At 34.7% G+C, this 71927-nt stretch overlaps 6 protein-coding genes and 2 pseudogenes across 9 annotated transcripts; 5 read left to right on the top strand and 3 right to left on the bottom strand.

Annotated features, from left to right (window-relative positions):
- The first annotated feature begins 2235 nt into the window (after positions 1–2235).
- On the top strand, positions 2236–4424 carry LOC18051855 (annotated as a pseudogene).
- Positions 4425–10490: 6066 nt separating this feature from the next.
- On the top strand, positions 10491–11777 carry LOC18051854 (probable O-methyltransferase 3). Its single transcript, XM_006446663.2, has 2 exons — positions 10491–11306; positions 11475–11777. The coding sequence occupies exons 1-2, from the start codon at positions 10521–10523 to the stop codon at positions 11775–11777; spliced, it is 1089 nt and encodes a 362-aa protein (XP_006446726.1). The 5' UTR covers positions 10491–10520.
- Positions 11778–15714: 3937 nt separating this feature from the next.
- On the bottom strand, positions 15715–16422 carry LOC112100876. Its single transcript, XM_024190740.1, has one exon. It carries the CDS (start codon positions 16420–16422, stop codon positions 15715–15717), a length of 708 nt encoding a protein of 235 aa, XP_024046508.1.
- Positions 16423–22569: 6147 nt separating this feature from the next.
- Positions 22570–26221, top strand: LOC18051852 (trans-resveratrol di-O-methyltransferase). 2 transcript variants are annotated; one of them, XR_002907047.1, is made up of 5 exons: positions 22570–23598; positions 24131–24534; positions 24684–24871; positions 25127–25263; positions 26153–26221. XR_002907047.1 is itself a non-coding variant. In XM_006446662.2 (2 exons), exons 1-2 carry the CDS (start codon positions 22774–22776, stop codon positions 24437–24439), a joined length of 1134 nt encoding a protein of 377 aa, XP_006446725.1. In that variant the 5' UTR covers positions 22570–22773; the 3' UTR covers positions 24440–24557. The 2 variants fall into 2 exon arrangements, 1 of the variants encoding a protein (XP_006446725.1); XM_006446662.2 differs by lacking the exons at positions 24684–24871; positions 25127–25263; positions 26153–26221 and having other exon boundaries at positions 24131–24557.
- A 54-nt stretch (positions 26222–26275) lies between these two features.
- LOC18051851 (60S ribosomal protein L6, mitochondrial) lies at positions 26276–31521 on the bottom strand. 3 transcript variants are annotated; one of them, XM_024190219.1, is made up of 4 exons: positions 31353–31521; positions 31201–31268; positions 28639–28726; positions 26281–26832 (listed from the first exon to the last, which is right to left on the bottom strand). In XM_024190219.1, exon 4 carries the CDS (start codon positions 26798–26800, stop codon positions 26489–26491), a length of 312 nt encoding a protein of 103 aa, XP_024045987.1. In that variant the 5' UTR covers positions 26801–26832; positions 28639–28726; positions 31201–31268; positions 31353–31521; the 3' UTR covers positions 26281–26488. The 3 variants fall into 3 exon arrangements, with proteins under 3 accessions (XP_006446724.1, XP_024045987.1, XP_024045988.1); XM_024190220.1 differs by lacking the exon at positions 31201–31268; XM_006446661.2 differs by lacking the exons at positions 28639–28726; positions 31201–31268 and having other exon boundaries at positions 26276–26832.
- A 14979-nt stretch (positions 31522–46500) lies between these two features.
- LOC112100875 lies at positions 46501–49415 on the top strand. Its single transcript, XM_024190739.1, has 3 exons — positions 46501–48992; positions 49086–49191; positions 49284–49415. The coding sequence occupies exons 1-3, from the start codon at positions 46501–46503 to the stop codon at positions 49413–49415; spliced, it is 2730 nt and encodes a 909-aa protein (XP_024046507.1).
- A 466-nt stretch (positions 49416–49881) lies between these two features.
- LOC18051850 lies at positions 49882–52699 on the top strand. The gene is made up of 8 exons (XM_024190737.1): positions 49882–49937; positions 50071–50458; positions 50545–50757; positions 50836–50928; positions 51097–51213; positions 51297–51644; positions 51764–52338; positions 52474–52699. The coding sequence occupies exons 1-8, from the start codon at positions 49882–49884 to the stop codon at positions 52697–52699; spliced, it is 2016 nt and encodes a 671-aa protein (XP_024046505.1).
- Positions 52700–68734: 16035 nt separating this feature from the next.
- LOC18051849 lies at positions 68735–70737 on the bottom strand (annotated as a pseudogene).
- Positions 70738–71927: the final 1190 nt, after the last annotated feature.

Raw genomic sequence — 71927 nt, 5'->3', positions numbered from 1 at the left:
TTCCCATTTGGGGTGGGGCTCCATGGGGCCCCAAACCCGTGGAGGATTTTGCCATCCCTAATAAAAATCAACAAATGTTACCGTGTATCCTAATCTTTTAACAATTATCACTACGCACCCATTCCGTTGGAAATCACTATTAACTTAACTGTTATAAGGGTAAAATAGTAAAGTTATTGGGATTGATAAAGAAAAAAAAGAAAAATTTTATTTTTTTCTCTTCCTTCTCCATGACTCCATTCACGCTCCATCTTCTCTCCTCTATTTACACTCCGCAACAAAGTGCTCATTTTCTTCCCTTCTCCATTCACGCTCCACAACAAGGTTTTTCGCTTTTCCCCAGCATCGACGTCACAAGGGTCACATAACCAATTGCACTACCGCAGCAAATGTCCATTTCCTGGTGGAAACAAGCAGTAGGAGCGTGACGCTAGACCGAGAGGCTTCTAGCAGTTCAAAGAGTCATGGGTTGCTGCTAACTAATGCAACACCAACAATGGTGACTAGCAACTATAAAATCCCAACCCTAAAATTTTAGGGTTTCCATGTTATTATTCATTGATTTTTAGGTTTGGGTAGTTGACAGTTTGTTTGATATATAAATTATTTTGATTGTGCTATGAAATTGGAAGTTTATGTCGTTGTTTGTGGTGCTTTCAAAGCAGAAATTTGGTTATTGCTATAAATACTGCCATGAGGTTGGAGCTTGGAGTTGGAGATGTCTTCTGGGTTTTGGTTCCAGGACTAATAATGTCCAATTAATTTTAGTTTTAATTTAATCTCTTTAAAAAAATAGCTTTAATTTAATTTTAATTATTTTCGGTTTACATTTAACATTGTTTTACACATTCTATAATTATCTTTTTTTGAAGAAAATAAAGTGCCAACTGCCAATTAATATATTCTTATAATCCCTTAAAAATGTATGGGCCATTTAGTACTTGCAGTTAATTCAATTTATATGGGGGCATTATGGTGATTTCAATAGATGTCTGACAAAATCGTTAAGGTTAACAGTAATTTCTAACGGAATGGGTGTGCGGTGATAGTTGCCGAAAGATTAGGGTGCACAGTAACATTTGTTGATTCTTATGGGGGGTGGCAAAAAATAACTAATACATAAAACGAGGTATTGAGTATCGAGCATCAAGGTCGTTCAAATTATAAAATATTATATAATTTTTTATTTTAAAAAAATGTAAATCAGGGGGCTAATCTATAATGCCTGCAGTTGAAAATTCCTCAAATGGCAAGAAGTTAAAGAAGGGAGTTAATGTTGTGCGTAAAATGTGAAATCAAGCGCACTAAATAATCACAAAAAAATAAAGAACACAAAATTTAATGTGATTCGGTAATTTTGCCTACGTCCATGGGAGGAAGAGAAAATAATTATATTATTAACAATTATCAGAGTACAATATTTGAGTAGAAATCTCATTTCCTAAAACCCAAATACACCCAGTACTCTCACACACACTTGAAAGGAAAAATCTCTCAAGTGCTCATACTCTCTAATTGCTCACTCTCAACAATTCTACAAATGAATTGTTATTCACTCAATTTTTTGGGATGCTCAACAAATGAAAAAATTCCATCTATTTATAGGAAGCGTTTTGCACTATTATACATTCGCTGCCCACCTACAATTTAGTCAATTTTTCCAATTTGTCAAAGTCGTTATGAAATTGTCAAATTGTCACATGCTTCACCAACTCATTTAGCTTCAATTTCCACGATTCCAGCCACATGCTTCATCAATATTTCTAATATTGCAGCTAGAAGATCATGCATGTTGACTTTTCAACAGTTAATTCATATACTACGTTGACAATATTTAAGCTCGCTTCTTGTTAATGACAGATTGTACAGAGAGACAGGAGTGGCACCCAGTGCTGATATACATGCATACACTGTCATTAGGTCTTTCAAAATCCAAATTTATTTGAATTAAAGCATTATAGTAAAATAGTTGAAGTCTTGGGGAATATGGTACAATAAAAAAGATTATGCATGTCTTGTGATCTATTGTTACATGCCCCTTTTGACCTATTATAATTATTTTTGTTGTAAATTTCTGGTTGATTTAATTTCACTGCTCGGATAAAAACATTTGAGATACATGTTGTCCTACAAATTAAACTTCTCAACTAATCCCACTAGATACTACATAGTATCAATTGCTATATAAAGAGACAAGAATCTTTAAAGGGTTCGCCAAGCTTTGAATAGCCTGAAATGGATATGAATCCTATGATTAATGCAGAGAGTAGCAGCAGCAGCAGCAGCAGCTGTGAGCTTTTTAAAGCTCAAGCTCAGGTGTGGAATTGTGCCTTCAATTACATTAATTCCATGTCACTAAAATGTGCCGTTGAACTTGGCATACCAGATGTTATTCACAAACATGGCCAGCCCATGACTCTTTCACAGACAGCTTCAGCACTCGATATCCAAAAAAAAACAAAGCTCATTGCATTCAACGCCTTATGCGGATTCTAGTTCACTCTGGCTTCTTTGCTCAACAAAATAAAATTGACAAAGACGAATCAGAAGTGTATTATTCTCTTACACCAGCTTCTCGACTCCTCCTAAAGGATGAGCCCTTGAGGGCCGCACCATTTATGTTTTTGATAACCCATCCTATAGTAACGACTCCCTTCAATTTCTTGAGCTCTTGGTTCAAGAATGATGATCCCTCTACGCTCACAGTGTTTGAGTCAACGCATGGGAAAGACATTTGGGGTTCTTTGGCTCAAGAAGCTAAATTTAAGAACGTCTTTTATGATGCCATGATGGCTGACTCTCAGTTCATATCAAGCGTCCTGATTAAAGATTGTAAGGAGGTATTCAAGGGGCTGAAGTGTCTGGTTGATCTGGGTGGCGGCACTGGAACTATGGCCAAAGCCATCGCAGAAGCTTTTCCTGAAATGGAATGCATCGTTTTTTATCTCCCACATGTCGTTGATAATAATTTGCAGCAGCAGCAGGGGACTAATAAGAACCTGGAATTTCTTGGAGGCGACATGTTTGAAGCAATACCTCCAGCAGATGCAGTTCTGCTCAAGGTAATTAAATTGATTAATAATAGGATTTCTATTTTCTCTCCCACTTAAATATTAATGTTTCAATACTGATATATACAGAGTCATAACCTCATTCTACAAATAGCAGTCGCATATATAACAATTTTGGTCGAAGAAAATAGAGTGGGGTTATTTTAACTTAAATTTTCTACTTAAAATTTTGAATTATTTATTTTATACAATCTAATTTTAGATAAATTGAATGTCAAAATAACATTTAATGATGTCAAAATTCCTCCCTTATTGTATTGCATAAGATCAATGGCTCAAATTTTGAGTAAAAGATTTTATAAAAAAATCAAGTTGAAATAGACTCATTCAAATATAAAATATTAATGAAAATTAATTACATACATCATGTGGAATTTTTTATTTTTTATTTTATTTTTTTTATTTTATCAAATCAACTTTGTTATACTACATCAGTTTGCACAAAGAGTTTGTAGATCTAGTATTACTGTCTTTCTATATAGGAAAATTATCATTTTACTACCAAAGTTTTATTGACATATCATGTCAATACTAAGGTTTGCCGAAAAGTGCATTTTACTACCAAAGTTTTGCGCCGTTATCAATTCGCTACCATTCTGTTAAGAAAAAGTTAATGTTTAACGGAAATTGAGTTAAAAGTCGATTTTACCCCCAAGAGTTTGGTAGTAAAATGATAATTCCCTAAAAATTCAGTAGTAAAATGATAATTCTCCTAAAAATTGGTAGTAAAATGATAATTCCCCTAAAAACTTGGTAGTAAAATAATAATTTATCTATCAAATTAACAGACAATTTTACTCTTACAGCTGGAAATGTCTTTGATGCCCTTATGACATCAGTAAATTTTTAACATTGTTAACGGAATGGTAGTGAATTGATAACGGCGCAAAACTTTGGTAGTAAAATGCACTTTTCAGAAAATCTTGGTACTGACATGATATGTCAGTAAAACTTTGGTAGTAAAATGATAATATCCCTTCTATATATTAACAGAATTCCAAGATTTTTAACTTGTTAATTAAATTTATATGACAAAATATATGTATGAAGTGGGTTTTGCATAACTGGGGTGATGAAGAGAGCGTGCAGATATTGAAGAAGTGCAAAGAAGCTATTGCCGGGAGCAAAGATAAAGGAGGGAAAGTGATTGTCATAGACATGGTCATAGAAGATCAAAGCATAGACAAGGACTCAACCGAGACACAATTGTGCTGTGAAATGTTGATGATGTCTTTATTCAGTGTGGCCAAAGAGCAGAGCATCAAAGAATGGAAGAAGCTCTTCTTAGAAGCTGGTTTCAGCCATTACAATATAAATTCTACTTTGGGTCTGAGGTCTCTTATTGAGCTTTAACCCTGATAAGAAGATCCTGTGTCATCCCAATACTGATAGTGAGCCGTTGAAGTGTAAGGATCTGCAAGGATTTGCCCTGGCCATACCCCCAAAATCGGGTATTTAGCTAAAAATACCCTCATACTCCAAAATTCCTCACATATGCCCTTTTTAAAGTGCAAATATGAAATTACCCTAAATGAAAACCTAAATCATCTCAAGCATTCACAACCAAGCTGCAACCCCCAAATTTCATTCACGACCAGCCAGCATTATCATTCACTACTAGCGTTCTCCAAGAACTCCGGTGAAGTCACTCCGGTGGGCTTTGAGATGAAGTGAACACCGACGATGCTTCTACTGCTGGTATTTCGCACTCTTGCTGCTGTTTGTTTTAACACCCAAATCTGCTATTTTAAAGGGAAATTGGCCAAATTAAAGGTGAGTCACCACATCTACAATTGATTTTAGCATATGCTGGTTTTATTGCACTATTTTTTGTTACCTTAATTTGAATATCTTGTTAAAAAATTAAACTTCAACTTGACAATTTTATGCAAAACCCACGGTGGGTTTTAGCTTTGCTTCAAGAGGTAATCATCAATGGAATTTTTTGACTGGATTTTTTGAACTACAAGTTATGCAACCCAAGAAAGGGGGTGAATTGGGTATTTAAAAAATAAGTAAGCAAATCACACAATAATTCAATCTAATGCCTTAATGAAATCGAAAGCAATAAATTCAATAAATCAAAAAAATAAAAGGGTAAGGGAAGGGAAAAACAAACACGAGGATTTTTACGTGATTCGGCAATCTCCGCCTACGTCCACGCCTCCAAGCACACCGGGCTTAAGGATTTCACTATCCAAGCCTCCCAAGGCTTCAAACATTTACAATTGACTTCCAAGGTGTCAATGAACCTTTACAACAAAAGATTATTCCCAATCTCTTATCCTAAGTGTATTCTAACACTTACAACCTCTCAATTTGATTTTACAAAAAGAATTACAAAACTTTCTCTCACACAATGTGTTTGAATACAAATGAAAGCTCAATATGTGTGAATAAGTGAAATGAATACAAAGTTTATGCTCTTAGATTTGCAGAAAATTGCTCAAAATATCAATGGTTGTCTTATCTAAAATGAATTTGATTTGAGCCAATTTATAGTTGAGGAAGAAAACTAGTCGTCATTGACTTTCTGGTGATAACTAGCTTGCCGCTTTTGTGAATCCGGTTAGCCGTTTCATGTTACCGTTATGTTAAAAAATTTGAATTTTTGCACATCCGGTATGCCTCTTTCTTTCCAGAGAGTTTCTGCCCATAACTGGATTGCCGCTTTATAACATCCGGTTAGCCGCTTTGCTACAGTGAAATGGTTTCTAAAATTACAGTTTTACTCTAAAACTTTCATAACTGCATTATAGCCCAAAACGTTATGAATAGTTGCAAATAGGTTCAATTTTAGAATTTCTAAAATAATACTTGTTATTCCCAAAATTTTCTGAAATTATTATATTGCCCAAACTATGTGAAATTATAGAATAGCCCAAAAGATTTAAATATTTTCAAAAAATTCTAAATCCAAAATTCAAAACAATATTTATTAAAATCAAAGATTGTAAAATTCTTTCATTTTAGTTCATAACTTGAAAAAAAACTTAACTCCATAAAATCATTTTCCTATTATAAAAGCACAATATATAAATCTTTGTTTAACTACTCTCAATTTTCCTTAACCAAAATATGTGGTTTGATATCATCAAAATCAATATTTATAGCCATATAGGCTAACAATTTTTAATTTACTAATTTTAATCCTTCACATTGTAATATTTATTTACACAACTCTATGCATATTTAACCGTTCGTGTGAAGATCAAAATCCGATGTGCTTCAAACCCTAGGATAAGGAATTGTTTCCTATAATTACCAGTACAAATGCAGCTGAAGCTGAACACTTTTTCCTTGTAAGATTCCAAGTTTTTCATATGTGGCTTAAGGAAGGATTCACTTTTGATATATTACAAAGAAGTACATCTAGTGCTTATTTTTCGCCTAAATGGAGTGTTGTGTATATAGAAAGGATTGAGAAAATTGATCATTTGTCAATTGCTTCATGTTTAAGGGTGTTGTATTAACAAAAAGGCAGTGAAGTTTTTTCAAGTGATTCCAACTTCCTATGCCTCCTTTTTTTTTTTTTTATGAATAATCATTACATTTTCTTGGACGGTAGAAAGCCAAGTCTTTGTGAAGTTATATCGTGCAGCTTTTATTTAGGTTATTTGGCAAGAAATGAATAGGAGAGTTCTTGATAATGCTTACGAGGGACTTATTTTTTTCTATTTTGTTTTGCCTTGATGTTGGCTACTCGTTCATCTTTACTATAATCCTTCCGTTTGATCTAATAAATCTATTAGGAAGACAATTTTTTTTATGCATTACTTTATTTTCTATAGAGGCAAAGAATAATTTTTTTTATGCATTACTTTATTTTCCATAGAGGCAAAGAATTATTTATGGTTTATATACTCGACTGTAATGGTGTAATGAATACTTTACTCGATTGTAGTCGTGTAATGATTTTACTATACTCAAATTTAGTTGTGTAATGTATATTTTACTCGACTGTAGTCGTGTAATATATACTTTACTTGACTGTAGTCGGGCAATGCATATTTTAGTCAACTGTAGTCGTGCACTGGATACTTTAATCGACTGTAATCGTGTAAGGAAAATTATTCTCGACCAGAATGGCGTGTAATTTTTCTGATTGGTTTAGAATTTATTATTATGCAACTTTATTTGTATTTATATTATAATTCAAATATTTTCTTTTTGTTTATGCAAATGGAACCGAAAATCAAGGAATATGAAAACTTTAAAGCCAAGATTTCTAACCGATCATCACTAGATGCAGAGGAGGATATAAAAAATAAACTCTTTAAGGAGCAAAAAAGTATTTTTAGGCATTCTTGTTTCGGTCATTTTTTGGATGTGAAAGAGTTGAAGTTTCTGCTCAGTTACTCCACAGCATACCACTGAGAGAAGTGAAGACTGATGAGAAGAAAATGTGGTTTAGGATTGGCCGTTTGCGTTGGTAACATGATTAAATTGCAGTCCATTGTATGAGCCAAATCATGCAAGTATGTAACAGTCCGCATCAAAAATCAGGGTATGTATGTATGTGTGTGTGTGTGTGTGTGTGTGTGTGTGTGTGTGTGTGTGTGTGTTTGTGTGTGTGTATTGTTTTTTCGACTTAACAATAAGAATGGTGATTTCTAACAATTGATTTATATGAATTTTTTTAGTGGTGATTGTGGAGCATTTTTGTTGCAGTACTTGAAGGTCATGGGCCATGAACTTGATTTCAATTTATATTGCCAACAAGATGATGTTACACAATTTCAAAAAGTATTGGTTTTTAAATTATTTGGGCATAGGTCTGAAATACTATCTAAGCAATCCAAGAAGGGGGGTGAATTGGGTTATCAAAATTTATGCAAAACAAAGCACACGACAATTTAAATCTAATGCCTTAATAAGAACAAAAATAATAAATTTAATCAAGCAAGATAATAAAAGAGTAAGAGAAGAGAAGAGAAGAGAAATCAAACACGTGATTTTACGTGGTTCGGCTAACCGTGCCTACGTCCACGCCTCCAAGCTCACCAGGCTTGAGGATTCCACTGAGCAACCCTCCAAGACTTCAACCGCTCTTACAATTAACTTTCAAGGTGTCAATAAACCTTTACAATAAGAAATTATCCTCAATCTCTTAACCCAAGTGTATCCCAACACTTACAATCTCACAATTTGATTTTAAAGAATATTACAAAATAAATCTCTCTCACACAATGTGTTTGATTACAAATAAAAATCCAAAGTGTGAGTAAATGAAATGAATATAAGAATTTTAGGCTCAATGAAAGTTGTACGCTCAATAATTTGCTCAATGATAATTGTTGGAATAATTTTTGTTTGAATTTGATTGAGTTTATTTATAGTTAGAGCTGGAAACTAGCCGTTATTGACTTTCTGCTCACTGTCAGATCACCGTTAATTAGATGTCAGATCGCCATTTAACTAGTCAATATGACTGTTGGGCTGAATTTCAAATTGTCGGATCGCCGTTTTCAAGATGTCAGAACGTCGTTAGTGTCCAGAGGCTAATCTTCATTTTTGCTCGATGTCGGCGAGCTGTTATAAAGCTGTAGGATCACCGTTTTCTACAATGACTGCTACAGTGAACTTATTTTTGTAAAATTATATTTTGGCCCCCAAACTTTATAAAATTATATTATGACCCAAAATTTTATAAAACTTGTCAAATAAGTCCATTTTCAGAATTTCAAGCAATATTTGCTAATTTCAAAGTTCTCAAACCTTTTTCAATTTAAATCATTAACATGAAAATCCTAAAATTACTTTTTATTGAATATGAAGCCTTTATAGTATGAAAACTATATGAAAGAATAATTTGAGCTTTGAAACAATCTTAATCAAGTTTGTTATCATCAAAATCAATATTAAAGAAATATTTATGTTAACAAGGTCGTGGAAAAAAATTACAGTGTCCCACCCTTAAAAACTTCATCGATGTGTCATTTTTTGCGTTACTTATCATGAGATGTAATGGTTACAATGAGGATATTGTTGATATTTAATATAATTAAAGATAATTTGACATCATACATATGCTTTATTTTTTAAATCAATTAACTATTTTTTATTACCGGGGAGAATTCTATGATACAGACTTAAAAGTCAAATAAGGAAACAAGAAGGTTCCTGCAATTGAGAAAAACATGCAGGCTGATATATTTAGAAAGTACAAGTGATTGTTGTTTACATGTACAGCATGGGACACAACTAACACATTATTCAAGATCACCTCAGAATCAGCAAGATTACAATTAGAGATGTTATACTTAAGGCTTATTTGAGATTGAAATTGGACAGTTATAACTTAAAAACTACAGTATTAATATATTTGATAAATATTAGCTGCCGTATTTTGAAAGCTAAATTGATTTAATTTTACATACGTATGATGAAAATTTTATTATATATTTACTAATTTTATCAAAATTATTATTTAAAAATTATATTTATTACATACTATTAAATTATATTTCATAATTATAATTTATTTTCACAACAATTGTAAAGTTACAGCACTTCAATCCCAAAAAAAAGCACAATAATTCAGATTTGGTGTCCGTTTGTATTATTAATTAAGGAAACACTCAATATTACTTCACTTCACGTGATTCTCTTTGTAGCCTAATTCCGAAAGCATTTATAATCAACATGATATTTCTTTCTCCAATTATGTTCTTTTCCTTAGACGTCTTGGATGGAATAAATAATGCCTTACCCCAAACTGCAAGTTGCATATTTTTTCGATGATTAGGCACGCGAGATGTTAACAGAATTAATTTTCTAAGTGGGTCTTCTGAATTAATTTTATTATTTGGATAACAAGATTTAGCAGATCTGAATACGTATATTTGAGCCATATCTTGCAATAATTTTCGGCCGATGGCGTGAATCACGTGGCAATAAAAAATTAATTTTTCACAATAATTTTTGTCACAACCTCTTTGATCCCCATCTTTTTCTTTGAATTTAACCCTTAGCAAGTTATTAATTTAGTTAGCAATTAGATGCATTCAGAAAAACGTTTTTTAAAACACTCCAACGCCTTTTCTTTTGGATGGCACGACAGAAAATTATTATGAACGCATATTAAGGGTCTATTTGGTATTGTAGTCAGGTGGTTATAATTTGAAACTGCATCTTTAAAGTATATTGTAAACATTTGTTGTTGTATTTTGAAAACTGAGTTAATTTTCTCCACACTTGTATGATAAAAAATCTGTATATTTTTATTATTTTTGTTAAAATTATTATTTAGAAGTCATATTTATCCTACACCATCAACTTTTATTTAACAATTATAGATTTTTTTTTTACAAGAGCTTAAATAAAAACAAGAACACTTTAATATCAAATGGGTCCTAATAGTATATATGACTCTTTCGCTATTATATATAGAGCTCAAATCCATTGATTTGCATCAAATATCAATTAACCCTACTTAGCCTAATAAGGATGAATTTGATCGATGGAGAGCACGATACTGAGCTACTTGAAGCTCAAGCTCATGTTTGGAATCACATTTTCAATTTCATAAACTCCATGTCACTTAAATGCGCTGTTGAATTAAGCATACCAGATATTATCAACAAACATGGCAAACCCATGACCCTCAACAAGCTTGTTAGTGCCCTAACAATAAACCCATCAAAAACCCGATGTGTGTATCGCTTGATGCGCATTCTGATCCACTCAGGCTTCTTTGCACAGCAAACGCTAAATAGCAGCCGAAATAACAATGACGAAGAACAAGGTTATGTTCTCACAAATGCTTCTAAACTTCTCCTAAAAGACAGCCCCTTAAGCGTGACACCTTTCTTGCAAGCCATGCTAGATCCTATTTTGCTATCACCGTGGCTGAAACTGAGCACTTGGTTTCAAAGCGACGATCCTGCGCCGTTTGATACGGCACATGGGAAGAGTTTTTGGGAGTATGCTGGGGACGAGCCAAAGATTAACAATTTCTTCAATGAAGCCATGGCAAGTGATGCGCGGTTGGCAACAAGAGTGGTGATACATAAGTGTAAGGATGTGTTCCAAGGTTTGAATTCGTTAGTGGATGTGGGTGGGGGCACGGGAACTGTGGCCAAGGCCATAGCTATAGCGTTTCCAAATTTGGAATGCACTGATTTTGATCTGCCGCATGTGGTTAATGGCCTCGAAAGCGATTTGGCCAATCTTAAATATGTTGGAGGGGACATGTTTGAGGCCATTCCCCCAGCTGATGCTGTTGTACTCAAGGTACGCGTATTAATTTTTATAGTTTAACTAAAGTGGTTTCTTGAGCATAAAATTAATATATATACTAGAAGGATTTCGAATTACTTATGTACATCATATACTCATTTAATTTTCCATTCTGAATCTTCAAATATTCTAAATTCTAATATTATTGATGATGACAAGCAGTGGATATTGCATGACTGGAATGATGAGGAATGCGTGAAGATTCTTAAGAAATGTAAGGAAGCAATTACGAGCGATGGCAAGAAAGGAAAGGTGATTATAATTGACATGATGAGAGAGAATAAAAAAGGGAATGATGAGTCTACTGAAACACAACTCTTTTTTGATATGTTGATGATGGTCTTGGCCACCGGAACAGAACGAGATGAGAAAGAATGGGCCAAGCTTTTTGCCGATGCTGGGTTTAGTGACTATAAAATTACCTCCATTTTAGGTTTAAGATCTCTTATTGAGGTTTGTCCTTAAAATTTGTTTCTTGGCCCTAGGGCCACCAGACCGAGTAGTTTCAAAGTACCGAGTAGTTTCAAAGTAATTTTATTTAGAAGACCATCTAAATTTGAATTCAAAAAAATATAATAATTAAAATTTAAATTAGACATTACCTATCATTATATCTTTTAAGTGAATATCAAATGCTTATTTATGTATTGTTGTAATAAGCTTCATTTTACTTGGATTCTCCAGTGGGTTGTAACTTACCTAATATATTAGTTACAAAATAAGAACCCAAGTTGTAATAATTGCGAGTGTGCTAAAGAAATGGAAATTTTGTGAAATAAATAAAAAGAAAGCATTCTGTACTGTTTATATGTTTTAGCAGGTATGTGAATGATAATTTGGTCCCTCCTATATATACTATATGCCCTACGTACATAATTAGGTCTCTAGAAAATTTTTAATATTCGATTTCATCTAGGATGTCAAAAAATTGTAACGGAGAAAAACACACTACATTGTCATTGAATTTAGATAATCTCTCAAATAGAAGAAATGAACCAAAGGATCTCCGTGTACACATAAAGTGAAAAAATTTCCAAGTTTCCTATCTCACTCGTATGGAGAGTGTTCGAAGTTTCCAACATTTTCCCAAAAAAGGGGAAAGAGAGGGATTTAATTCTTGACTTGGTAGCAGATGTATTCCATTCAGCTAGCCGTTTGCAATTCAAATACTTCTTTTTTTTTTCCTAATGCGTTTACAGTGAAATGTTAGTTTTATCAATGGTTTAAATTTCAAGCAAGGTTATGAATAGGATTTATCAAAACAATGGCAATGATAATAGAAAACGATATTCTTACATTAAATCAACTATTTAATGCACAAAAAAGAAATCATTATCCTAATCATTGCATTACAATCGATAATTTGAATTTAAATAAATACTTATTGTACATTAATAGACTGATTTACTGAGAAGTTTGACTTGAATAATACCTATAAAAAAATCAACTTTATGTTTTAACTTTAAAATTTAAACAGGGGTGCCGTATAAATAAAATTGTTTAAAACTATTTGATTAATTTTTTTGGGGCAAACATGATTAAGTACTTTTAACCAAAAAAAAATGTAATAAAATTGTCAAATTAATTATTATTTAGTTTTAAAAGTAAATAAATGGACAAAATCCGCATCAATTTTCAACTCTCTATCTCACAAGACTCAAGCTCACTTAACTAACTAAATAAAGCTTTTGAAACCTATTCAAAAAATCATTCCGCCATGTCGGTCGGGCATAAGTAATAAAGAATTTTCTATATTGGATAGTAGGGTTGTTCAAAATCCAATCCAATCCGCTCAATCTGTTTGATCCGTAAAAATCCGATCCATAAAAATCCGATCCGTGGATTAGTGGATTGGATTGGGTTGAAAATTTGATTATCCACAATCGATGGATTGAATATGGATTTACTTCTGTAAATCTGCAAAAATCTGCAAATCCGCAAAAAAATAAAAAAGTATTTATTTAATTAAAAATTAAAACTTGTAAATATGGCATTAGTACTTACTAGTAAATAAATAAGTTAAAATATAGTTACATTAACACTATATTACATCTTATCCGATAATAATATAAAATAAAATTAATTAAATAAACAAATATAGCTTTTTAAATAGTTAATTTCCACATACTGATATAAACGAATTATTTTTTTTTTTCGTTTTTGTTATGTTTTGAAACTTTAAATGTATTTTCTAGTTTTATTTAAATAATTAATTTATTTAAATCTTATTTAATTTTAAATTTGATTGGCAATAAAATTATTTTTATATTATTTTTTTTATTTAGTTAGTTCGTGAATTGGACATAATTAAAAATTTTCAGTCCGCAAACCAATCCGTAAAATGGTGGATTGAATATGAATTGGGTCAAATCCGCATTCGATCCGCAGATGTATGGATTGGATTTGGATTGAATTTCATCAATCCCTGGATTGGATTGGATTAAAAATTTATAATCCGTAAAATCGTAGATCAGATATGGATTGAGGTCCAATCCGTAAAATCCGATCCGTGAACACCCCTATTGGATAGGGCCCTATGTGGGTCATTTTTGTTGACACATATGCTGATGTAATGTTTTTTTTTCTTTTTTCTTCTTATTAAGCGAAGATGCTGCTAAGCTTCTTGACCGATTTTATTTATTTATTTTTTTAATAGGATGGACAAAGTTTAATTAGATTTATTTAATTTTTTATTATTCTTAAAATTTGAATTTGTGTGGGTAGTAAAATAAAATTATTTAAAAATCACTTAATTAGAATTACGAGATCGCACCCATTCAAGTAATCATGATTATAAAAAGGATAAATTTTGAATTATCTCCCTTCTGAATTGATCATCTTCAAATCATCTTATAACTTTTGAAAATCTCAAGTTACTCTTATTTTTGTATAAAAGATAGAGAAAAAATGGGTGAGTTGATGATTTTTTTTTCCTTGACAAAAATGAGGAATAAATTGAGATTTTTTAAAAATAAGAAGAGTGATTTGAAGATAGTAAATTTACCAATTGTCTTATATAAATATTAGTAAACATTCCTATAAAATAAATAGGAGGAAAAATTGCGTGGCACGGGATCAAATTTGAATAGCTTGGTCAACTCAATAGAATTAATATAAGATTAATATGGAAAACAACAATCTATAACATGGTTCATCATTAATGGGAAAAAGAATAATAAGGGGTATTATTGAAATTCAGAGGGGTGTGTAAAGAAAAATCAGAATTTTTTAAAATTTTGGTGATGGATGTCATGATTCACGAGAAATAGCGTGTATCTCGGTGAAGGGTCGCTCCAGCTCTTCATTCATCTCGGTGATTTTGGGAGGGCTTGGTTAGGGATGGCAATTGTACCCGCAAACCCGCCCAAACCCACCTGCCAAAACCCGTCCGTTGCGGGTAATTTTATCCGTTGCGGGCGGGTTTAGTATTATAAATTAAAACCCGCACATGGATGCGGGTGGGTTTGGTATTAACCTTATACCCGATGGATACCCGCATGGATATCCACCAAACCCGCAATATTTTTTCCAAATATTTTTAATTTAATTTTAATATAAAAATGTATAAAGAAAATAATGTCATTAATCAAATTACCAAATAACCAAAGGCTCAAAGTTGTATATGTGTGTATGTGATCCATCTCCTATTCTAAAGTCATAACCTAAAGAAAATTAAAGGCATTTTCCTTCGAATTAGTATTTGAAAATATTAATCTTAATTATTATTATAGGCATTGTGTTGGATGTGTGCTTATGGTGGTGAATGAAATGAATATCTTCTCTTGTAGCTTGTTTTAAATGATAATATGAAATGTAATTATTATTTTTAGATACTAGTTTGTGTTTTTTAAATAGATTTGTATAATTTATACTTAAATTTGAGAATTTGTGTTGAATTGATGTGGAAATTTTAATTTTTTATTTACATTGTTTAAATATAAAATTGAGTATGTTATATGAAATTTGAGGTTATTATTATAAATTTATATAATAAACATTTGTGATTTTAAATACGGAAATCCGTAAAAAATCCGCCGGATACCATTGCGGGTTTGGTAATTGTTAAAACCCGCTGCGGGTGGGTTTTTTTTAAAAAATTAAAACCCGCTGCGGGTTGCGAGTGGGTTTGATAATTCAAATTTTGTGCGGGTTTGGGTTTGGTAACGGCAAACCCGCTGCGGGCGGTGCCCATTGCCATCCCTAGGCTTGGTGGTGGTGAACATTTTTAATGGGTTCAATGTATCCATCTTTTTTTTTTTTTTTTGATAGAAAGATTTACTTTCATTAACAAAGCTTTGAAAATAAGCACATGATTTGAGGAGGGAACGATCCCTTCCAAACGCAAGATCTGTCACTACCTAGGGCAATCTTAGCTAGTGCATGAGCAATTGCATTACAGTCTCTAGAGATATGCTGAATTTTTGCCCTGCTGTTCAGTGAGTTCATCTTTTTTTTTAATTCCAGCTATATTCCAGAATATTTTCGTTCTGCTGCTCTGCTTATGGAAGAAAAAATCAAAGACTTCTTTGCAATCCGTCTCAACAATTAGAGGTAGCAAATCAACTTCCATTGTAGTCTGGAGCCCAAAGTTCACTACTGTTGCTTCAGCTTGAGCTACATTCCCGTAGAAGGGTGTTCGGTTTACAGCTGTAGCTATCACTTCTCCCTTGCTATCTCTGATCACCACTCCCAGTCCTGCTTCCTTTTTCTCTTCATTTATGGCCGCATCAACATTTGCTTTGAATAAGCCTTGCGGAGGACGTAACCAGCTTGAGCTCTTTTTTGGTGTGTTGCTTGCTGCTGCTAAAATCTTCCCCATTTTTACTCTTGCATAAGCCTCAACAGTGGCATCAGCTTTGGCTACTGTGATATGAGGATCTTGCTCTGCATTTTCAAAGATAGACCCATTTCTTGAATACCAGGCTGCCCAGCACAACGCAATTATTCTCCGTAACTCCTCTTTGCTTCTTCTTTTTTCTATTTCCTTCATCATAGATAACAAATCCTGATTTATGAGCACATTCATTTTTGCATAATAGGGAGTTAGTTTCCACATCTGTCTTGCTGGTTTGCATTCCAATATTGCATGGACGATACTCTCAGCCTTCATTTTACACCTCGAACATATTGGATCCTGCAACACTCTCCTTTTCTATAGGTTTTCTGCTGTTGGGAGCAGATTTTTTACAGCCCTCCACATGAAAATTTTTATTTTCTCTAGAAGCTCTATTGCCCATATCACATTCCATTGCCCACTGTTGTTTTTAGAGCAAGATGATTCTTCAGGGTGCTTGATCTTCCTAGCTATCTGGTATCCGCTCTTAACCGAATACTGGCCTTTTTTATCATAATGCCACAAGATTTGGTTTGGTTGGGGGCTGTTTGGGAGCTGGATTTGCAGAATTTTTTCAGCATCTTCTTTGCTGAAATGCTGATGTATGAGTGTTTCTTTCCACTGATGATTGGCATCTATTAATTTTGCTACAGTGGCATCCATACTTAGAGTTGCCGAAGCAATAGGTTTAAAAGTTTGTAGTCTTGGTATCCATTGGCTCTTGTATACCTTAACCGAATCCCCTGACCCAATTCTCCATCTCATTCCTTTTTGGATGATTTGTCTCCCCCAAAGTATGCTCCTCCAAATAAAAGATGGTTTTGATCCCAACTTGGCTTGTAAGAATTCACAACTCTTGAAATATCTTGCCTGCAAAATTTTCGTCAGCAAAGATTCAGGGTTTTGGATTATTCTCCAGCTTTGCTTGGCTATCAGGGCTTGATTAAAACATGCAAAGTCTCTAAATCCAAGCCCTCACCTGCCCTTTGCGTGACAAAGACTCTCCCACTTTGTCCAGTGGATGCTTTTCTGATCCTTTTTTACTCCCCACCAAAAACCAGCAACTGCTCGTTGTATATCTTCACATAAAGTTGTAGGAATTTGAAACACACTCATTGCATAGGCTGGAACAGCCTAGGCCACTACTTTTATTAGAACCTCCCTACCTCCGCTTGAGAAAAATTTGCTTTGCCATCCCGAGATTTTGCTTAAGATTCTCAACTTTATTTCCTTGACAAAGCTGACTTTCTTTCTTCCAACCATGGAGGGCAACCCCAAATACTTTTCATGCTTCGAAACCACCTTTAGCTGGAAGATGTCTTTTATTTTATTTATTTGCCCAGTTGAAACGTTTCCACTAAACAACATGGATGACTTTACGAAGTTGAAGATCTAACCAGAAGCAGCAGCATAACGATAAAAAATATGCTTCAGTTTTTTGCAATCTTCCATTGCAGCTCTACTAAAGATTAGGCTGTCGTCCGCAAACAACAAATGATTGATGAAAAGCTCTTTGTTGAACTTCAACCCCTGGAAATGCTTCTTTTTTTCTACTTGAATCAGCATACTGGAAAAAGCTTCTGCACAAATAATAAACAAGTATGGGGATAAAGGGCAGCCTTGTTGTAAACCCTTCTCTGGCTTCACCAGACCTTTAGGCGCCCCATTGATCAGTACAGAGAAAGATGAGGTAGAGATACAATTCATAATCAAGTCAATCTAGGTTTTTTCGAATCCTAGCTTATACATGATTTGCTCTAAAAAATTCCACTCCACCCTATCATAGGCTTTGCTTATATCTAACTTCAACGCAACTAGCCTATTTTTCTTTCCCTTGCTCATTCTAATTTTGTGAAGGCATTCATATCCTATAATAATGTTGTCTGTGATGAGTCTATTTGGAATGAATGCACTTTGATTTGGAGATATTACATCATGCAGAATTTACTTTAACCTATTTGTTATGCATTTTGCTATGATTCTATAAATGACATTGCACAAGCTAATAGGTCTATAGTCAGCTACATCTCTCAGCTTTTTTATTTTTGGGATAAGAGCAATGTACGTATGGTTTAGTAGAGCGAGGTTACCTGGATCATTTAGAATTTGCAGACATGTAGCTATTACTCCTTCTTCGACAAATTTCCAGTGCTTTTGAAAAAAAGCCGTAGGGAGGCCATCCGGTCCTGGTGCTTTCATTGGGCACATTTGGAAAAGAGCTTCTTTAATTTCCTTCTTTGTGAATAGTCTGGTCAACTCCTTGTTCATCTCTGCTGTGACTCTCCTTGGTACACTGTCCACAGCTGCTTCCCCTTGCTGTCTTGAAGGCCTTGTTGTAGTGAAGAGGTTTGCAAAATGATCGCAAAATTTGCTCTCGATCTCCTCAGCTTCTTCAGTCCAGTTTCCGTCTTCATCCAAAACTCCCCAAATTTTATTCTTATATTTTCTCGCTGAAGCTTTGGCATGAAAAAATTTCGTATTTTTATCTCCCGCCAAAAGCCAATCAGCTCTAGACCTCTGCTTCCAATACGCTTCATCATCAGCTAGCATATTGTCAATCTGATTTTCCAGCCCCCTGATTCTGTCCCCATTCACATAATGGTCATAGTTTCTTTTCAAGTTCTTCAGCTCATTTATTAGCTTCTTAACCATTTTTTCTCTCCCCCCAAATTCAGTTGAGCTCCACAATTTCAGATTAGCCATGGACTTCTTTGTGGCCTTTTTGAAAACCTCTACGACATCTGCACCCTCCCATATACTTTGTTCCCACCACTCTCTTTTCACAATCTCTTGGCATTTTTCGTACGGACTCCACATGTCTTCATAGTTCATTCTTGGAAAAGTTTTCTTCTCATATCTGGCTCTTTTCCCTCTTTCCACTACTTCCATAACAATAAGGTAATGGTCTGAGCTCCATGTTTCAATGTGTTGGACAACAATTCTTGAAACACTCCACCCCAATTTTTACAGCAAAAGGCTCTATCCAGCCTTTCTTCAATAATATGTGGCCCGAATCTTCTATTACACCAAGTAAAGAGGTACCCTTTGTAACCTAAGTCGGTCAAGCCACTATCGTTAATTGCTTCTCTAAAGGTTGTGATTAATCCTACGTTTCTATCATTTCCTCTAATTTTTTCCCTCAAGTGCAGAATTTCATTAAAATCTCCAAAGCAAATCCAAGGTATATATGACAGACCTGATAGCCTTCTGATTAGCTCCCACGTGTGCTTTCTCTCTTCTGATTTTGGATTGCCGTAAACCCCTGTACATCTCCAAGAGCTCCCCTCGTTATTTTGCACTACAGCATCTATATGGTGTTTGCTATACGATTTAATCTCCATTTCTATCCCCTCCCTCCACATCATTGCCAGCCCCCCTCCCTACTACTAATTGCAAAGCAATTTTGGAAATTTAGCTCTGCTGCTCTTCTTTGCATGAGTTGCCCCATCAATTTTGTTTCACAAAAAAACATAATTTCTAGTTTATGCTCACGGAGGATCATTTTGATTTCTCAGAATGTCCGGTCCTTCCTCATTCTCCGAACATTTCAACTGATAGGCTTCATGATTGTCGGCGGGGCTGGCTCCCAGCCTCCGCCGTTGGTTCCTCAGTGATTGTGGTTGAAATTTCCATGTCATTCATGTTGTGAGTTTCCCACCTTAGTTTGATTTTTGCTGGGGGAGATTTGTAGCTGTACTCTGCAGTTGTTAGCTTATTTGGGCTGAGCGTTTTGCTTCTCTTTGGTTACGGACTCAGCAAGCCCATTTCACAGCTTTGTCTCTTTGCTAGAATTGATTTAGATGTTTCTCCTTTTTTCCCTTCAAGTTGCCTTGCTTGATGCTTCCATTTTTTCCTCTTTTGTTTCACTTGGATTTTCTCCGGCCCATTTTCTATTTCCTCCCCTTCCATTGCATCTGGGCCCAGTTCTTGGCCCACTACACCGTCACAACTTTTGTTCACATTTCCCTCGTTTTCTACTTATCCTATTTTTCCCGCTTCCAATTTTTGGTCCCTGCACCCAGCTGTCTTTCCTGGTCTTTGGCTGCTACTTTTTTCAGTCCTCAATTTCTCCCCCTCCTTCATTAAATGTTCTGTACCTTCCCCATCTGTGATGTCACTTCCATTTTGTGCTTTCCGGTTCAATTTGCCTTGGTTCGGTTCAGCTGAGCCTTGGTCCAACCTTCTTAATTCATTCATCAGCTTCTGGGGGTACTGCTCCCTTGTCATGGACTTTTGACTGTGATCCTGACTTTTCATCTCATCTCCGCTGCTCATTCTTGTGCTCCATTGTTCCCTTGTCCTATTTTGTTTCATTTTTCCCCCCACGTCAGTGCCTTCAGCCATGGTCCATAGTTAAGCTCTTTTGTTGGTTGCCCTTTGTATTTGGTGCATTCTTTATAAGAATGACCAAGACATCCACAACAATAGCAGAAGTCTGGAAGCTTTTCATGCTCTACTGCAACTGGGATTTTTTTTCTTTTCTTCTGTTTCAATGAACAGGATTTTCTTTAGGGGCTTGGTGATGTCAACCGAGATTCTCAACCGTATAGCCTGCCCTATGACATCTCCTGTTCTGTCCGTATCCACTTCTTCAACTCTTCCGATGAGCTCTCCAATCCCTTTACAAATTTCTTCATCCATACACATAATCGGGACATTTTTTATTTGTACCCAAAATGTTGTATGTGTGAAGAGTTGGGCTATGATTTCTCCGATTCCTTCTGGTTCTTTGAGCAAAATCAGTGCTTGATTAAAATGCCACGGTCCCCCTGCAATAATTCTCCTTTTGTCTACTTCATCCCCAAACTTAAAAATGAAAATGTTGTCCCCCATATTTTCAATCTTTACTTCTTTTCTTGTTTGCCACACTTGAGTTACAGCAATTCTCAACCCCTCTGTGTTTACTCCTCTTGTTTGCAGAACTTTTCCAATTAAGCAGCCCGCTGCTACTTGTATTCCCTTCTCTTTAATTTTTCCTTTGAAAGAGAACTTATTTTCTTCTGCTTCCTCTAAAGATATTGACCTGCATCTTCGAATTAATTCCTCGGTCTCCATTTTAATTGACAAGAATGCTCACCCACCTTTTTTGATGCAGTTATGACATCCGAACTACTGTATTAAGGACTTAAGCTTTAAAGGAACTTTAGAAAAGGTTAACAAAACACTCAATAAGAGTGAGTTAATGAGCCATTCAGGCTCAGCTACACTCCTACTCTCTAAACTTTCTCAAGGAGAGAGAGCTTTTGAGAGAGAAGAAAAAGGTTCAATGTATCCATCTGCTGACCCATGTGCTGATAAAATTGATATCTAATTTTTTTTAATACATAAAACGGGGTACTGAGTACCGAGCATCAAGGTCGTTCAAATTATAAATTATTATATAATTCCTTATTAAAAAAAAATTGTAAATCAGGGGACTAATCTATAATGCCTGCAGTTGAAAATTCCTCTAGGCAGGAACTTAGGTGACGTTTGATTGGCCTGAGAGAAGGGTGGAAAAGAGATGAATTCAAATTCTTTTATGATTTCTTTTGTTTGGTTGGTCCTAGTTGACTAGAAATTAATTTCTAAAGGAATTTAAAATCTATGAAACTAAAGAATTTTAATTCTGCACTAGTGGGTAAAGAGTCTAAGTTCCTTACCAGTTTTAAAACAAAAGTTCAATATTATCCTTTAAATAAGTTAAAATAACATAGTAAATAGTTTAATAGATAATATATATTTATTATTTAATTAATTTGAAATTATTAAATATAAAAGAACAGCAACAGCCGTCGACAGACCGCCGCCATCCCGTCGTCGGAAAGTTGCCGGACTGCCTCTGTCGAAGTGATTTCTTCATCAATTTTTATGCCAATCGAATTTTCAAGAGCCGATCTACTATCTTAGGGCAATGAAAACGACATTAGATATCTTTTTTGGGCTAAAATCTCATTGTAAACATCTGAGAAACTTTTAACTCTACTATTTCCAGTGCAGTTGTAAACTTTTTGGATAATTTTATCTCTCAATGAGTAGATCATTAGTTTCTGATCATTTTGATGTAACTTTGAGGACGAAAAACTCTATTTCGGCAGCTTTCGCGGGGGCAATGTGGCGGCTCTCCGGCGAGGTTAAATTGATTATTTTTATTAAAAATAATTTATTGGAAAATAATTTAAATTATTTAATTGGTTATACGGTATTACTTAAATTGGTTTTAAAGAATTAATTGTAAATACAATATTCAAGTTATTTTATCTAATAGCTATTTAGTTGTTTAATTTTTAAATTAAATTATTCATAGTTTATTTTTTTCAAATTATATTTGTAACTAACGTTGGAAGTCTATGGTGTAAGGTAAAGGGTAAGTTAGTCCAAATTTTTTTTTGTAATATCCTTTCCCAACAAAATTCTATGTTAAATCAAACAACTAGATTTAATTTCACCCTCACCTTATCTCCTTTCTTATCCCCTCCTCTCTACTCTACTCCTCTCCTCTCCTCTCCTCTCATTTTTTCAAACCAAACATCACCTTAAAGAATGGAGGTAATTCATATACTACGTTGACAATATTTAAGCTCGCTTCTTGTTAATGACAGATAATTCAAGAATCTTTAAAGGTCGCCAAGCTTTGAATAGCCTGAAATGGATATGAATCATATGATTAATGCAGAGAGTAGTAGCAGCAGCAGCAGCAGCTCTGAGCTTCTTAAAGCTCAAGCTCAGGTGTGGAATTGTGCCTTCAGTTACATCAATTCCATGTCACTAAAATGTGCCGTTGAACTTGGCATACCAGATGTTATTCACAAACATGGCCAGCCCATGACTCTTTCACAGATAGCTTCAGCACTCGACATCCAAAAAAACAAAGCTCATTGCATTCAACGCCTTATGCGGATTCTAGTTCACTCTGGCTTCTTTGCTCAACAAAATAAAATTGACAAAGACGAATCAGAAGTGTATTATTCTCTTACACCAGCTTCTCGACTCCTCCTAAAGGATGAGCCCTTGAGGGCCGCACCATTTATGTTTCTGATAACCCATCCTATAATAACGACTCCCTTCAATTTCTTGAGCTCTTGGTTCAAGAATGATGATCCCTCTACACCCACAGTGTTTGAGTCAACGCATGGGAAAGACATTTGGGGTTGTTTGGCTCAAGAAGCTAAATTTAAAAACGTCTTTTATGATGCCATGATGACTGACTCTCAGTTCATATCAAGCGTTCTGATTAAAGATTGTAAGGTGGTATTCAAGGGGCTGAAGTGTCTGGTTGATCTGGGTGGCGGCACTGGAACTATGGCCAAAGCCATCGCAGAAGCTTTTCCTGAAATGAAATGCATCGTTTTCGATCTCCCACATGTCGTTGATAATAATTTGCAGCAGCAGCAGGGGACTAATAAGAACCTGGAATTTCTTGGAGGCGACATGTTTGAAGCAATACCTCCAGCAGATGCAGTTCTACTCAAGGTAATTAAATTGATTAGTAATAGGATTTCTATTTTCTCTCCCACTTAAATATTAATGTTTCAATACTGATATATACAGAGTCACAACCTCATTCTACAAATAGCTGTAGCATATATAACAATTTTGGTCGAAGAAAATAGAGTGGGCTATTTTAGTGTGAATTTTCTACTCAAAATTTTGAATTAGTTATTTTATACAATCCAATTTTAGATATATTAAATGTCAAAATAGCATTTAATGATGTCAAAATTCGTCCCTCATTGTATTGTATAAGATCAATGGCTCAAATTTCGAGAAATTTTTTTTATAAAAAACTTAAGTTGAAATAGACTCATCCAAATAAAAAATATTAATAAAAATTAATTACATGCATCATGTGGAGTTTTTTTTAAAATCAAATCAACATTGTTATACTGCATCAGTTTGCACAAAGAGTTTGTGGATCTAGTATTACTGTTTTTCTATATATGAACAGAATTCCGAGATTTTTAACTGTTTAATTAAATTTATATGACAAAATATATCTGTGAAGTGGGTTCTGCATAACTGGGGTGATGAAGAGAGCGTGAAGATATTGAAGAAGTGCAAAGAAGCTATTGATGGGAGTAAAGATAAAGGAGGGAAAGTTATTGTCATAGACATGGTCATAGAAGATCAAAGCATAGACAAGGACTCAACCGAGACACAATTGTGCTCTGACATGTTGATGATGTCTTTATTCAGTGTGGCCAAAGAGCGGAGCATCAAAGAATGGAAGAAGCTCTTCTTAGAAGCTGGTTTCAGCCATTACAATGTAAATTCTACTTTGGGTCTGAGGTCTCTTATTGAGCTTTACCCCTGATAAGAAGATCCTGTGTCTTCCCAATACTGATAGTGAGCCGTTGAAGTGTAAGGATCTGTTTGGTATTTTCATACTGTGAAATAGAAATTCTAAATGTGAGTTAAGTATTGATGAATAATATTTGATAAATATGACTTTTAAATAATTTTTTTTTAAAGTAAAGGTAATAGAAGTTTTTCATCAAACAACTGTGAGATTAAATCATCTTAATTAACTACTTCTTAATTATGATTTGACTTTTAAGTAAGTAGCGGCACCAAAGGAAGTCTAAGATGGTTACACTGTATAAGGGTCCTAATCTAACTCGTCAATAATAAAGAGATGAAAAACAAGGGGTGCGACTATTTGCACCATACTATGATGCAGTACTTCTCCACAGGGACAGGTTACCTTACCCACATCGCCTGCTTTTCCCGTCTGAAGTAAACAGAGGTATATCCTAGACTTCTAGTGAGGGTCTTTTTGACACCTTTTAACTTTTGCATCTTTCCTGAATGAACTGCTTTATTAGCTTTATATGGGATTATGTTTTGCCTATTTAATTTAAAAAAAAAGAACTTGAAAAAAAATGACATGCAATGACTATTTCTTAGATATTGCCCCCTTCCCAACCCCAGTGTCACAGTTTGTTCAAATATTCTTATTTTGATTAATGCAAGTCTTAATTTGCATATTTTGGCCAGGAAGGCAGGTGGTTCGTGTAAATGCTAGCAAGGCTTTTGGTCCATTCTTGTTGCTTGAGGATATGAAGGGAAGCTTGGAGGAAGTTAAAAATAAAATGATGGTAGACTTGGCTTCAACATCAAAACCACCACTCACCAAAAGTAAGATTTCCGTTCAGATCCACATAAAATTGAACACGGTAATTGAAATGAGATGAGATGAAATGAAATGAATTTATTGTAAAATTTTAGGCTTATTATGTACAGTATTGTCCATCCTTACGAACATGATGATCAAAATATGCATGCTTACATGAGATGAGAGTTTGAAGCACTCCAAAAAAGTTTTAATTCCCATGAATATATTATGTGTATTTGACAGGTATAGTCTTAAATATATGGGATGTTGGGGCCAAAGAGCTATAAGAAATATAAGATGTTGTGAGGTATTTTTAGTTGTCCTTTTGCATAATTTTACAGTAGATTCATTAGATCATTTATTAGCCCTTGTCTGTCTCAGGCGTTGTGAGGCCTTAAAAACGAGGTTGACCAAACACTGTTTCACAAATTTGAAAGCATTCATGGGTTGGATGATATTAGATGTTTATGAACTCTCATAAAAACAATCATCCAATTGATATGATCTTCTTTTCTTTTTCTTTTCCAATTTATATTCAAAACATCTGTATGTTGGATTTGGAACAATTTAAAACCTTTTTGGTTCTAATCTGTCTCGACTACACTTCTACAAATGCTGAACTTGGAAGCTGTGGATATAACACGAGACTGGGAAATTATGGGTTGTAGTGCCTACGCAGGCGAGGGGTTGCTTGAGGGATTTGATTGGGTGGTTCTGGACGTTGCCTCTCAGATTGACATGCTTGATTAACTCGTTCATAATTTGAGTCATTTTTCAGTCCTTTTTAATGTACTTGTGGTAGCTTTAGCTAAACAGTCTGTGGTTTGTGGGATGCAACAAATCTTCTTTACGCTACACCATGTCTATTGGTTTTACGGGCTCATGAGATTATGATTTGTGTTGTTTGTGCAGGAATACAAGACTCTAGTCCATAAGGCGGCCCACAAGACCGTTATTGCAAACAAGTTGTACTGCAGAGAAAAAAATCATTTAAAGCCAACGTCGAATTTGCATAAGAAATTTTCAATGGTGAAATTTCAACAAACATTTTATTATAACAAAGCCTCCAAAAGCATCACAATCCGCCGATTTCTTAACTAAGTTGTTCAGATATTGGAAGCTCTCAATACAAAATCCCTTGAAAGGTTCCAAATATTTTCAACTTCAAAATGAAGATTTGCTGGCGCAGTGAATAGATGCACCAAAAAAAAAAACCGAATTGCTAAAAAGTAGAGACCATCTCCACCATCATTTTGATTTTTTCTTTCCAACTTTTTTCTTGATAACTTCATCAGTGTACATTATACCCTTGCCTTTGAAAGGTTCAGGAGGCTTGCAACTGCGAACTGAAGCAGCAAACTGGTGCACCCTGTGTTTGTCAAGTCCACAGCAGCAAACCACATTGTTTTTTAGGCAGAAAACACGAACAGCTGGGGGAACAGTGAGTTCAACATCATGTACATATCCCAATTTGAGATACAAGAGTCGCCCCTCTGCTTCAGCCCTGGCTTTGTAGCCAACACCTACAATCTTCAAAAACCGAAAAAATTTGGCTTCCATCCGGGTTAAAGTAAACTTATAGCATAAATTGCCTGAGAACAAACATGGATAAATCATTAGCAAATTCCTTGTAAACTAAATAAAGATATTAGAATTTAAAATATTAGAGAAACAACCAAACAATTTTCATCCAACCCACATATACAGCAATAGATAACACAGAACATAGACTCATGCTTCTCAACATCCATTATCTCAATTCAAACACTGTTATCTTACTGGTATGATTGGCTACATTAACAAACAGTACAAATTGCTAATCCTAATTTACTAGTAAAACTGTAATTAATACAGGGCATGTTAGGGGATTGAGGCAATGTGGCTTCTAACCCACAGCTGCCGTGGAACGGAATTTCTAGCTATAAACAGAAAGTGGGTGTGTAGTAAACATCAGCATTCAAGAAAAAGTGGGTGTTTACCAAATGCTTGATCTTAGGTGCAGCAGATTAAGCGTTTGGTATCTACTCAGTTTTTCATTGAACTCCATATAATTTTTTTCATTTCCGTAAAAGCAGAAGCATATTTGCATAATTCAATTTTGCAGCACAGAAATTACCAAAACGAAAATATGCTCAATGACCAGACCACAAAATGCACCCACATAAAACTAATAAGTAATCTCGATTCTAAGAAAACAGGAAAAATCAATCCAAAATTGCTTAAGCTAATAACAGCACCATAAATCAATCCCATTGCCTAAGCTAATAACAGCAGCACACCCACATAAATTTTTTTGCTATTAGCGTATTTAGGGAAAAATTAGAGTATTAATCACAACTCAAAAAAATTTAATTAAGGAAAAAAATTAATAAAAAATAAATAAAAAAACAGAGTCAACAACTCACTGGTTCCGGCGCAATGGCAATGGGTAAATGAGGCTGTGACGGCAACAGTTGGCGAAGATGATTGAGGCGATGAGCTAGCTAAGTCTACAAATCACGATCACTATATGTCGTCTGCAGTGAGCTAGCCAAAGTATCCTAAATCAAAAACATTGAATCGGCGGAAGGTGTGTGAGTGACGGCAGTGTCGACTGCATTTCACTATAGTCTCACTCTCTCTCAGTTTCTCTCCACTGACGTCACTCACACGCCCTTTGCCGACAACGTGATTCAATTTTTTTGATTTGGGATACTTTTGCTAGCTTACTGCAGACGATAGATCGTGATCGTGATTCACAGACCTAGCTAGCTCACGCCAGTAATCATGATTCAACAGCTCGTTGCCTCAGCCATCACCGCTATTTGTTGTTGTCGTAGCCTCGCTCAGCCGTTGCAATCGCGCTGGAGACAGTGAGTTGTTGACTCCATTGTTTTATTTTTATTTATTTTTCATTAATATTTTTTGAGTTGTGATTAATACTTTAATAGATTAGGGTCTAAACTTTTTGCTATTAGCATATTTAGGGAAAAATTAGACAAACGATATTGTTTTACGGGGGTGGGTGTGCTGCAGTTATTAGCTTAGGCAATGGGATTGATTTACGGTGCTGTACTGCTGTTATTAGCTTAGGCAATGAGATTGATTTATGGTGCTGTACTGCTGTTATTAGCTTAAGCAATGGGACTGATTTTTCCTGTTTCTTTATAATCGAGATTACTTATTTGTTTTATATGGGTGCATTTTGTGGTCTGGTCATTAAGGATATTTTCGTTTTGGTAACATTTTCTAAAACCTAACTTTGTTAATCTCTAGATCCTATTTTCAATTCATGTGTGATCACATTGAGATTGTGCTGAAGCTTTAACTTTGGCCACTACTCTAGCTAAAAAAAAAAATTGATTTTAACATCCTACAGAGAAATTAAAACAGATTTAAATGTAACACCTAAAACTCACTTGAAACTTTCTCTGATACTCTTGCTAACAGCTGTGAGTGTTCAGGGGAAATTTGTCCTAATTTTGGGATAAGCTATCCTCCTCTTCTCTGCAAAAAAAGTTAACGTAACAATCAATTTTTTTTCCCTATGAACTGTGAAAACAATTTGAAAAAAATCAAAAACAGTAAAAAAAAATTACCCAAAAGCAGCAGAAAAACACCAAATAACAAACTTCTCCAGTTAAAAACAGCAATCACAACAGTAAATAACAGTAAAAACAGCAGTGAATAACTGTAGAAACAGCAGACTCAACGGTAAATAAGAGCAGAAAAAATAAAAAGTTACAAAAACAGTAAAAAAAGTAAAAACACTGAAAATATTACCCAAAAACAGCAGAAAAACACCAAATAACATATTTATTCAGTAAAAACAGCAGTGAATAGTAGAAACAGCAGAATCAACAGTAAATAACAGCAGAAAACATAAAAAGTTACCAAAAACAGTAAAAAAAATAGCAGTAGAAACAGTAGAAAACAACAAAAACAGCAGTAAATTTTGGGATAAGCTATCCTCCTCTTCTCTGCGAAAAAAGTTAAGGTAACAATCAATTTTTTTTTCCCTATGAACTGTGAAAACAATTTGAAAAAAAATCAAAAACAGTACAAAAAAATTACCCAAAAGCAGCAGAAAAACACCAAATAACAAACTTCTCCAGTTAAAAACAGCAATCACAACAGTAAATAACAGTAAAAACAGCAGTGAATAACTGTAGAAACAGCAGACTCAACGGTAAATAAGAGCAGAAAAAATAAAAAGTTACAAAAACAGTAAAAAAAGTAAAAACACTGAAAATATTACCCAAAAACAGCAGAAAAACACCAAATAACATATTTATTCAGTAAAAACAGCAGAAACAGCAGTGAATAGTAGAAACAGCAGAATCAACAGTAAATAACAGCAGAAAAAATAAAAAGTTACCAAAAACAGTAAAAAAAATAGCGGTAGAAACAGTAGAAAACAACAAAAACAGCAGTAAATAACGGTATAAACAGCAGTAAATAACATTAGAAACACCAGAATCAACAGCAAATAACAGCAGAAAAAATAATAAGTTACCCAAAAACAGGGAAAAAAATATCAAATAACAATAGAAACAGAAAAAACAGCAAAAACAGCAGACACAGCAGCAAATAAGTGCAGCTTAAAGTGACAGTAACACGGTAAAATAAAAACACAGGCCAATAGGCTATGGCGAAAAGCCTATTAGAGCAGTGGACCACTTCAAATTTTTTGAGTTATAGGCATCAGCAAAAATGGGGTTTAATGAAAAACTAATTCAAGATCTAATGTGATTTTTTAAAATATTTCTCCGTTAATGTGCCTGCTAATGTGCAGACGAGTTAATGAACGGGAAACCAAAGCCTGGAGATTTATAGAATCAAATGGATTGATGTGGAGTTTGAGGTTTGAAGTCCAGTTACTGAAACAGCAACCTAATTAAAATCCTCTTCTTTGTTTATTATTACTATTATTGAAAGGAAGAACTAATTGGGCAGGTCTGCATGCTATGTTTTTGCAAACTTTTCTAAAGGCTAGCATTGTCTCAAAAAGCAAGTCAAAGAACCTACTCCCTATACCATGGTGTTTCCCCCAACTTCAGTATTAGTGCCCACTGCCATGCAACTAAATATTTAATAAATATATCTCCTTTTTTTTTTTTGGCTATATATCTCCTGAACTATCAGGATTTAATTTTGGCCAGTTATACAATTACCACTTTTAGTTGATGGTCAGAGATTCTATTCCATAACAGCTCAATCACACAAAATTGAAAACGCCCAAGTCTCACACACACAAGAACAAAAGAAGGCATAACAACCGAAGGTGAGGGGGTGGAGTTCCAGTATAAATTTATTACATTATATCCCATATTGTTACAGAATTACATAAAAATTAGATAGTCCGGCAAAAGTGTGCAAACCATCTCCATGGACACTTAAACTGAAGACAAATCCACAGCTAAAATGCATGCACTCACGTCTGTGCACTCTGTCAAAAACAGAAGCTTGAGCATCCAAAAGCAAAACCACAAATGCAACACAGAGATTCTAAATTTAAATCACCAAACTCTTGGATGAACAAGAAAATCTGTTTGACTGCATCTGATATATTAGCCGAGCTTGAAGGCAGCAAAAGAAGCAAGCAACTTTCTTGTGAGGTATCATGTATCATTCACAACTTCACTTCGCTTATAATAAATAAAAATTGCATTTTCCCTTGAAAGTTCAGGAATTTCAGTTCTTACATAACTCCCCAATAAAGCAAGCAAATACCCATTTCAGATTATGCATATATTTAATATATTTTTTCACAAATCCAGGAATATAAATAGATGAAAATCAACTAACCCCATTTAAAAAATTTTAAAAAAAATCTTCATTTTCAAGTTGCAATGTGTTTTGTTCAACCAAAACACACACAAGACACAGATTCACAAAAATTGAAACCAAAGCTTCATTTCGGCTTCAAAAACCAAACCAGCGGGAAAATAAAAAATCCACACGATAGTGATTCATTTCACCGTAAATCCACATTGCAACTTCTCAATACGGATCATAAAACGAACGGCTCCGCATTCAACTCGCCCCACTAAACGATAAAAACACAAACTTTATTCCAATTTCACAGTCCCCCACCCCACGCAAAACAAAAACAAAACATAACAAAACTCACCGTTTCAATCCGAACTCAGGTTCCCTCAGCTGGACACCAATCGCAAACCAGTCTCTGACGCGACGGCAGCGTGGGCGTGGTATGTGCGAGTGAATGTGTCCTCTCTCTCTCTCTCTTTCACGATGGAGAAGTAGAAGTGAAGTAAGAAAAGGGGAATTAGGGATTGGTACAAGACTACAAGGTCTGATTTAATGCCTCATATTTATTTATGTATAAATAAATAATTTTGAATAAATTATTATTATTATTATTAGAATTTTTCATATATATGTATATGGGTCATTTTATGATGCCATGATTACAGTTACAACATCAATACCGTAATTAAACATAAATTATGTAAATGAAATATAAAACTTATAAATTTAATATAAAACTTGTAAATCAACATTAATTATAAATTAAATTATAAATTTTAGAAATTAAATATAAGAATTGTAAATGAAAGGTAAAATGAGTAAATTAATATAAAATTGATAAAATCATGTATTATTAGTAAATAAAATAAAAACTTACAAATGTAACATAAAACTCGTAAATTAATATTAAGTGTAAAATAAAACATAATTTTTTTAGAAATTAAACATAAGATTTGTAAATATAAGATAAAACAAGTAAATTAATATAAAACTAGTAAATTGATGTATTACTAGTAAATAAAATAAAAACTTGTAGGTATAACTTAAAATAGTAAATCAACATTAATTGTAAAATAAAACATAAATTTTGGAAACGAAACAAAAGACTTGTAAAGAAAAGGTAAAACAAGTAAATTACTATAAAACTGGTAATTTGATGTATTACTAGTAAATAAAACAAAAACTTAGAAATATAATATAAAACTAGTAAATCAACATTAAGCGTTAAATAAAATATAAATTTTGGAAATAGAACATAAAACTTGTAAATGGAAGGTAAAACAAGTAAATTAATATAAAATTAGTAAATTAATGTATTAATGGTAAATAAAATAAAAACTTGCAAATATAATATAAAATTAGTAAATCAACACTAACTGTAAAATAAAACATAAATTTTGGAAATAGAACATAAGATTTGTAAAAAGAAGGTAAAACAAATAAATTATTATAAAGTTGGTAATTGATGTATTACTGATAAATAAAATAAAAACTCACAAATATAATATAAAACAAGTAAAACAAAATTAAGTATAAAATAAAACATAAATTTTATAGATTATGCCTAAAACTTATGAATAAAAGGTAAAATAAGTAAATTAATATAAGACTTACTGAAAAAAAATTATAAAATAAAAACTCATTATAATATTTATTACCTTATATATTTATTATTTTTTATTTAAATTGAATGATGCTGATTTTGCATTTATGTAATACATGTGATGTTTTATTAAGGATGAAATTTATTTTCAAAATCGAATTTTGAAAAAGATATTATTTTAATATCTTTTATAGTTGTTATTAAATGAGGTTATTTTGCATAATTACGTCTTTCTACACTTCCTCAACAATAACCCTAAATGGTCTATAAGTACAAGTAAAAAGTTTGAAACTGTATAAAGTATGCATAAGACTCAAAATAAGACCTAAGTTTATTGATATATCATATATGTATCTAATAATATAAGAATATTTTTTAATTTTGTTTTTGCTTGATCCATATCAAGATAAATAATTGTGCTTAATTAACTTGTGTAATAAATAGATATTATTATAGAAAATGAGAAAAAAGTACACAAATGTCCTAGAATAAATATAGAATTTATGGTTAAACGAATTCAATAAAACTTATTCCACAGTTTTTAGTATAATTTTTTTGTTTAATTAACGAGTAATTTTATTTAATTAATTAAGGAAAATATTTTTTGTAAATGAATAAAATATTTTTCATTTAAACTCTATAGAAACAATGTTAATTTTTTAAATAATTAATAATCTTATATGAATTTACTGGTTTTACTTTATATTTACTAGTTTTATGTGTAATTTACAATATTTATATTTTATCACGTAATTTTCATTACGACATTATAGAATTTTTCACACACACACATATATGAAACCCAATTGGTTTCATAATTTTATTCCAGTTCAACCAAAACCAAAATTAAAAATCGATCGGTTTCTAAATTTGAATTCGGTCAGTTTCTAGAGTTAAATCAAATCGAATCCAATCCAAAATAAATTTCAGATTCTGTTTAACCCGATTCAAAAACCCAATTCATTATTTGGTTCATATAAGTTCTTAAAATTAAATTACATTTTATATTAATCCAATTAAATTGAATTGATAATTGATAATTATATAATTTCATATGAAAATTTATATCTTATATGGATCTTATATGAAAATATATTTTTATTTCAAGTTTAAATAATAATTTATTTCATAAACAAAATTAACTATATTATACTTGCTCATAATTTTAATTATGTTGTATCGACTTTATCGATCAATTTTAATTTTAACCTTTAAAAGATATATAATATGATAAATTGACTCATAATTTTAATCATAACATATACAAGTGTTCCAACTTCGAACTAAATTGAACTTTCGATCATTCAATCACTATATTAAAATTAAGAAGCGCTCGGTTGAATGAACTATTTGCATTTATAGTTAAAGGTCTCTTAACATGAGTAGTCATAAACCTCTCAACAAAATATATTTGTAAGTTTTAATTAAAAAAAATAATAGTAATAATAAGTCAATTCACTTAATTTTACAAAAATTATCAGTTTTTCTAGAGAATATGAAGTTATCATTATTCCCATAAAGAATTAATAACTAACACATTTTATTTTTCTTAATTTTTTATAATATTAATAATTTTTTATTATTACAGTGAAAATTATATTGCTTATTAGTTAATAAAAAGATTAATCATGAACATTGATTAAAACATTAAAAATGCACTCTAAATTTATAAAATTATATTGATTTTCTAGATTTTTAGCAATGAAACAGTAATTTCGTCGCCAAAAATTATAGGTGCTAAATATTTTTTCAAATATTTAAAATAAGGCGCCATTACCCACTAAAATATTGGCACATTGTTACATTTCGTCATCAAAAGAATATTTTGCTACCAAAAGAAAATTGTAGCTAAAAAAGCATTTAGCGATGTTAACTTTTGTCGCTAAAGTAAACCTTTTGCGATTCAAAAAATGGTCGCTAAATAACCATTTAGCGACGAAACATTTCATCGCTAAAACTAACAAATGGTGATGAAAATGTTAATCATCGCTCAAAATATTTTTTAGCCACAAAAACCAACTATTAGCGACGAAAAAGTATTTTTTGTGATGAAAATGAAAATGTTGTTAAAGCTAAAGATACTTTTAGCGATGCATGATTTCATTGCTAAAAATAAGCCATGGCAACAAAAAATAAAATCGTCGCTGAAAAAGATCTATAGACTATAGGCACGAACATAGGTGTGTATTGTGGATATTTTGTAATAAAATATCAAATGGAAAAGTGGATTTGTAAAGTTTTTTTAGTGGTTCAAATAGTGTCACCCATAAATTAAAAGTGAGGCTATTTAAACTTATAAAATTACTCTTTAAACCTATCTTTCAATAAAAAATTGTATTGCAAAATTAACCCTAAACAAAATTACTAAAAGGGACAAATAATTTAATTAATTATTAATCAAACTCAACTCTTTGCACCTACCATAAACCCTAATCCTCTCCTCAACAACTAAACGTTAAATTGACTACTTTTTTTCAATTTTAGTATTCATATTAGTGTGATTCATGGAGTCGATCGTGTAGATCAAGAAGCAATATTTTGCGAGTGGATTTAGTAAGCTTTTAACGATCGACCTTCTATAGAAAGGGGGTGGTTTATCAATGGGGTATTAGATAAACAAATATCTATTTGGGTCATTAAATTAACTAAATTTCCCAAGACAAATAAACAAGGAGATATTCTCTCTCATGTTAAGAAAGAACAATTCATATATTTCCACAAATAATTCCAGTTCAAGGGAAAATTTCCCTTATTAAATTTCTCTGGAATAACTCATTTTTTTGAGGACAAAATAGTGGAAAAACTTTCTAGGCCAATAAAGAAAAAAAAATTTCCTAATAAAATTCGTTTGGAATAACTCACTATTCCTTAGACCAACAAAGAGGAAAAATATTCCTAAGACCAATAAGAAGAAAAAGATTCGTAAAAGTAGTTTATTTTTTCATATGCCAAGAAAAAGGAAAAGTTTCCTAGGCCAATAGGAAAAACTTTCCAAGGCCAACAACAAGAAAAAAACTTTCTGAGGCCAATAAGAAGGAAAAATGTCTTAGACCATTAAAGAGGAAAAATTTTATTATACCAACAATAAGGAAAAACTTTCCTAGACTAATAAGAAGGAAAATTTACCGAAGGCAATGTAAAGAAAAAACTGCTCTAGGCCAATAAGATGTCTCATTTTGCATGAATTAGGACTAGCATAAATAACATTAATTCACGAAAGGAACACATTATTTTTAGAGATATTAAAATGAATAAATTGTTTATGATTTGAAATAATTTCCACATCATAGCTATCTTTCCACAACAACCAAATACCGCTAGAAAAACCAATGGCTTCAACTTTATGAGACTTGTCAAAACCACTCTTTCTGATAAATTCATCAGCCTTTATGCCATTAATTCTAGGTTCGAAGATAGCAACCATCAGCGGTTTATAAGTTTTCACAAGCGTCCGAAAAGTCTGACGAAAGTTTGGAGAAGCAGCTCCTTGAACATTCCTAAACATAATTGAATCAACCATTTAATTAAATTAAGAAAACAAAAGAGATATGAACCTTAAGCAAACGGCTCAATAGCCTCCTAAATCACTGCCATGACATTCTCATCATCCAGGGACACATCGCCCTCTGATGAGACCAGTTCGGTGTCGTTGTCTCCCATATAATCACTGTCATATGGTTAAAATACTTTAGCCCAGATTAAAATAGTTTCTTAATTAACTTCGGCACTGATTGAAGCAAACATTTATTATTAATTGGTTTATTTTTTTATTTTACTAATTATTAATTTTCGAATGGAAACTACTAAAACTCAGATTACACCCAATATTTAACTTCATTGTATATGTTGTAACATATATTTCTGATATTATTATTTTTTGATAATTTGCTGCCATTTTTTTATGTACTATTCTTGCGTTTTTTTTATTTTTTTTTTATTTTGTCAATTAATTAGCTGAATGCCTCATTTATACAATTCACAGTTGGAAGCCTCATTCAAGATAATTACTTCAATAACTAGCTGAATAAATGATCATGGTTGAATAGATCGGTCGAGGTACTCATTTTTTTTAATGATTGTGTATTACACGAAGGATTATTTGTTTTTTTCCTTCATATTTATTGGGAATTGAATAGTTTATTCGATCCTATTCGAATAAGTATGAAATTTTCGTTCAATCCGATTTAACTCGAATTGGATGGAATTTAATATTTCAATCGTGTTCGAGTGACTTTTTCTGTTAATCTGAATAATTAAAATTGCATTCTGATGATTTCTTCTCTTAATCTAAATAATTGAAATTTGATCGGATTGATTCGAATTCGATCTAAATCCAATTTTACCCGCCCTTAATTAAAAATCTCAAAGATTACAAACAATATATAGACAGAAAATCTTCTACTTAGACAATTGACTCACAGCAACTCAAATCAAATTTAACTAGCGCATTAAAAAAGATGCCTGAACGAATCTTTATGTCAATTAACAAATGGGAATCTATGATACTTCCTACCCTAGTGGAACCCTATTGGAGTGTTTGAATAATAAGAAACAATAGATTAACGTTTTCAACGAGGTAACGTAATTAATCCGCTGCTTTGGATCTGATGATAAATTGCTATATATAAAGAGCCTTGAGTCTTCAGGGTTCACACAACTGGGAATATAGCCTTAAAAGGAATATGATTAATGGAGAGAATGCTGCTAGCAGCTCTGAGCTTCTTAAAGCTCAAGCTCAGGTGTGGAATTGTACATTCAATTACGTCAATTCCATGTCACTAAAATGTGCCGTTGAGCTTGGCATAGCAGATATCATTCACAGCCATGGCCAACCCACGACTCTTTCACAAATAGCCTCAGCACTGTTGAGAATTAAATAAAACGGCATTGAATGAAGCTTTCAAAGACAGAATCTGCACTTGTCAAAGGGGTAATATGCACTTGTCAAAGACAAGATCCGCGCCGAACGGATTGACACATTTCCTTCCGTATTCACTTATGTAATCTTTGAAAAAATGTAGCCTCTGCATCTATAAATAACTCTCAATGTATAATGCTTTATTTAAGAAATGAAAACACGTTTCTTCATGGTATCAGAGCCATGAATACGCTCAAGTTTCTTCAAGTTCCGCTGCTCTGTTTGTAACAAAAACAGAGGAAACCAAATTCCTCCCACAACCATTTTTCCCACCATTTTCTTTCTTAAACCCATTCCTACCATTACAGATATCCATGCCGATCAAGAAACAAGCCACCCATACGTAAAAAACTTGAGTTTACAAATTTATCAACAATCCCATCAATTTTCCGAGAGTGTTTTCCTCAAAAACCAAGAACACCATCACAATTCTCAGTTTTCAGTGAGGAAACTGTAAACATTTCGCATTTAAACACATTCCCACGCGCTCCCACGCGCCACCCGAAGCCACGGCCAGTCAACCACGCGCCACTGTCATCATTCACGCGCTCTCACGCGCTCCAGAGGTTGAAGAAGACGTCAGCCGACATGTCGTTTTTATCTCAGAAGTGCAGCAGTCAAAAAACGACGTGTCGTTTTTTGTTATATTAAAACCGACATGTCGTGTTTAAATTAGAGATAAAACGACGTGACACTTAGTCTCCAGAAGTGCAGCAGGATTAAAACGACATGTCGTTTATATTCCACCATAACCGACATGTCGGTTTGGCAAGCAGTGGTCAAACGACCTATCGTTTTGTTACCTAAAAAGGTTATTTTTTTTCTTCTTTCAATCTAGACGGAAAAAAAACAAAAAAAAAGAAAACAAATAAAAAAACAAAAAAAAAGAAAAAAAAGAGAAAAAAGAAAAGGAAAAAAAACAAAAAAATGGAGAAAACTCCAACTGAATCTAGTCCTGTTGTCATTCAATCTGTTCAATCTGATGGAGTATTTAATGCTGGAATTATCCTCACTGAGACAAACTACGATGTTTGGTCTCAAATAATGGAGATGCATCTTGCAGAAAGAGAAAAACTCTCATATATTCGTAGCAGCACAAAGCCATTTGAGGAATCTTCAAAGGAATATGAGAAATGGTATAGTGAGAACCAAAAAGTAAAAAGATGGTTACTCATATCCATGTCTCCGGAGATCATGAAGCGATATTTACGAATTCCTACAGCCTACGAAATCTGGGATGCATTATCAAAAGCCTTCTATGATGGAAGCGATGAATTACAAGTTTTCACTCTAAACCAGAAGGCATTCTCTACCAAGCAAAATGGACAACCACTCTCTAAATTCTATGGAGAATTGGTTGAAATATTTCGAGAACTTGATCACCGAGATAAAGTGGTCATGAAGGATCCAGAAGATGTTGTAATATACAGAAGGTCTGTTGAAAGATTGAGAGTGCACATTTTTCTTGCTGGGCTAGATGAAGAATTTGACCAAGTTCGTGGAGAAATTCTACGAAAAGACATTATCCCAGACTTAGAAGAATGTTATTCTCTGATCCGAAGAGAAGATATACGGCAAAGCAAACTAAACAAGAAGGTCGACTCAGAAACGTCTGCTATGATAGCACGACAGCAGCCTCAAAGGAAGTTTGTTGACAAGTCATCACTCCATTGCACTCATTGTAGAAAGAAGGGTCATACGAAAGAACAATGTTTTGAAATCATTGGATATCCTGACTGGTGGGATACTCGAAAGAAGAACACCAAGCATGGATCAAAAACTACAGTAGCTGAATCCACATCCACTACAGATCTTAGAAAAGAATCTTCAGTGCAAATCGCAACCTCTGTCAGTCCAGGTAAGGCCCTTAAAACTCTTACACCTGTTATTAATAGTACATGGATAATTGATTCTGGGGCAACTGATCATATGACTTTTGATTCTCGACAAGTTTCTCAATTGAAACCATCTTCACAAAAACATATTTCCACTGCAAATGGAACCACAACCTCAGTTATTGGGGAAGGATCTTTACGACTCACAAATGAATTAAATTTAGACGCTGTGTTAATTGTTCCATCTTTAGATTATAATCTTTTATCTGTGTCTCAATTAACCACTTACTTATCATGTGTTGTAATTTTTTGGCCTGATCATTGTGTGTTTAAGGACATCCAAACGAAGCAAACGATTGGTTATGGTATTAAACGAGGCAACTTGTACTACTTGGAGATGTCATCAACAAACACTGGAAAGCTAAGCCCCGCACTAGTCGCAGATAGTTCCATAAAAAAAGGGAAATCAGAAATTTGGTTATGGCATAGACGTTTAGGGCATGTGTCATTTGGTTACTTAAAAAAATTATTTCCTAGTTTGTTTCTGAAATTTGATGTTTGTAACTTTAAATGTGATGTTTGTGAACTTTCAAAAAGCCATCGAACTACTTTTCCATTGTCCTTAAATAAAAATCTAGTTCCTTTTATGGTAGTACATTCTGATGTATGGGGGCCATCTAAAGTTTCTACAATTGGAGGTGCTCGTTGGTTTGTTACATTTATTGATGATTGTAGCAGAATGACATGGATTTTTCTGATGAAATCGAAAGACGAAGTAAACTCTTTATTTCAAAGATTTCATAAGATGGTGACAACTCAATTTCAGACACAAATTCGAGTTCTACATACTGATAATGGAGGCGAGTATATGAGCACAGCAATTCAACAGTTTCTGAAATCACAAGGATCTGTCCATCAAACCACTTGTGTGGGGACACCCCAACAAAATGGCGTTGCTGAACGAAAAAACAGACATTTACTAGAAGTTGTTCGAGCATCACTAATCCAAGCCCACATGCCATTATCTTATTGGGGAGAAGCACTGGCATCCGCAGCATACTTGATCAATTGAACACCATCAAGCTCCCTTGGATTCCAGACTCCTTTCCAAGTTCTGAATGATGCAATTATGTCACCAAATGTGCCGAATCTGCCCCCACATGTGTTTGGCTGTGTTGCCTTCGTTCATTTGCCGCAACAAGACAAATTATCTCCTCGAGCACTACGTTGTGTGTTTGTAGGGTATGCCTTACATCAAAAGGGATACCGATGCTATCATCCACCATCAAGAAAAATATACATCACCATGGATGTCGTTTTTCATGAAGATATCATGTACTACTTGTCAGAGTCTGAATTTCAGGGGGAGTATAATGAAGAGGAAATTCATACTCTTACATATCTTCTACCTGAAGAAAGTCAATCTTCCATTGAGATAGTAAACCTTCAAGATACTGGAAAAGCAAATGGTGATGATTCGCAGGCTGAGATATGTGAAGACACATTTGGGGAGCGCAATAACTCAGACATAACTGCAATCGAGAATGAGTCACATGAAGAAATACCTAACCAATCGTCTGCAGAGGATGTTCCTACCACAAGTCCAATCAGAAGAATTCTTCCCCAGCGTCAAAATAGAGGTATCCCTAAACCCACATATGAGCCTGACTTCTCTAGTAGAGTCAAATACCCTATGAGTCATTTTGTGTCTAACCATCGCTTGTCAGAATCAAATCAGTCATTTGTGAATCAATTATCTGCTGTATCTATTCCTAACAGTGTGCAGGAAGCTTTAAAAGATCCAAAGTGGAAAGCGGCTATGAATGATGAAATGAGATCTCTTCAGAAAAATCAAACATGGGAACTAGTTGATCTTCCAACAGGAAAGAAACCAATGGGTTGTCGATGGATCTACACTATAAAATACAAAGCAGATGGCTCTATTGAACGATACAAAGCAAGACTCGTAGCTAAGGGTTACACCCAAACCTACGGGATTGATTATACTGATACATTTGCACCGGTAGCAAAAATTAATACTATTCGTATCTTATTATCATTAGCAGTCAACTTGGATTGGCCAGTGCAACAATTCGATGTAAAGAATGCTTTCCTCCATGGAGACCTGTCTGAAGAAATTTATATGGATCTGCCACCAGGATGCAGTGGACCAGAACGACTCAATCAGAAAGTATGCAAATTGAAGAAATCATTGTATGGGTTGAAGCAATCCCCAAGAGCATGGTTCGGGAAATTCACAAAGGCTATGGTTCATTTTGGGTATAACCAAAGCAATTCAGATCATACCTTATTCATTAAAAAACGACAAGGTAAAATCACTGTCCTTATTGTCTATGTGGATGATATGGTAGTTACAGGCAACGACGAGGAAGAAACAGAGGCTCTTCAGAAGTACTTGTCAAGAGAGTTTGAGATGAAGGATTTAGGTGCCTTAAAATACTTTCTTGGAATAGAGGTTTCTCGATCTAAGGGAGGAATCTTTCTGTCTCAAAGGAAATATGCCTTAGATCTATTACACGAAACGGGAATGACAGCTTGTCAGCCTATTGACACCCCAATAGAAGAAGGACTGAAGTTTTGTATTACTTCAGACCAAGTTCCAGTAGACAAAGGAAGATATCAAAGGCTGATTGGAAGATTGATGTACTTGTCCCACACAAGGCCAGATCTTGCTTATGCATTGAGTGTTGTAAGCCAGTTTATGCATAATCCCGGAGAACAACACATGAAAGCAGTAATGCGGATCCTGAGGTACCTGAAGACAAATCTAGGAAAAGGAATCTTATTTTCCAAAAATGAAGATTACAGCAACATAGAAGTTTATACTGATGCAGATTGGGCCGGGTCAGTTAGTGATAGACGCTCTACTTCAGGATACTTTACCTTTGTGGGAGGAAACCTTGTCACATGGAGAAGCAAAAAACATGTCGTTGCCCGTTCGAGCGCTGAAGCAGAATATCGAGGCATGGCCCTTGGGATATGTGAAGGGTTATGGATAAGTTTTATCTTAAACGATTTGGGCTATCCATCACAACAACCAATACAACTATACTGTGACAACAAAGCTGCACGAGATATTGCTCATAACCCAGTTCAACACGATCGAACAAAACATGTGGAGGTAGATAGATTTTTCATCAAGGAGAAATTAGATGAAAAAATCTTAGAACTGCCGAAAATTCGATCAGAAGATCAACTTGCAGATATTTTAACGAAGGCCATTTCAAGCAGGGCATTTACAAAATTCCTAGACAAGTTGGGTATGCAAGACATCTATACACCAGCTTGAGGGGGAGTGTTGAGAATCAAATAAAACGGCATTGAATGAAGCTTTCAAAGACAGAATCTGCACTTGTCAAAGGGGTAATATGCACTTGTCAAAGACAAGATCCGCGCCGAACGGATTGACACATTTCCTTCCGTATTCACATATGTAATCTTTGAAAAAATGTAGCCTCTGCATCTATAAATAACTCTCAATGTATAATGCTTTATTTAAGAAATGAAAACACGTTTCTTCAAGCACTCAATATAAAACCAAATAAAGTTGAATGCATTCAAAGCGTCATGCGCATTCTAGTTCACTCGGGCTTTTTTGCTCAGCAAAAAAATGATGAGTATTTTCTTACACCCGCTTTTAGACTTCTTCTTAAGGATACGCCCTTGAAGGCAGCACCATTTGTGGATCTTGTTGCTGATCCCTTATATACAACTGCGTTTCATTGCTTGGGAACTTAGCTGCAAAACGATGATCCCACGCTGTTTGAGACAACGCATGGGAAAAAAGTTTGGGACCGGGTAGCTGATGAACCCAAATTTAAAAGCTTATTTTATGATCTCATGATCACTGATTCGGAGCTGATAGCTGGGATTGTGATTAAAGATTGTAAAGAGGTGTTCGAGGGGTTGAATCCCTGATTGATGTCGCTGGTGGCACAGGAACCATGGCAAGGGCCATTGCTACAGCTTTTCCTGATATTAAATGCACTGTTTTTGATCTTCCACACGTGGTTGATAATTTGCAAGGGACTAATGATAATCTGGACTTTCTTGGAGGGAACATGTTTGAGGCAATACCTCAGGCAAATGCTATTTTACTCAAGGTAAAGGATCTCTTACTCATCCAATTCTTCTTCTCTAGTTTTAAAAATATTTATAATTAGTGTATGAATCCAAATTGCGCCTAATGGATCTGACCAAATTGTACTTGTAGTGGATGCTGCATAACTGGAATGATGAAGAAAGCGTGAAATTACTAAAGAAATGTAAAGAAGCAATTCCAAGCAAAATGTACGTAAAATATAGTCTACTTGTCTACCATATTGTCCATTTTGTGTATAGGATTCTCATCCTTTTCTATAGCTTTCTTACCATCTGTTATGTAAGTAAAATATAGTCTACTTGTCTACCGTATTGTCCATTTTGTGTATAGGATTCTCATCCTCTTATATAGCTTTCTTACCATCTGTTATGTAAGTAAAATATTAATCCACGTCAATTCTCATCGTTTTTCAGAGCTTTCTTACCATCTGTTATGTTAGTAAAATATAAATCCATGTCATATCGTGATTATAATCCTTTTATATAGCTTTCTTCCCAAATTACCCTTCTTTACAAACCAAAAGCAATTTTCTTTCTCCCCTTTTCGTCAAACCAAAGGTAGCTTTCCACTCTTGTATCATCAACCAACGACGACAGCAAAAGGCAACGATAAAAGTGAAATCTGATCATAATCTATCCGGATCCAACACTAATCGGCATCATATAGTGGTATGAGTTATTTTCTGAACTTGGTTGAGAGTTTCAGTGAACTGCGAGTCGTGGGTGAATCTGGCAACAGGCTGCCTGTCGCACGAAGAGGCAGATTCATTGCAACTGTATTAATTTGATAGGGCTCAAATAATTTATTTTTTATTTTTATAATTTCAGGCTTAATGGATTCAGTTGTATTTGAATTGTGTTACGATAATTGGTAGGAGACATTAGAGGATGGCCGTATGGAGTATGTGAATGGTAAAAATAGAGTTTTTTTGGTTGGGAAAAATTATTTGTTTGATCAGTTATTGACAAGAGTATACGAGGTGTTCCAAATAAACCATAATGAATATAGTATTACAATGAAGATAACTTTGAGGTTTAGTAACACATTACATCGTATATGTGCACTGCCCATAGATATATTTGATGAAGAAATGATGAGGATTGTGTTGCATATGGCATCCAATGTAGCCAATTTTGGATGCATTCCTATATTCGTGACCACATCACCTCGAGTTCCAAGCGAAGGTATTGAGCCACATGTCGATATAGAAATTTCGTTTAGAGCAAATATGTCTGGCCCCGATAATGAAGAAGAGGTGTTACCAAGGACAATATCGGTGCAGCAATATTACTCTCCAATCCACAACAAATATGACAACATTCACTACTAGAAAAATGGGCTACCATGACAGAATTTTTGTGATAGATATTAGAAAATTAGTCATTTATCATAAGAATATGATAGACATATGATAGAATTTTCGTACATCATAAATTCATGACAGATTTCTGATAGATTTTTTATATATCAGATAAACATGATAGCGTATTAATATTTAATCAAACCGTGGGTTTCGAGTGGAATTAATTTGGACATAAAACGACACCGTTTTACAGATTTAAAACATTTTTAAAATAAAAATATTTATTTAACATTTAAACGCTATCGTTTCAGTATATTGTAAACCACAAACACAAAAAAAATTCTAAGTGTTGGCACCTTTGACCCATCACTCCATCAGCAAGGGCTGAGAAACCAAAGCAGTGAAACCCCTCAAAATCCGTTTATTAACATATTTTAATCTGCAAATTGGTTTTGAAATCCGTTGCATGGAAACCGAAATCATAGTTTATGCTATTGAAGGAGCCTTCCCGTCCTTATTTTGAACCCCCATTATCTTTAACCCCCATTATTTCGAACCCATTGTTTTTAGGAACAAAATCACCACATATGCTCATTGTTGCGCCTTCGCGTCCATTATTGAAGCTGTCGGTGTCACTATTTCTTTGTATTGTTCAATCGGCGTTGGAGAAGCCATCCTGTAATCGCTGAATCCCTAGGTTTGTCATCAATTAACTTTTTTAAATTTTATTCAGAATAAATTAATTGGTCATTATAAAATTAATTGTTAGTTTTGTTGTTATTTCCCTTATTTGTTCATAATTTATGCCCTAGGTTTATCTTTATTATTACTTTTTAATTCTCGTTTGTTTCTGTTGTTATATTTTTTGTTTATTTTTTAATTCAAGAAGCTTATACTTTGTCCTTCTATTAAATCTAGAAATTGCTCAATCATTTAATTTAGCATGTCCTCATCTTTTATTTAAAAAAAATTTGTTCTGAATCGCAGGATTTCACTGCCCTGTTCCCTTTCAAACTCGATTTCTAACATCAGGTTTGTTCAATTTTTTACTTGCCTTTCCGTTCAATGTTTGAAAAATGTTTGCTGCCAATGGTTTGTATGAATATTGTTATATTCTGTAAATTTTTAGTCAGAGCTTGCATGTGTGTGAAGTGATTTTGGTTGATGATATAGTACTTTTCATTTACTAGTGTCTTTTGTTGGGATGAATCCGAAACTGTGGTCCAATGGTGTTAGACATTTTCTTTAATGATTGTGAGCTAGATTTTGTGTAATTTATTGAGTTAAAAAGTAAGGCCCCCTTTTCAATTGTCTTTTTTATGTTTGAAGGAAATGGTACCATGTGGGGGCAAGTTTGGTCATGTGGACCAAGTAATGTTTAGTTGGTTATATATATATAGTCTTGTGGTCCATGAAATGCTGGATTGCTAGAATTTTTTTTTTAAATAAATGTTAAATGTATGTGGGCCAAGTTATTTAGGATATTATTAGTTGGGTATGGTTAGTCGGTGGTTTTGGTCAATGATGATAGCATGTTGGTAAAGTTACATTTGTTGCACATGATGACAAGTTTTTTTTAAACTTATTTATTTCATTGAATTTATAAATTGAATATTAATAATGTTTTGTTGCTTAATTTATTGATAATGGAAACCGTTTATCATTGCTGCCCATTAGTACATTGTGTTGAAATTTATCTCAATTATATGTCAGGTACTAGACAAAAAATGGATAAATCTTGGCTTAAATATGATAGATTGTCCGATGAGTATGAGGCTGGTGTGGAAAAATTTATTAAGACTGCAGTTGAAAGTAATCAAGAAATTAGTGTTGTTAGGTGTCCATGTGATAAATGTCAGAATTTAGCATTTCATAGGCCTAAAGAAGTGAAAGATCATTTAATTATATGGGGTCTTGATATGTCATACAAAACATGGGTTTGGCATGGGGAAGATATCCGCAACAAATCTCCTGACAATATAGGTTGCCAAAATGACAGTGGATATATGGATTATGATGGTGGTAATACTGTTGAAATGGTTGAAGATGCTTTTAAGGATTGTGATAGTGATCTTAAAGCATTGAAAAAACTATTAGAAGATTCTGAGAAGCCTTTGTACCCTGGATCAAACAAATTTACCAAGTTATCAGCTTTAGTTAAATTGTACAATATAAAGGGCAGATATGGGTGGTCTGATAGTAGCTTTTCAGATTTGTTGAGTGCTCTTTCTGACATGTTACCGGAAGGAAATGACTTGCCTGTATCAATGTATAAAGCCAAACAGACAATGAGTGCTTTAGGCTTAGAGTATATCAAAATTCATGCTTGTCCAAATGATTGTATACTCTATAGAAAGGAGTATGAAAGCCTTTCTAATTGTCCTACATGCGGTGAATCTAGGTGGAAGAAAAGAGATGGTAGTGTTGCTGCTTATAGGAAGGGGGTTCCTACAAAAGTGTTATGGTATTTCCCTCCTATACCTAGATTTAGGCGTTTGTTTCAGTCCTCACAAACTGCCAAAGACTTGACTTGGCATATAAATGAGAGGGAAATAGATGGTAAGCTTCGACATCCAGCTGACTCACCGGCATGGAAGTTAGTTGATGAAAAATGGCCTACCTTTGCTTTAGAGCCTAGAAATCTGCGTCTTGCCCTATCAGCTGATGGCATTAATCCTCATAGCTCTCTTAGTAGTACGTATAGTTGCTGGCCCATTCTTCTTGTAACATACAATCTTCCACCCTGGTTGTGTATGAAACGAAAATTTATGATGTTATCCTTATTAATTTCTGGTCCACAACAGCCCGGTAATGATATTGATGTGTACTTGGCACCACTAATAGAGGACTTGCAAACTCTATGGGATGTTGGTGTGGAAGCTTATGATGCCTACAAAAAAGAGTTCTTCAATTTACGGGCTGTACTATTGTGGACTATAAATGACTTTCCTGCTTATGGGAATTTGGCGGGTTGTACGGTTAAGGGTTATTATGCTTGTCCTTATTGCGGTGAAGATATGCCAAAATGTAGACTTAAACACAGTAAAAAAATTGCTTATATTGGCCATCGCCGTTGGCTTCCTCATGATCATCCCTTTCGAACTCAAAAGAAACCTTTTAATAATAAACATGAAAGAGAGCCTCCTCCGAAACCATTGAATAGTGAGGCCATTTTTCGAAAGGTGGAGAGTATTGAAAACAAATGGGGTAAAGTGAAAGATAAAAAGCGCAAAAAAAGAGGCGAGAAAAAGGATGATGATGACGATCGTGTTTGGTGGAAGAAAAAATCAATATTCTTTAAGTTAGAGTATTGGAAGTACTTGCTTATTCGTCACCAGTTAGATGTTATGCACATTGAAAAAAATGTTTGTGAAAGCATCTACGGAACATTACTAAATATCCCGGGAAAGACCAAAGATGGCATTAAGTCGAGGTGGGATCTAAAAGTTTTAAAGATTAGGCAAAAATTGGCACCTGATGTTAAAGAAAATAATCGTACTTTTTTGCCTCCAGCTTGTTACACCTTGACCAAAGAAGAAAAGAAAAGGTTTTGTGAAGTATTAAAAAGCATAAAGGTTCCTGTAGGTTATTCTTCAAACATTCAGAACCTAGTGTCAATGAAAGACTTAAAACTGCAAGGTTTAAAGTCTCATGACTGTCATGTTCTCATGCAACAACTTTTACCTATTGCTTTAAGGTCTATCTTACCAGATCATGTTAAATATGCCATTATTAGATTGTGCTTCTTCTTTAATTCCTTATGCGCAACGGTTGTTGATGTGACCAAACTTGACCAAATGGAAGAAGATATTGCGTTGACCTTATGCTTGCTGGAAAAATGCTTTCCGCCATCCTTTTTTGACATAATGATCCATTTAACCATCCATTTAGTTAATGAAGTTAGACTATGTGGGCCGGTATACTTAAGATGGATGTACCCATTTGAGAGGAACATGAAAGGCCTAAAGGCTTATGTTCGAAACCGTAATAACCCTGAGGGATGCATAGCTGAGAGTTACATTGCCGAAGAGGCTCTGGAATTTTGTGCAAAATATGTTTCAAATATGCGTACAATTGGGCTTCCTCCTGGACATGTTGAAACCTCTTCAATTGATAAGCCTTTGCCTGGTGGAAAATTTGAGCATGTTGATCATTCCTTAATTCATCAAGCGCACCTATATGTATTGCAAAACACAGAAGAAGTTCAACCATTTATTAGGTTTGTTAATGTTTAACCTTTAATTTGTTCCTTTACTGAATTATTTTTAAAGAATTTGAACAGTAGCTTAATATGTAAATGTCAAATATGTAGTGAGCACATTCAATGGCTAAAGGGTCATCATTCACAAAAAGCCAAGAATGAGAGATGGTTGAGCAATGAGCACAACCGCACCTTTTCAACTTGGCTTAATAAGAAGGTTAATAATAGATGTTCCATTATATATTCTTTTTAGTAAAGTTATTGTCATGTTTATACAATAATTCATTCATTACGATTATTATTATGTAGGTATATGAGATGATAGATGATGATGAAGATGTCTCGAACATCTTGAGGTGGTTATCTCAAGGACCCCGTCCTTTTGTAGTTAAGCACCCAGGATATGACATCAATGGGTATCGTTTCCATACTCGGGAATGAGACGAACAACGAGTTCATCAAAATAGTGGAGTTAGTCTTATTGCAGTAACTTTACAAGTAGCAAGTGCCAAAGACAAAAACCCTATTCTTGGTGACATGTCTTACTATGGAGTTATTAACGACATATGGGACCTTGACTACCATATGTTTAGAATCCCTTTGTTCAAGTGTGATTGGGTTCAAAATAATGGGGGTATTAAAATTGATGAATTTGGCTTCACTTTAGTGGACTTAAATCGCCTGGGTCATAAATCAGACCCATTTATATTGGCTTCACAAGCAACACAAGTCTTTTATGTCACTGATCAACTTGATAAAAGATGGTCAGTTGTAAGTCATATACATCGTAGATGTGTTCCAAAGAAGACAAGTGCTGAGGATATAGATATCATGATGGAACACAACCCTCTGACCAATGGGTTACCAAATATTGAAAATTTAAATTACGCGGACAGATATGCAAGAGATGGCAAGCATGGCATCTGGATTGATGCTTGAAAAAGCTGATGGCATTTACTGCTTGTATGTCTTATAATAGTTTTGTGTTACGTTATCTTTTATTATTATATTTTCCTTGTATTGACTTTAGATTACCTTTTTTGACATTATTTATATGTTATATAATGTTCTAATACTAAATGTGCATTTATTGCAGGAGCAACCTTATGGATAAAGGAAAAGGACTTGCTGATGAACTCTCTAACGAGGAAAGTATTGATTATTCGGGTAATGAAGAGGTTCCTGATGAAGATAATTCAAGGGATGAGGAGGTTCCTGATGAGTTTCCTAATTCAGAGGATGAAAATGATGTTCCGAAGAGCAGTTCCACTGTGAGAGGACCAACTAAAAACTCTGGCAGGATGAGGATGAGTGGCGGGAAGCTTGTAGTGAGGTACAATGGGCTCGGTGTACCTGTTGGCCCTGAAGCTACTGAATTAGCAAGCTTTATTGGGCTGTTGGGCCGTACTTCTATTCCAGATATTAACCAAGAATGGAGAAAGATTACTCCAGATTTAAAAAGCCGTTTGTGGGAGTTTATTAAGGTAAAATGATTATTTATATTTATATATCAGAATTGAATAATGTATATGTTAAACTATTTGATCATTATGCTATGTATTTTTCTCAGGAACGTTTTATTGTTCATCCAAATAGTAAGAAGCAAGTTTTCCAAGCACTTGGTAGTGCATTCAGAAACTTCAAGTACTTGCTCACCACAAAGTATATCTTGCCACACAAGCACAATCGTAAAAGGCTGAAGCGGCCACCTTTTCAGTACAGTCATATTCCTCAAAATGTTTGGGATAAATTTGTGAATTCTAGATTGTCCACTGAGTTTGAGGTGAATAATTTTAAATGTTAAACATTTAGACATTTCATAAAACCATCTTTAAATCTAATTATGGATTGTTTTATGTAGAGAATTAGGCGTCAACAGCAAAATAAGAGAGCTAACAACAAGTGGAACCATCGTTTAAGTAGAAAAGGATATGCTGGATTGCTTGATGAAATTGTAAGTACTATGATACTAACTTGACCATTCTTGTATAGCTATTGGTATAAAGATGGTTGGTTTGATGATGATAAATTGGCAAACCTTTTGTTTTAATTTACTGCTTGCAATTCATGGTTAGTTAAGGATGCATACCAGCTGTGATATTATTATTTTTTTAAACTATAGTGCTCGGAAACTGGACTTGTCGAAACTGAAGTTGACAGGAGTGTAGCATGGAAGCGTGCTAGGAAGATGAAAAACGGTGAATATGATCCTGATGTTGATTCAGTTGTGAAGAAGATTGTAAGTAATAGCAAGGTTTTTTTTTTAAGTAGGTTCTGTTGGAAAAAAATTGATATTCATCAATATGATTATTATGCAATTAGGATGCACTGGAAGAGAAAGCTAAAAAGGGAGAATTTAAAGCTGATGCAAGAAATGATATTCTTGCACGTTCAATTGGAAGGCCTGCCACTTCTGGACATATGCAGGGTGTTGGGAAATTTATATCGCCTAAGATGTACTTTGACACCCCAAACAATTCATTTCAGATGCGACAAGAGCGACTAAACATACTAGAGAGGTTAGATAAGCAAGAAGCAGAGTTGAGTGATCTGAAGAAGAAGATTAAAAAGCAACCTCGACATTCAGATGTTGGAAGCTCAAACTTTCCATTAGATGAGCAAACAATTGAAGATGAAGCTGAAGAAATGACTGCTCGTAATGAGGACAAGGTATGATACAGATTATTGTGCACAGTCAAGTTAAAAAATGACTTAAACATTGGATTTTAGACAATTTTAGCCGTAGTCAAAACCGTAATAACAAACCTTTTTTTTTTTTGGCTTGTCAGTCAATCGGCATGACAAGGAATGGATCACCTGCAAAGAAGAAGCACGAAACGTTGACAAAGAAAAGGCAATCACCTAGGAAGAGGAATGAGTCACCAAAGAAGCAAGTGACTGCTGATTGTCCTGGAGACAAACCAGAAACTCCAACGAAAAGGCAATCACCAAGGAAGAAACAAGAATCACCAAAGCAGCAAGTGATGAAGAAAAGGCAATCACCAAGAAAGAAGAAGGAATCACCAATGAAGCCTCACAAGAAACCAAGAATGACTCTTGATTGTCCAAGAGACAAACCATGTAGTCCAAAGAAGAAGACATCACCAAAAAAGCCTCAAGAGAAGCCACTGTCAAGAAGAAGAACAAGGAATTATCATATTGTGCATATGAACCGGGTGCCTGGGCTTGTAATATTTGCAAATCTTTGTGAAAAGAAGTTGGCTCAAATGGGTTATTATGTACCTTATCAGTTGGATGAAGAGGTATACAAGCATCCAACTAAAGCACATATTGGTCTCGATGAATGTCAATCATTGATTTCGATGAAAGAGCTAGGAGCAAATCATATGCATCTATACATCGCGTAAGTTTACAAAATCATAATTACTAGTTTATTTTCAATTTTTAGTTTATTACTTCCTTTCTCTGGTTTCTTTTTTTTTTAGTGATATTTTTTATTGGCAACATTCTCACTATTTCATCATCTTAATTGCATCAGGATGTTGCATGCACACATGGCGAATGATATAGTGGGCAGACCATTTAGGTTCATACACACAGGACTCGTATCATCAGCCCATGATAAGGATGCCTTTGCTACAAGGGTAAAAAGGGCACAATTTATTGCCGAACGGTTGAACAAAGCAAACAAAGGGCAAATGATTTTCATGCCATATAACCCTGGGTACAGTTCTATTTACTTTATATTGATGATCATTTACTAAAATTGATTCATAATTTCAATTTCTTTATGTAATAGTTTCCATTGGGTGTTGATTGTAATTGATATGACGACAAAGCAAGCGTTTTATCTGGATTCTACGAACAACGATTTGGGTGACGACAGTGACCTGAAGGACATAGTTACCAAGTATGGTGATATTGTATTTTTAATATAATTTTATGTATCATGTTTATTTACTTACTGCATGTATTATAATGTAGTGGGATATCAATGCATGTTGCGGTGACTGGTAAAAAAAGGGTGAAACCACATATCACAAAAGTTTTGGTAAACAATCATGACTTTCTTTTTTCTTCTTTTTTTTTGGCAGCGCATGACTTGTTAATATTTAATCACTTGAAAGAATTCATATGCATATGTATTAATGATTATTTTGTTGATGATATAGTCCCCAAATCAACCAGGGAGTACTGAGTGTGGATACTATGTGCTGAGGTTTATGAAAGACATAATTGCAGACCCGAGTTTACTTCTCCATGATGTAAGTACACATTCTTTCAGATGCATTGTCGGATTTCTTCACTTAATACTTTTAACTATATATAGTTTACTTTAGTCTAACATGTGATCATCATTTCACAGTTTAAAGGGAAATGTGAATACACTCAAAGTGAGCTTGATGAAGTGCGTCTCGAGTATGCTTCCTTTGTGTCTGAGCTGATAGTATGAGCAGTGGAGTTGATGATGATATTGTTTGATAAAGTCTTAAGTGGCAGTGAATTTTGTATGCTGGTATTGTTCCAGATGATAGTGAATCTTGATAAAGTCTAAGTGGTAGTGAAATTTGTATGCTATATTGTTTGATAAAGTCTTAAGTATAGTAGTGAATCTTGATCAGCCTGGTAGTGTTTCAGATGATATATAGTGTTGTGATGTTTTTGTATGCTGGTAATGATCCAGATGGTAGTGTTGGGATGTAGATTTGTGATAATTGAATAGATGATGTTTTGACAATGTTATGGTTATTTCAAGTGATGATTTAGTGATGTTTTGATAATATTGTTGAGATAATTTGGATGTATTGATTTTATACATATTGTAATTTTTAAATTTCAATGGAATTTATAAAATTATAAAATAATAATAATATTATTATTAAAAATATTAAAACTTATGTTCTAATTTTTAATATTTTTAATAATAATAATATTAATATTATTTAAAATATTACAAATTTATGATTTTAAAAAAATTCTTTTAATAATATTATTGTTTAAAAAAATCACATCGTGACACCATATTAGAATCATAAAGTTGTGACACATAATTACGCGCCATAATTTAAAATTGAATTAATAATACCCGCCAAAAGATTTTTCACAATAAAAAAAATTTACCACTAAAATATTAAAATGACGTTGCTTTTGTTGTGACACATTTGTGATAGCTATAAGCTGTCACATATACCTATGATAGATAAATTACTGTCACAGGTTTGTGAGAGGGGCTACAATGACAGATAGAAACTCTGTCATAAACAGGGTCGGATGACAGATATTCTCTGTCATGGTAGCCCATTTTTCTAGTAGTGATTGATGATAACGGCATTACGTTACAGGATGTTGGAGCAACGGTATTTCCAATAAAGACGTCGTTGGAGCAACGGTATCCTCCGTATCACAACAATGATTTCCGGAACAATGATGATCTTCATGATGAGATAGATGGGGATAATGTTTGTGCAAAACCTTCTAATAGTATGAGAGACACTCATTTCAATAATAATGGTGATGATAGAGGAGCCGGTCACATTTCCCATGAAAAACGACCCCATGAACGGTTTCAGAAGTACTCTATATCATCAATTTCGTTAAGCCAATCGAAATTGATTTGACAGTGATTTATTCTTGCATTTAGTACTTTGTCCACAAAATAAAAGAGCGCAATCTTTAATGCGTCCATATTGTCCATTTCCTCGAATTTCAACTTCTTAAATAATGCATCGAATTCCTTAAAATTGATCTTGCGATGCACACCACCAAAATACGTATTCCGTAGCCTATGCACCGTTTTGTTATTTCTTAGTTCGTTATCAACACCATATGAAAGTCCAGTAACCAGGCACCATTCTACAATTGACAAGCGAATCAAATGCTCACCAATTTGAAACCATAACTGATCCTCACGGCTATCTTCTTCATGGGCCACTTGCCTCAGTGAAAGATTGTGCAAAATTACCCGACTAAATGGAAAGCTTCGACACTCCAAAAAATGCCCAAATATATCCTTCTTGAATAGATTCAACTGTCGCTTTGTTAATTTTTCCTCGATGGCTTTTGCGACCGAAGATAAATTACACATGCTCGAAATTCGACCCGGAAAGTGATTGGCATAACGAAAATACATCCTACCTACTTCGATATCCGATGATTCTGATTTCGCCATGTATCTATAATATTTATAACATTATTACATTGCATTTACAACAAAAATAAAATAAATTGAGTTGACGGAAAAAAATGTTAAACCCAATGTAATTTAGTGCGATAGTAGGGGTGCGTGCGCGCGCTGCTGCCCAGTGACGGGCGCGAGCTAGCGCCCTTCGCTGGGCAGTGGTTCAACATTCCCAAAACAACACTCCCAAATCAACACACTCCCAAAACAACAACAACCACCACAAACACCACCACCACCATTATTCTCAAACTACAACCACTATTATTCTAAAATTTCATTTTAAATTAATGAAAATAAATAAAATGGCTAACCTAGGTGTTGTTGAAGGCTGTAGATGATAGATCGGATGCCGATGAGGGATGAAGCCACCGCCGACGAGGGTTGATGTTGCCACTGATGATGAGAGATTCTTCAGTTTGGGAGAGATGGGTGAAAGAGAGAGTGTTGGGGGAGAGATGAGAGAGAGGGGTATTTTGGTCTCAAAGGTTTTTTGTGGCTAATGTTGATAGAAATTTGTTTGGGGGTTAAGATGGAAAAAGAAAAAAATTTTATGGTTAATAGTGTAAATTTCCCTAAAATCAAGGGTCTTATTTGTTTGAGGTCAGTAGCATGTTTTCTTGACAAAAAAAAAAAACTTTAAAGAACAAAGACCATAAATTTCATTAAGAGAAATGCTACGTTTCCTCAACTGGATATTTTATTAAAATACTTATTAATGTGGTATTTTATGTATATTTTTAAAATTAATTTTTTCATAATGTGGTATAAAGTTTTATAGTATTGAGATGCGATTATTTTGGACCTTAAATTTAAATATTTTTAATATTTCCATTGGCTTAATTTAATAGATAAATAACTTAAAAATTAACAAGTTCATGGATGTAAATTTATTTTTTAATTAATTGATAAATATTTTCTAAATGACCAAAAAAAATTGAATATGCAAATATACATATTACTTTGGATGTGTACAAAATAAATATGAATTTTTTTAATCGTCATCAAATACATGTTAATGGTTATCCCTTTTGTTTTTTATGATTGGTACCGTACAATTTTGAATTTTTAGTTATATTCATTGGATAAAATGTATTGATAACAAATAAATTATATAATTTTTCTCAAAAATATAATAAATATTGTAGCTTATACTTTTACATCAAAACAACAAATAAGAAAGATAATAAAATATCGTTCAAAAGTAATTATAGGAGCAAAATCAATCTAATATTCTATTGTCTCCTTCACAATTCTAATATCAACAACACACCCACCTTCATTCCTACAACATTAGACAATGACATATAAATTAAATATGATTTATATCCAGTCCTTTATTATTTTTATTATGCCCATATTTGACTAAATATATGAATAATTATATTCCTTAAAAATTATTTGGTCAATATAATAAAATAAATTACCAGGTTGTATTACTGGACTTGCAATTTGAATATTGCATGTACATGCTGTGGGGCTGGCTGACCTTTAAATTTACAAAACTAACCTTTAAATTTTAAGAATTTAAATGCATGGTAAATACTACTAATATGCTATGAATAAAATTTATTATTATTATAATTCCATAATTATTAAGAAACTTTTAAAATAAAATAAAATAAAAAGATGGGTGGATATGGATATGGATTTAGATATTAAAATGGATCCAAACCTGCTCCAGATCCATTTTAAATCCGCACATTGATATTCAAATCTGATCTAAATTCATTTTAAACTGACCTAAATCCGATCCGATTGGATTTGGATCACGTGGATCTTGGGTTAGATCCAATCCATTGTCATCCCTAGCAATATATGAAAAGTAAGAATAAGATGAAAAATTTAAGATCGAGTTGTTTTAATATTAAAAAAAAATATTTTTTTAAATATGGTAATTAAATTTTTTTAATGGAGAAATTATGGAAATTTAGATAGACTGTGCTTATTTCTCTTTATTATTTGATCTTAAAAAATTATTTAACCGATTTGATGACTGGTTAATTACTTGAGGACACAAGTGTAATTCTTATCCGTGTCCAATACCCACGCAAATATTTGTTGGATACATATCTATTTGCCCTAAACATCACAATATAATGAATGAACTAAAAGATAACAAAAAGAATACCGTGATTTTCTACTAATCCTTGACAATAATATGAGGTAATAATTCTTAAACTTATGCACGTGAAGCTAAAGTATACCAGATTAGTGAGGGATTACGTTAAACAATTTAGTTCGTTGATGGTGGACATCAAGAACATGTCGGATGAGGACAAGATGATCAATTTCATGTCAATTTGCAACTGTACGCTCAAATAGAATTGCGGAGGCAAGTTGTGAGGGATTTACCAGCGGCTAATGGCTTGGTAGATTTCAGATTCGCAAACGCTTCTCTTTCCGAATCTAAGAAATCAAAAGATTGTAAGAAAGGCAATTTTTAGCGTGATGGTGGGAAGAAGAATAACGGTTAAAACAAAGCCAAGCAAGGGAAACCGTAAGGAAAGAAGAGTTCGAGGTGTCCAAAGCTTGAGAAGCTGAATGCTTTGGTGAAGGAATCAGACGGGGAGTCTTCAAAACCTTTGAAGGCCGAAGTAGCAGCAACACACATGAACCCGTTACAACTGTTGAGCAACAAAGAAGTCATGGTAGAGAAGGAACCCATGAATCAAGAGGTGCTAGCAAGCATCCTAAGGGGTGAATTCTACCAAGGGGGACTAATGTGTGCAATAGCGCCACCCTCGCGCCACCTTAATTTCCTTCCCCAAATTTTAAACATTACCAAGCATGATCTAAGGAGCACATATCCACTCCCCCTTAAATCGAGCAACCACTGTCCATTTAGCCTATTAGCAAGGAAATTATAGGATGTAACCGTCGTTGACTACCTCCTCGATGAGGAATCGCCAATGTCCACTATCTTTGCCCCTCATTTCTAAGCATGTGATTCAATGCCATGTTCTTCCACTTAGTTGCACCCACAACTGTCCAGTCATGCTTGATTTTATGCTCACTTTCGGAGAGTTACAGCCACCATGCTCCACATTCAACTGCCATTGTGTGCACACAGCCGTGCATGAACACATCTGATTTTTCACATGATTTGGCACCCTGTGCATGCCCCATGTTGCTGCATGCTTGGCGCACTCCAGCAAGCAATTTTGCCCATGTGGAATCATTCACTACCTATTAAATAACTTTGTGCTAGCGATTTTCCCACTAGCCATTCTTCCTAAGAATGTACTTGTCGCTACAAATTGTTCCCTCTCGACTTCCACAAGTCATTGCGTCCACGCAAGCCTTTGCTTGTCCATTTTGTAGACGTCGCAATAAAGTTTCATCCTTGCTGCCTTGTTGCCAAGGAATGCTAAAGTTCCCTCGGATTCGGCAGCCACACATGTCATTTTCCACTTCAGCCCACTATAATGAGTTTCCTCGCACAATGCTTGATGTTCACACCACTTGCATGTGCATCAATAAATAGAGAACAATGTCATTACACCCAACAGCACGAATATGAACCAAGCAGCCACTGTGAAGTTTTTATCGGACTCTCGTTTGCTGTTTTACAGTGCTCGAAGCTTTGTGCTTCATTTTTAATGCACCATCGTTTTCCCTCGTACGGCAAAGACTCACCACAACTGATACCTTCTTGAATGTCTCCTTCAGTCTTACTGTCGTCAATTTCCAGTAATTAGAAAAATTTGCCAAGGACTTAGCTTTTGATTCTGCTATACTTTGGTTACTTATCTTCTTCGGTAACTTGTCTAGTCGAGGTCCAAGTGTCTCACTACCTGTCAAGGTCTTTCTTAACTTGATTGTGCTCTTCAACCTGATCATTGCAAAACTCCCCCGATCTAAACCATTGTTGATAGTCTAGAGTGATGGTTTCAGCCTACTCAAACTCCGATACTCGCATTCAACTGTGCATGGCTCTTAATGCCCCCGATCTAAATACATGACAAGTGAGATAGTACATGCACCTATGCATTGTACAAGAACTTTATTCCCAAAATCACATCAAATTAGGACATAACTATCACCATAAATGTTGTCTCACACACCCAAGTGCCCACACTTAGGTTGGCCACCATTGTGTCATTCGGAACCACCCGATAGTATGAAGTAAGACCCACGGCAATGTTGGCTCTAGCGACTTGCAGACCAAAACATGGTACCCAACTTCCTTCCACTCCCGTATCAATTATTGCTCTCACTTTAACTTTGTTCAGCCACATTGTTGCACAAATTAGTCCCCCTTGGTGGAATTCACCCCTCAGAATGCTTGCTAGCACCTCTTGATCCATTGGTTCTTTTTCTACCTTGACGAAGTTGCTCGACATTTGTAACAGATTCATGGACGTTGTTGCTACTTCAACCTCCAAAGGTTTCAAAGACTTCCTTTCTAATTCCTTCATCAAAGCCTTCAGCTTCTCGCGTTTTGGACAATCTTTTGCCCAATGTTCTCTGTCATAGATGAAGCACCCCGAACTCCTCTTTCCTTGTGGATTCACTTGCTTGGCTTTGTTTTGGTTGTTATTCTTCTCACCACCATCATGTAAGAACACTACAAGTATTATATTCTTTCGTAACCATATTTTCTGTGACGATATAATTTTTGTCACAGAATGTCACTTTTTACGACCATAGACGATCTCGTCGCTAAATGTTTTATTTTTCTGTGACCGAAATTAAGTTTATCACAGAAACTCACTTTTTGGGATCAAACACAATTTTCGTCGCAAAAGCATTTGCCAATTATATTTATTTTTAATTTATTTGCGACCAAAAACATTTTATCGGAAATTCTATACTTTTAGCAACCACTTCAAGATTTCGTCACAAAAAAGAAAGTGATAAAATTAATATGCGACTTCTTTTTTGGGACAAAACCAAATTTTCGTCTCAATATATCTACTTTTTGCGACCCCTTTTAAGTTGTTGAAAAAAGTCAAAAGATTTTGGTGGAAATTGAACCGTCTTACACAATTAAACTCAATTTGAACTAGTTTTTGCGAACAAATTTAAACGTGGTCGCAAAAGACTAGCATGTTATATATATTTGTAATATTCTTCTCTCTTTCATTTTTATCTCTAAGTTCTCTCACTCTTATAATTCTCATTCTCTTGTTCTCACTCTATCTTCCTATCTTATTTTCTCACAAACGTTTTTATTTTTTTGGTTACATAATTTTATTTAATTATCATGTGTAGAAGTTAACTAACCTTTGTGCTTTTTTTTTGGTATAAATTAAATATTGAAGATCATATACAAAGAGGTGAAGAAAATCAAGAAATTTATGAACAAATATAGTTGTTCCAAATATTACAATGTTATTTGAGGATCATTATGTAATTGTCCAAGTGTTACAATTATGTAATTGTTCTAAATAATGTAATTTCGTTTGCTAAAATTTGTGTATTTTTTATCAATAATAAATTTTAATTTAATTTTTCTACTTTCATGACGTTGGTTATAATTGTCTTAATTATTAAAGAAAAATAAACAAATTATAATTAAAACATAATATTATATTTAAATTTTTTGCGACCAGTTTGAGTATGGTTGCAAATATTCTAAATCTATGACGAAATAATTGGTTGCAAAAAGGTAACAAAGACAAAGTGAAATTATATTTTGTGACCATTTTTTTCGTCGTATATATTTTTCCTCGATAGACCTAATGTGACCAACTTGCGACCATAATTTTTTTGACGCAAATTATTGTTTGTGACGAATTTGATATTTTTTGCGACGAATTTATTGGTCGCAGATGACCATAATTCTAGTAGTAGGAATTGCCTTTCTTACCATCCTTTGATTTCTTATATTTGGAAGGACAAGCGTTCACAAATCTGAAATCTACCAAGCCATTGGTCACTGCTATTGCAGCCGGTAAATCCCTCACAGGTTTCCTCCGTAATTCTGTTTGAGCCCACAACTCCAAATCTAACATGAAATTGAAAAGCTTGTCCACATCCGACATGTTCTTGATGTTCAATATCAATGAACTGAATTCTTTGACGCAATTCCCTATTGATGCAATATGCTTTAGATTCTTCGAGCTCCCCCTCGTAGCCAGCTAACATTTTTCGGGAAGAATTGTCCCTTCAGTTTTCTTTAAGCCTGTCTCAAGTTTCAGTCGCTGGTCGTTGCGCTTTAACATCCTCTTGAAGCCTGCTCCACCATTATAACTTAGCATCGGCCTCTAAGTATATGCTCGTGATAATGACCCACTCCACTTCAGGCACACAAACAGCTCGAAAATACTTCTCCATGTCCCACAGAAAGTTTTCAACTCTTTGGCATTCTAAGTTCCTTTATAAGCCTTTGGTTCGAATACTTTAACTTTCGAAGGTCCATCCTCCGCCTCAGAGGTGTTCCCTACTGCATGTTTCAGCAATCCCACTTCCTTTTCAAGATCCCTTTAAGCACATCCGCTAGTATAGCAACATCTTCTGTAGCCATGTTCAACTTATCTGAAAACTTGTTTACAAACTCCATGGAAGTTTGCTTCACATTTTCCATCTCGATGAAGTTGATTTTTGTATTCTTAGCCAAACTCTCCAAGTCGGACTGTAAAGTGTCCACAACTGCATCCAAGCGCACCAACTTGTCCTTTGTCGACTCCTCCTTCATGTTGGTTTTCGTCGTTGTGAATCTCCCTGAAACTATATAACTACACTCTTGAACTCTAGTTTCTTCCCAAAACTACAAAACTAGTTGTCTGCAAACTGATTTAACCGAGCCTGGATCTGATACCAAACTAGTTACGAGGCTTTTTCTAACAATGTGTGGCAACTCATGTGATGGGGCTAAGTCTCCACTTAGCCAATCACTCAAAATGCCCAACAGAAGCTAATGCGTCGCAAGTAATCCAAGACTCCCAATAGAGGTTATGCAAGAGAGATTTCTCACTAACATAAAGAACAACACACACAAGCCACGAGAACACAAATGATTTGCTTTTTACGGAGGCACCAAGCCCCAATGCTTTTATTTCCACAATAAGAAAAGTTTATAGATAGTTCAAGTTTTGCATGCTCACGGACACAACTCTTTACTCAAAACTCGCACCTCTAACATACATCCACATCACTATTTGTATATATAACTTTGCAAATGAAACCCCCGTTTGCTAAGGTTAGGTGGCGCGCCACCCTCGTACTACCTCAATTTCCCTCTCCAAATTTTAGGCACCACTAAGCATGATCAAAGGAGCACATCTTCACTCCTCCTTGAATTAAACAATTGCTGCCCATTTAGCCGATTAGCAAGGAAATCATGAGATGTAACTGCCATTGCCCACTATCTTTGTCCCTCATTTTTGGGCATGTGATCCAAGGCCATGTTCTCCCACTTAGTTGCACCCACAACTGCCCACTCATGTTTGATTTTAGGGCCACTTTCGGAGAGTTTCAGCTACCATGGTCTACATTCAACCACCATTGTCTCGCGCATGAACTCCTCTCATTTTTTTTGTATGATTTATCCCCAAGTGCACGACCTATGTTGCTGCAAACTTGTGCACACTCTGACATGCAATTACGCCACTCTCTCGAATTATCCCGCAAACTGCCCACGCAACTGGACCAATGTCTTTTGCAACTATGTAGGAGAGCATGGTCTTGGATCACATGCCTAGAAATGAGGGGTAAAGCTAGTGGGTAGTGGTGGTTACTTATCGAGAAGCTGGTGGGTAGCGGCTTTTACATCCCCATGATTTCCTTGCTAAAAGGCTAAATAGGCAACGATTGTTCGATTCAAGGGGGAATGAAGATGTGCTACTTAAATCATGCTTGATAGTGTATAAAAATTTGTGAGGGAAACTGAGGTGACGCGAGGGTGACGTGCCGCCTAACCTTAGCAAATGGGGGTGTCATTTGCAAATTTAATATATAAATAGTGGTAGGATGTATACTGGGTATACATGTGAAAATTGAACTATTTGTAAACTTTTCTTATTGCGGAAATAGAAAAGTTAGAGGTTGGTGCCTCTGTAAAAAGAAAATCACTTGTGCTCTCGTGGCTTGTGTGTGTAGTTCTTTGTGTTGGTGAGAAATCTCTCTTGCATAACCTTCTTAAATTACTTATGATGCATTAGCTTCCGTTGGGCATTTTGAGTGGCTGGTTAAGCAGAGTACTTAGTGTCATCACGCGGGTTGCCACACATAGTTAGAAAAATTTTGGTGACCATATTGGTATCAGAGGACGGCTACCTCAGTTTCAGTGACAATTTAGTATCAGAGCCAAGCTCGGTTAAATCAGTTTGCGGATAGGTGCTTTTATAGTTTTAGGGAGAAACTAGAGTGAAAGAATGTATTTATGTAGTTTCAAGGAGATTGATAATAGTGGAAACCAACATGACAGGGGAGTCAAAAAAGGACAGGTTAGTGCATTTTGAGGCAATTGTGGGCACTTTACAACCTGACTTGGAGAGCTTGGCTAAGAACACATAAATCAACTCCCTCGAGACGGAAAATGTAAAGCAAACTTGGGCGAAGTTTATGAATGGGATTTTGGATAAGCTGAACAAGGTTACGGAAGATGTTGCTGCACTAGTGGAGGTTATATCTTTGATATAGCTTTGAGTATGGGAGGTTATAGCAGACATATTTACCCCACCGATGAAGGCGTTGTGCTTTTTGGGTGGGGGAGGTTTGTCACCACCGTAAGTCATGATGGCCGACTGTCTTGGCTTGGCTTCGGGCCTTATGCCAAGTCATGGCAGAAACATAGGCGTGCTTGGGGGCAAGCATCAAAGCAAAGTAAGTATGACGTATGGGCTGGGCCGCTGCAACAAGTGTGTGTTGTGGCATAGATGTAGGGAATGCGAGATAGTGAGCGCAAGGGCATATATGGGCAGCGCACGCAACATTTCACAAGTGCATGAGCACATGGGTGCACAGGTGTGAGATGCACGGGCGAGCGGGTGTGACGCGCATGGGCCGGTGGGCGCGAGGCGTAGGGCACTTGAGCACAAGGCGCAACAGCATGCAAGCGCGAAGGCACAAGAGCGCGCGAGCACTAGGCGCAGCAGCCCGCAAGCGTGGGGCACAGCGATGCGTGAGATAGTAGCTCAATTGCATGGGTAGTTTGAGAGATAATGGCATAATTGTGTGTCGGAGTGTGCATGAGTGTGCAGCAACATGGGGCATGCACGTGGGGCCAAATCATGTGAAAAATGAAAAGAGTTCATGTGCGGGCTAAGTGCGGGACAATGGTGGTTGAACATGGAGTATGGTGGCTGAAACTCTTAGAAAGTGGCCCTAAAATCAAGCATGAGTGGGCAATTGTGGGTGCAACTAAGTGCGAAAACATGGGCTTTGATCACATGCCTAGAAATGAGGGGCAAAGTTAATGGGCAGTGGCGATTATATCCCATGATTTCCTTGCTAATAGGCTAAATGGGCAGCGGTTGCTTGATTCAAGGGGGAGTAGAGATGTGCTCTTTAGATAATGCTAGTGGTGCCTAAAATTTGGGGAGGGAAATTTAGGTTGTGCGAGGGTGGCGCAGCCACATAAACCTAGCAAATAGGGGTGTCATTTGCAAACTTATGTATATAACTAGTGATGGGGATGTATGTTGGGGGCACAAGTTTTAAGCAGAGAGTTGTGTCCTTGAGCATGCGAAACTTGAACTATTTGTAAATGTTTCTTATTGTGGAGAGTTGTGTCCTTCAGCATGCGAAACTTGAATTATGCAGAATGATAAGTGCATATTTTTCATATATTTTGCTATTAATTTCCTCATCTTTTTTCTTGTTTTGGTCTTAAATATTCTAGTTATTTTAGTTAATTTTTAATTTAGTAAATTATATTTTTATTGTGTTATTTTTATCTTAGTTTTTTTATTTTGTTATTTTAGGTATATTATGGGATTAAAGAGAAATTAAATCGGAGTATTTAGGAAAGAAATCTAATTGAAAGAATCAGAATATGAAAAGAATTGAAGATTGAGAGACAAAAGTGCAAAAGAGATTAAGAATTAGAAAGAAATAAAGAAATAAAGAATATTTTCCAATTAGAGCTTGTACGGGCCAAGCAAAATTAATCTTGCACATGGAGCTAAAAATGGACAAAGGAAGTCAAAAAGGAAGCTATGCCAAGATGAGGGTATTGAGCGACATTTCACTATTCAAGATACACCACAACAAAATGGGGTGGCAGAACACATGAACCGGACTATACTGGAGAAAGTTCATTGTATGTTGTCCAATGCTGGATTGGGCAAAGAGTTTTGGGCTGAGGCAGTTGTATATGCGTGCCATCTGATCAACCATTTGCCATCAACTGCAATTGAGGGCAGAACACCCATGGAGATGTGGACTGGTATACCTGCTACTGATTATAATTCTTTACATGTTTTTAGTTCCACTGCTTTTTATCATGTAAAAGAATCTAAGTTAGACCCAATAGCAAAGAAAGTATTATTCATGGGTATAACTGGTGGAGTAAAAGGATACCGTCTCTGGTGTTCTGTTACGAAGAAGATTATTTTCATCAAAGATGTAACTTTTGATTAATCAACTATGTTGAAACAAAAAGATTCTCAAGAGGATGACAAGACCAGTAGCACTTTGCAGCAGGTGAAGTTTGAAAAAGTTAAAGTTGATCCAGCTGGTGTCGATGAGATGGATAGTGATTCTCCATCGATTGAAAATGATGAAGAGGTTCTGACCCAAGAACCTTCACAGCAACAAGATTCAATTGCATATAGAAGGCCACGCAGAGAAATTCGCAAACCTGCTCGCTTTGTTGATATGGTGGCCTATGCACTTCCAATTGTAGATGATGATGTTCATTCCACTTACAGAAAAGCAATAAGTAATCCAGAAAGCATACAGTGGAAGAAAGCAATGAACGAAGAAATGCAGTCTCTTCACAAAAATGAAACTTAGGAGTTAGTTACACTGCCCAAGGAAAAGAAGGCAATTGGGTGCAAATGGATATATGCAAAAAAGGAAGGATTTCCTCATAAAAATGAAATTCGATACAAGGCTAAATTGGTAGCGTAGGGTTACGCTCAGAAGGAAGGAATGGACTACAATGAGGTGTTTTCTCTAGTTGTGAAACACTCGTCTATTCGAATTTTGCTAGCCATGGTTGCGCAATTTGATCTTGAACTAGTTCAACTTAATGTAAAAACTGCATTTTTCGGTGATTTGGAAGAGAAAATCTACATGACTCAACCATATGGATTTAAGGTTGCTGGAAAAGAAAATTGGGTTTGCAAATTGACAAAGTCGCTTTATGGGTTGAAACTATCTCTGAGGCAGTGGTACAAGCAATTTGATCAATTTATGAAAGGGCAAAGGTACACAAGAAATAAATTTGATCATTGTGTGTATTTTTGCAAGCTATAAAAAGGATCTTTCATTTATTTGCTATTGTATGTCGATGATATGCTAATAGCATCGAAGAGCAAAGATGAGATAGAGAAGTTGAAAACTTAACTCAACCAAGAGTTTGAGATCAAAGATCTGGGTGAAGTTAAGAAGATTCTTGGCATAGAGATATGCAGAGATAGAGATCGTGGCAAAGTAAGCTTGTCTCAGAAGCAATATTTGAAGAAGGTACTACAGCAGTTTGGTATGACTGAGCAGACAAAACCTGTAAGTACCCCGTTGGCTTCTCATTTCAAGTTTTCTGCACAATTATCTCCTTCAACAGATGCGGAACGAGGTTCTGTATTCAAATGCAGTGGGTAGCTTGATGTATGCAATGGTGTGTACAAGGTCTGACATTTCACATGCAGTTGGTATAGTGAGCAGATATATGCATAATCTTGGTAAAGGACATTGGCAAGCTGTGAAATGGATTCTACGGTACATTCAGAAGACTGTGGATGTTGGTTTACTGTTTGAAAGAGACGATACACTTGGTCAAGGTGTGATCGGGTACGTTAATTCTTATTATACTGGTGATTTGGACAAACGACGGTCAACCACCGGATATGTATTTACTTTTGCTGGAGGGCCAATTAGTTGGAAGTCTACACTACAGTCTACAGTTGCACTGTCGACCACGGAGGCTGAGTACATGGCAATTACAGAGGTTGTTAAAGAGGCTATTTGGTTACAAGGTTTGCTTGAAAACTTGGGATTGGCACAGGAGCACATTAATGTGTATCGCGATAGTCAGAGTGCTACTCACATAACGAAGAACCAAGTTTATCATGCGCGTACGAAGCATATCGATGTATGATTTCACTTTGTGCGGGAAATTGTTGATGAGGGGAAGATTCTTCTTCAGAAAATTAAAACTGCAGATAATCTCGCAGATATGTTGACCAAGGTAGTGACGGTGATCAACTTTGGGCATTGTCTAAACTTGACTAATATCCTACAAGTTTAAAAGCAGTCAGAGAAGGCAAAGACTAGAGGATGATTATTGACAATCGGCTCAGATTTACTAAATCTTCGCCGAGGTGGAGAATTGTTGAAAAGTCAAATGGTCGGCTTACCAATTTCAAAAAAGCAAGGTTAGGTTTTGAAAATATGCAAATTGAATAAATGGCATAGGACAACTAGCATGTATTGCATGACAAATTTGGCACCAATTACCAAATTTGTCAATTTAGCCAATTAAAGTCAAATTGAAGCCATGTGGTAGGTGAGCATGCTTTGCCTATAAATAGAGACGCAAAATGCATTTGTAAATCATCCCAATTTGAGAGAATTAGAGAGTTCTTTGAGAGAATTTGAGAGAGCTTCCATTTAAGTGTTCTAGTGAGATTCCATTTGGGTGTATTAGGGTTGTGGGTTTTGTGAGTTGTTCCCACTTTTATAAATTTCCATTGTTAGTAAAATTATCTTTCAGTTTTTGCCCGTGGATGTAGGCATTATGCCGAACCACGTAAATCATTGTGTTATATTTTCTTTACATTTGTTTAACACCACATTTATATTTCTTCAGAAGTTGCACATTAGTAATTGTTCAACTCACGTTTCCGCAACATTGTTATTATTATTATTATTTTTATAGATTTGTCACCGTTGTTTTTATTTTATTTTATTTTTGATAGATTTGTTGAGATGCTGTTGCTATAGTGAGTAAACAGAAAGGGGGAACAGTCCAGTTCTTTTCCAAAATAAGTTTGATAAAGTGTAGTATTATCTGTTTTATGCTAAACATTTTGGAAGTAATTTTTTTTTTCCAAAAATATTTCATCTATTGAATCTTTTATATTCTTGTGCAACATGGCAAAAATGATTACTAAGGTCTGTTTAGACATGGAATTGCTATTTTCATTTTGAACTAAGATTTTCTACTCATCTTAGCTTTCAGAATAATAATATGTTTAGAAAATTAGAATACAAAATTTGCATTATAAATGATGTAAAACTTAACATGTCATTTATTCATTAGTGCTGCAAATACCAAATACATGATGGTCAATTGTTGGTAACACATTATTTAATATACTAACTTCAAGCATATCATTTTTATGAAAATATATATCTAAATCGTAAATGACTAATAACGTATACCCTTAAAAAGTTAAGGGTAAAGGGTACATTATTTAGGTTTAGACATAACTTGAGAGGACGCATAACTTGCATTATTGGTTTATGATCAAAATAAGCTACTACGTAAACTGAGGAGATATATCCCTTAAAGCTTGCTGAAAACCTGAGTCTGGTTAGTGTTCCATAAATCCTCCATAGATCCTTGAATCGTCAATCTTTTTAGCTCTTCTTGAAACCTTTCCATAGCTGACTGCGGCAGGCATATTGGTACAAGAATTCCAGGCTCTCCATTCTTGCTTTGGTACTTAACACAGAAGCTGAACACTGCTACAGCCCCAGCAGCTCCGCCATAAATTGGTTTCCCCCACCCAAAATCAACATCTCCAAGTCCAACATTCCTTAGATCCGAAACAATGAAATTTCCCCTAGTCGAGGACTTTATTCGTCGCCCTTTGATCACCATAAGATCCGCTACAGACCTTATATACTCTTCGTTCATTTGAGCCTTCGCCTTTTTCACCAATTCAACGGCGTATCCTATTGGATTCTTACACAATTGTTCAGCTGTTGAACATACAGCCGAAAATGTAAATGCATTGCCATAATAGCCTGGAGGAATATCCATTTTATAACGTTTTCCTCGTACGTTAACGATGCAAGAAACTTTAGCAATCTCTTCAGGTTATAGCTTGAGTGCAATTGTTCGACATTTCCATAGAAAAGCTAATAATAGCTCAAATGTTGAACAATCTTTAAGGTGAAAAGGAAGCTGATTTCTCAGAGCTTTGATCCCTTTGAGGCTAAAGAAGAACGATTTGTGAGCCATGTTGTCACTTGGAACCTCATTTGTGTTTATTTCATCGTACTCATGGTGGATACTGGATACATGTTACTTGTGGGGGATTTCTGGCATTTAAGATTTGTCGTTGCCAAATTGGAAATACAGTTGGGGAACGTTCCCCACGTGCCATGTCCTCCATGGCTTTTAAGAATTGTACTAAACCAAAAGCACACACATTGTATGGTTAAAACGTATTGCAAAAATGAATCCTCTGCATGTCAAACGCGTCACCTATAAACATAAAAATGAATCCTCCGATAGCAAAACAGGATATATATACCTCAAAAAGTCATTATGTAATGTAAAAGTTACTAAGGATCTCTTCTTCTTTTTTTCACATCTTTATTATCATTATTAGTAAAACTAATAATTTTTTTAAAAACGTGCCAACTCGATAAAACCGATATAAATAATGTATTAAAATTAATTACATTTTATACGATTATTAAATGAATGAATTTGTATCATTAGTTTAACAATCATATCGACTTTAAGTTTAGAATTTTCAAGAAAAATCTATGTATTTGTAGGAATTGATACTTGTTTTAATCTAAATTTAATATTAATTTCTTCTTTAATAAACAAAGTCGAAAATTAATATTTTTAACCCCTTTCTTCCCTCAAGATTATTTAAACTCGAGTGGTTAGTTAAATAAATTACTTAAAGCCACTCAACTGATCACCTAACTAATCTTCAGCATGTACTACCACTATTTTTTTTTCAATTCTAAAATCAGAAAATAAAGTTACATACTTATTAAAGTAAAGAGAGACTCACTTGAATTAACAACGAAGGGCAACCAAGAATGCCTTCAGAGCCTGGAACATCATAAAGCAGTTGGTTCAAATACGGGCATGGTGGCTGAATATCATCTCCAAGCTGCTCAAGTGTGAAGTTGGCATCATCAATAAACAAGACTCCTTTAGCATTGCATTCCACCATAAGCTTGCGGTTGTAACCTTCTTTAAGCCTGCCAGCTAAAGGGTAGTAAAACACAAGTGCTTTACTTATTGCTTCTCTAATGACCTTAACAGGGTCTCTCCTTGCATTGAAGGTAAAGGGTCATTCTTGTAAAGAATATTGCTGGTATTGAAACCTTAGGCTTTCTTGGTCATCTATATCTGGAAAGTTGCTTCACTTTCTCGTGGGTGGTGGCCCTCGCTGGAACAATTAGTTCCCGGTTGCCCTGCCCGAGTAATCGACAGAGCTTGGGGAAAATTTTGATACCATTGATTAGGGGAGTATGAGTTTCTTGAAAGTAGATATGTAATTGGTTTGCCTCAACGGTGCATGCTTCATGCTTCATTTATAGTAGTTAGTAGTAACAGGACGATAGAACAGAAGACACACGTCAACACGAGAGCCTCTGTCAAACCATCGTGCTAAAACGAGTAATTTTAATTTTTCACGGGTCTATAAAATTGGGATCAAAGTAATAATTGGTATTTTAAAATTTTAAATGATACATTATTGACTAAATAATTAATAATTTTTTTATAAAATTTAAGTAAATTAATTATATTATTTTATTAATAAATTAATAAATATTATTTTATTTAAAATATAAAATTAAGACACGTACGACTCTCATTAAAATAAGGATTGGATAGCCTCCGCGCAACGTGCATCGTGCACAATATTCTGAAAAACTTGCAGGTCACGTTCCTCACAAGTTTAACTGAAGTAGACTGATGACGGCATGAGTGTAAGGTTAGGATTAATTGGATGGAAAAGGATGGACACAGTGATTAATTCTTCACCTTTCATTTCTCTGATTGTGAAGGTTAAATTCCCCATAGCTTGAATTGTGAAATAAAGTTCTAGCTGCGTATGCAATGAAGAGACAACAAGTGTAAGGGACCATCATTAATCCGGCCGTCCCCATTTATATCTGTCTTTGACTTTGTCTCTAGCTATCGACTCACCATTTAAAAGAGCTGATGCAGACATCTTAATAAAATATGTTTTATTTTTGAGTAAATTATAAATGTAATAATGATTATAATTAAGCTTTGGGTGTTGTTGCAAATCGGCAAATATACTCTTTCATGCGATTGATGGTTGATTGGTGTTTTGTTCCTCAAGCATTTGCCGTCTTAAAGTAAATCTTGCTGTCATTTTACTTTTTTGCGAGAATGAGGGCATATAATACAAGAGTCAACCTACCATGCAGCGCTGTATCTGATACAGCGCATGCATGCAACCAGCACAACCGGTTTTTAACCGGATAATATAATAAAAATTACATTTTTATTTGTTTTAAGTGTGAAAAATTTATGAAAAATTTTGAAAAAAAAGATAAAATTGTAATTAAATGAGGAAAAATATTGTAATAATTTTAAATTTAAAAATAGTACAAAAAATATAAATATATTATAAAATAGTTATATTCCTACTTATTTTGCCACATTCCAATATTTATAATGCATATTTCAAGTTTACTTTTCAAATTCCTATTTTTCGTGGTTATTTATCTAAATTTTGGTACATTATTTC

This window comes from Citrus clementina, unplaced genomic scaffold, assembly GCF_000493195.1.
Source record: "Citrus clementina cultivar Clemenules unplaced genomic scaffold, Citrus_clementina_v1.0 scaffold_2, whole genome shotgun sequence".
Classification (NCBI taxonomy): domain Eukaryota; kingdom Viridiplantae; phylum Streptophyta; class Magnoliopsida; order Sapindales; family Rutaceae; genus Citrus; species Citrus x clementina.
This window is presented reverse-complemented; position numbering and strand designations above follow the sequence as displayed.

What these genes read in the sequence shown, in the direction of transcription:
- LOC112100876 (XM_024190740.1), bottom strand. Translation starts at nt 16,422, where the DNA reads ATGAAGGCTGAGAGTATCGTCCATGCAATATTGGAATGCAAACCAGCA.
- LOC18051850 (XM_024190737.1), top strand. Translation starts at nt 49,882, where the DNA reads ATGGCAAGCATGGCATCTGGATTGATGCTTGAAAAAGCTGATGGCATT. An exon ending in GTTTGTGGGAGTTTATTAAG is followed by an intron (nt 50,459 to 50,544) that starts GTAAAATGATTA and finishes TATTTTTCTCAG; the next exon opens with GAACGTTTTATTGTTCATCC. An exon ending in CTGCTCGTAATGAGGACAAG is followed by an intron (nt 51,645 to 51,763) that starts GTATGATACAGA and finishes TTGGCTTGTCAG; the next exon opens with TCAATCGGCATGACAAGGAA.
- LOC112100875 (XM_024190739.1), top strand. Translation starts at nt 46,501, where the DNA reads ATGGATAAATCTTGGCTTAAATATGATAGATTGTCCGATGAGTATGAG. An exon ending in GAAGTTCAACCATTTATTAG is followed by an intron (nt 48,993 to 49,085) that starts GTTTGTTAATGT and finishes TCAAATATGTAG; the next exon opens with TGAGCACATTCAATGGCTAA. An exon ending in CAACTTGGCTTAATAAGAAG is followed by an intron (nt 49,192 to 49,283) that starts GTTAATAATAGA and finishes ATTATTATGTAG; the next exon opens with GTATATGAGATGATAGATGA.
- LOC18051854 (XM_006446663.2), top strand. Translation starts at nt 10,521, where the DNA reads ATGAATTTGATCGATGGAGAGCACGATACTGAGCTACTTGAAGCTCAA. An exon ending in CTGATGCTGTTGTACTCAAG is followed by an intron (nt 11,307 to 11,474) that starts GTACGCGTATTA and finishes GATGACAAGCAG; the next exon opens with TGGATATTGCATGACTGGAA.
- LOC18051852 (XM_006446662.2), top strand. Translation starts at nt 22,774, where the DNA reads ATGGATATGAATCATATGATTAATGCAGAGAGTAGTAGCAGCAGCAGC. An exon ending in CAGATGCAGTTCTACTCAAG is followed by an intron (nt 23,599 to 24,130) that starts GTAATTAAATTG and finishes ATATCTGTGAAG; the next exon opens with TGGGTTCTGCATAACTGGGG.
- LOC18051851 (XM_006446661.2), bottom strand. Translation starts at nt 26,800, where the DNA reads ATGGAAGCCAAATTTTTTCGGTTTTTGAAGATTGTAGGTGTTGGCTAC.